Source organism: Zootoca vivipara, chromosome 5 (assembly GCF_963506605.1).
Source record: "Zootoca vivipara chromosome 5, rZooViv1.1, whole genome shotgun sequence".
Taxonomy (NCBI): Eukaryota; Metazoa; Chordata; class Lepidosauria; order Squamata; family Lacertidae; genus Zootoca; species Zootoca vivipara.
In genome coordinates this window covers 19,283,301-19,355,389 of record NC_083280.1, presented here as the reverse complement: position 1 = coordinate 19,355,389, position 72,089 = coordinate 19,283,301, and the positions used below count along the sequence as shown (strand labels likewise).

The window sequence follows — 72,089 nt, the reverse complement described above, 5'->3', positions numbered from 1 at the left end:
AAGGAACATGCTCCCAATGCGGTTGGAAAGGGCCCCATTCACCCCGTACGCAAAAGTACATCGTGCCACTTTGAACGGTTGTGGCTTTCCCACCAAAGAACATTGGGAAACGTTGGTTAAGTGTGCTGAGGAAGTTGGGTCATGCTCTGGGGAAAGGAAAGTTGTGTCAGACCTGAGTGTGGGGGAAGTTTTAGATAGTCATGTGCATTAGTTCAGCTGAGAAGTACACCATCCACGTTTTCTCGCCTTGCCTTGCCGTCTCACGCTTTGCAACTGCACGTACATTCCTGGTACGTTAGGACAGTGTTTCTCAACCTTTTTTGGGCCATGGCACACTTGTTCCGTCAAACAAATCACGCGGCACACCACCATTAAAAGACGGGGCAAATCCTGGGGGTTGGGAATGGGTGGGGGACTGAGGAATAGGGAGGATGAGGTTGGTGTACTTGCTGAGAGAGCCCTCGAGCACCGCCTCCGTCGTCCTGCCTGCCGCCAGCCCCCCGCTCCCTCCTGGGCTGGCCGCGGCTGAGCTGGGGCTGCTGCTGCTGCCGCCACCGCCGCCTCCCTCCGGCCTCCCCGCTGGTGCAGCCGCCGCCGCTGCTGCTCCTTGGCGGCCCGAGAGCCCTCCCCGGCTGGCGGAGGAGGACGGCGAGGAGCCCGCCGAGGTGGGGCGGCTGCTGCTGCGGCTGCTGCTGTTACTGCCGCCGCTGGACGGGGCTGCTGCTGCTCCAGAGTCCCCGCCGCCCTGCGCCGCTGCCTTCTCCATTGAGCGCGCGGGGAGAGCGCGAGGAGGCGGCCTCGGCCATGAAGCGCTGCCTCGCTCAGGGAGCGAGCGCGAGGAGATGACGGAGGAACACCCTTCGCGCCCTCGCGCCCTCCAGACTGACCCGGCCGGCTTCCTTTCCGGCGGGTCAGCGCTGCCTATTGGCGGCCGCAAATCGCCCTTCTCGTTGCCTCACGTTGCGGCACAGCAGCCACCGTCTCGCGGCACAGTAGTGTGCTGCGGAACAGTGGTTGAGAAACGCTGCGTTAGGACAATTAGATGCTAACCCTGATATTTCTTCCCCCCAAAAAAGAATATATGCTCTGAGCCCGTGCAATTTCTCTTTTGAAACTTACTCATCATTGCCCCATCTGGACTACAGGACTAAGCAAATGTGCTTGAGAAGAAGCCCAGTGCCGTTGTAGAAAAGGTAGGGTCATATATATATCTCAAGTACAAAAAAATAAATACAGTGAGCTGTAACCTGTAACCATGTAGATTCCTGGCTGCCGCCAACTATAAAAAGTTTGAAAAGGGAAGGAAGGGAGGGAGGATGCAGCCAGCATCTGCTCTGATGGCACCAGCATCCATATGTTAAGAAATGTACTAACATGGGCCTGCTTGTTACTCCAACATGTACTGCTCTCTAGGCACTCATTGGGAGGGGGGCTGGCTAGGTGCCCTGTTCCAGGGTCAAAGTCCTGTTGTTATTTCTGCAGCAGGATCCCTGCAAGGTTCCTAGCCAGTAGCATCCAGGGCACGGAGATGGTTGCCCTGGATGCAAAAATTTTAGGGGTGCAAAAATTCAAAGGAAAAATTAATAGCACTCCCTCCCCCTTGGTATGTTTCTCTCTCAAGAGGCAGGGAGTGCCTCAAATCCCACCTCCCCTCAAGTCTCTCGCTTGTGCTCCCGCACATTTTTTGATTCCTAGAGCTTTTGCTTATTCCATTAAGTGAAAGAAACATATTTTGTTGGGCTGTTCATATTATTATTATTTTATTATTTTTGGGCTGGCGGCTGTGACCTGCATTGAACTGAAGGTAGAAAGGGAGAAATGGGTGGCGGGGACTGATCAAGGAGGTGAGTGGACTGCCATTGCCACACCAGTGCTGTCACAGTTATGGGGCACAATACATGTCTTGCCTTGGGCACTGGCAACCTACGCTACGCCACTGTTCCAAGAGACATTGTCTTGGCATGAAAGGGGAGCTTCTTAGCAGCTGTATGCTCCAAAGTCAAGCATTTAAGTACACAGAGTGAGGACACCATGTGCTTCAATTTCATAAGAATGGTCTGCATGTTCTGTCATGAACAATGGAACTTCATAGAAAGCACAAGTCAAGAACATGCTGGCGTACTTGCAATAATTTGTCCACTCATGCACAGAGAAAATAGTAGATCTGGCAGAAAGGCAACCCATGGAGAATAGCAACAGTTGTTGCAATGCAATGCATCCGTAATTTTTATTGTATAATTGTATAAATATAAGATTATTGCATGATCTTAGAAGTGGCTCAGCTGTGAGCAGGCACGGCTGTGACTATCACGAAGAGACCCCACACTTCTGAATTTGCCACCATACCACTGTGTTTGACATAACTTGTGTAAGAGGGAACATGCAAATGTTTCTTCATAGGTTCAGGGGAGTCTTTAGCATATGCACCATTTTGAATGACAAGCACTGCCGCTGGCATGGCAGGTCTTTGGTAAATGAGCACACAAAGTTGATACATTTTGGTAATACCTAGGTATATATGTATTTCGTTTTTCTAGCTTGATCAAAATTATTTATTATTTCATAACAGGTAGATAGTTAAGAGCTTAGGCAGCTTCAGTGACAGGTGCCTGCCCCCCCCAGAATTCATCACCCGGGTGCCCCACACCCCTTGCACCCCTGGGTAAAGACGGCCCTGCATAGGTTACCTCAAAAGTGCACAGCTGGAGGCTGTTAGATGTCTCAGCAGTTACAGTTTCTGCTTTTTGCTCTCCAGTATACATAGTAAGCAACCCTCTTAGTGTCCTCAAAGTCAATCAGGTGTGTACTACCCCATTTGCACTTGCCGGCCTGTGGTGACAAACCTCCCATCCCTTTCTTTGTTAACTGAAGAACCAGAGGGCACCTATTTAAGGAACTTGGAGGTGAACCAGGGACACTCACCAGCGACTCCTCTTTATGTTAGATCACTGTGCTGCAAACTTGATAATGCTGGACATCTCTTTGAGGATTTAACTGAGGCTGCTTTTGCACTTTTAAACTTGTTTCATGGCGATCTTTTATGTTGCAGATGATGGGACAGCGCAGCAGGTTGATGTACTGTGGATCACAAAAGGTTAGAACTTGACAGTTGGAGGCTGTTAGATGTCTCAACAGTTACAGCTCCTGATTCTTGCTGTTAACTGTCCTTTCCTGTACAGTGGTGCCTCGCAAGACGAATTTAATTCGGTCCGCGAGTCAATTTGATTTGCGAAAAAATTGTCTTGCGAATCGCGGTTTCCCATAGGAATGCATTGAAATTTCTTTTTTTTTGCCAATAGGAACGCATTAATTAAATTTCAATGCGTTCCTATGGGAAACCGTGATTCACAAGACGAATTCGTCTTGCGAGTCACCATCAGATCGCAAGACGCATTCGTCTTGTGAAAAATTCGTCTTGCAGGGCATTCGTCTTGTGAGGTACCACTGTATACGTAAAAATCAACCCCCCTAGTGTCCTCAGAGCCAATCAGGTGTGTTATGTGAACAACCTCAGACTTTTAGGAAAGGTGGGATATAAGGCTGCAGTACTACATATGCTTACTTGGGAGCCAGTCCTACGGTGGAGCTTGCTTCTGAGTAGACATGTACTAATTCACACTGAAAGCTGGTTAAAAAACAATGCGGTCTAGGTCTGCCATCATCCCACACATTGATTTTGTTCACATGCAATGCTAAGATGAACCATAATAACCTAACAAGAGCTTGCTGGATCAGGCCAGTGTCCCATCTAGTCCAGCATTCTCTTCTTACTGTGGCCAACAAGATGCCTGTGGGAAGTCTGCCAGCCCGACCTGAGTCAAGAGCATTGTCCCCTCCTGTGGTTTTTAGTAACTGATATTCCAAAGCATACTGGGCTGCATCAATAGGAGTATAACATCTAGATCAAGGGACATAATAGTACCACTGTATTCTGCTCTGGTCAGACCTCACCTGGAGTTACTGTGTCCAGTTCTGGGCACCACAGTTCAAGAAGGATACTGACAAGCTGGAACGTGTCCAGAAGAGGGCAATGAAAATGGTCAAAGGCCTGGAAACGATGCCTTATGAGGAACGGCTTAGGGAGCTGGGTATGTTTAGCCTGGAGAAGAGAAGGTTAAGGGGTGATATGATAGCCATGTTCAAGTATATAAAAGGATGTCATATAGAGGAGGGAGAAAGGTTGTTTTCTGCTGCTCCAGAGAAGCGGACACGGAGCAATGGATTCAAACTACAAGAAAGAAGATTCCACCTAAACATTAGGAAGAACTTCCTGACAGTAAGAGCTGTTCGGCAGTGGAATTTGCTACCAAGGAGTGTGGTGGAGTCTCCTTCTTTGGAGGTCTTTAAGCAGAGGCTTTACAGGCATATGTCAAGAATGCTTTGATGGTGTTTCCTGCTTGGCAGGGGGTTGACGACTGGATGGCCCTTGTGGTCTCTTCCAACTCTACGATTCTATGATTCTACTGCCTCCGACCTTGGGGGCAGGCATAGCCATTGCAGGTAGCAGCCATTGGTAGCCTTATCTTCTCTGAATTTGCCTGGTTCTCCATTGAAGTTGGTGGCCATCACTGCCTTCTGTGGGGCCAAGTTCCATAGTTTAACTATGTGCTGTGTGAAGACCATGGCTTACTTAGTGTGAATGTGCTGGCTTACAGGGAGGAGATTGCAGCTGCTTTGCTCATTCCCAGTACTTTTAGCTCAGTGTGGCATGGAAGTTGGGGATGGCCCATCCTGGTTTGCCACCTGAGGCAAATTGTGAATGTACTGCTCCCTGTCCTCCCCCCCCAATGCCCCCGTCTTGCCAAACCGGGCCGGAGAAGATGAGCGGTGGGGTGCTGTTCCCAGGAACACCACCTCTCGCCAAACTCGGCAAGAGCTGTGGTGTTCCACAAGGTGTTGCTGCTTGTTGGAATGTCTCCCTTTTGCTGGTGAGACGGGCATTGCAGCAGTGGCGGGGAGTGCGGGGCACCACCTCTTATACTTCTGCTTCACCATGCCTCATCGGTGAGCCGGCTCTGATGGCAGTTAAACCAAGGTTTGGTTTAGCATGCCACTCAAACCTGGGGTGGTGGTTATGCACTGTTTCCCTTAACTGAACAAGGTTTGTTCTTGGTTACTAATAATGGCTAAGGAATAGGATTTAACCACGATCCTAGGTTCGGATGACACACTCAGGCCCACCTCAGCATTGCCCTGAACTCAAAGGACAGTGGCAGAGCAAAATAGGTGTGAGCTCCTCTCTGAGAATCTCTTTACACATTCCCTCTTTACACATTGAGTAACTCTCCTTTCCTCATTATGTGTAAAGCAGTTCCAAGTAGACTCTTGGAAGTCACAAATAAAAACACCTTGTCCTTTGCTAATCTTCAGTAGATTGAATCGTGCTTTAAAAGCAATTAAATGGGGAACGTGAGTGTCAGCACAATTCCTTAACAAATAAGATCAGGGGTTTTTTTTTGTCAGAAGACTGACAACCTGGAACTAGTTCAAATGAGTCAGAATTGTAACCCTTTGCTAGGGTTGTAAAAAGAAGAGTCATATTTGCAATAATGATACCTTCAAAGGACAAAGATTAATGGGTCTTATATAAAGCCTAGCGACTGCTGAATAAAAGTTGCTCTAATGCTATTAAATGGCAAAGGTCCCAATGATGCAGAGGGATGTAATTTTTCTACAACTCCATCACAAGGAAGTGTAATTAATAGATGCCATGTTCTGACATTAACTTAATCCTTAGTTTAGTGCTATGTGGGTGAGCCTCATATTGTTTTATTGTGTTACAAAAGCCAGGTATTATATTGTTTTGGCTTGCAAAGCTTACTACTTCTCTGACAATTTACAGAAGGAAATGGTGATATTAAACTCTTCTTGTATATTTAAATAAGTAAGGGTCCAATCCAAACCCTGTTTACACTGTATTGTATGTGTGTTTGAATTGAGCGCAGGTATTGGATGCTCAGATCCATCACTATTGCCCAGAATAAAGTATAGTCCCATCTTTAAACTGATTTATGCAATGTTAGCTGGGTTGACCTGCAGTTGAAGGAGATTGCCTGCTCGTTGTTCTAGGAGCTGATCAAGACACATCTTTTTTTGGTTTGAACAAGTAAAACATGTTTCCACATTAATCCAGAAATACAACTGTGACCTGGCCATCAGGAATTTGTATAATTTTGCCCTAGCTCTGTTATGTTTTCTGAATTCTGTTCTGTTCCATTTGAACTACTCTTAGAAAGGTTAGGTAGGGACATGTCAGGCACTGGGCAGAGGAGGAATGGTGGAGACCACCTCCCCAGCTTGACCCTTCCAGAGAAGAAAAAGACAGTTCAGAATTACAACAGGGGTTTGAGGGAGGTCACAGCTCAGAGGAAGATGAGGGAAAAAGTTGGGAAATAACGGGAGAGGAGGAGGCAGAGCCAGAGCAGCTAGCTGACATGTTATAACTAGAAAGCATTCCAGACCCACCATCTCCCAGAACCTGGCGAGCCTTAAAATTAGGAGATCAAAGGGTTCAGAAGCAAAGGACCCTCAGCACCACCCATAGAAGAGATGACGAATGAGGAAGTAGGAGAGAAGGCGAGGGTGATATTTATTTGGGACAACGCCATTATACCAAGAAGCTGCATTCCCAAGATTCTCTCCGTAAATATTGAATAAAAAGCAGATGTTAAGGACTTTTCCTTTTGTTATCCATTCACTGGCAACCTGCCGTGGGGGTTGGCTCATCTGCCACAACTGTTGAAACCTAAGATCAAAACCACTTCAAGAGAAAGATTAATACTTGTAGAGAGTCACTCGTGTTCCAACAAGCTAATCGATGAATGAACAGAGCCAATGGACCATGCCTGTGAAGCACATGAGCTAACAAAATACAGTGGTACCTCAACTTACGAAGACGATCCGTTCCGCGGCCGTCTTCATAAGTCGAGGTTTTCGGTTCTTGAAGCACCGCTACGCACTGCCCTGTGCAGGTGCAGAATGCGCGCACCGGGCATGCACGGCGAAAGGACTTTCGGGGGTTATCGACTTTGGAAGTCGAAACCTTCGGAAGTCAAAGCGTTCGGATGTCGAGGTATGACTGTACCAAATCCTACTGTGTAGAACCGGTGCAGTGAGAGAAAGGCTGAAAGACCTCGCCAGCTGGGAATTTAAACTCCCCTTGGGTACAGCGCCAAGGGCCACAATTAGTCAGTTGGTCCTGTGCCCGGGGGAAAGCCCACTAATTCCTGCCGCCATTGGCCCAATTATACAATGAAGGAAATCCCCTTTGTTGCAAAACAGAAAACTCTGAACAACCAAAAGCATCATGCAGCTAATAATGTACTCACAAAATGTTTATTACGTTATACTGTTTCACAATTTATAAGCAGAAGACATGTCATCACAAATAATAGGAGTCAAATAAATGTTTCATAAACAGAAATGTATTTTCAATCTAAGGGCGTGGTGATGGGCTCACCCTTAGCTCCCTCAGTGGCGAATATCTTTATGAGTTTTTTTGGAAAATCCCACATCTTGAACAATAATCTATAATCGGCATCTCTACTACTCTATTATAGGTACATTGACAATTTATTTTTTCTCTTTAGTAATGAATATGATTTTCTACAGTTCTCTACTTGAATTAATTCAATACACCCAACTCTATCTTTTTCAGGACATCACATTACCATTTCCTGTACATTTCTAGACATTGAGGTTGTAAAATCTTTCCGAAAACCCACTGATTGTAATTCTTTATTGCATTATTCCTCCTTCCATTCCAGGGAGCTTAAGGATAACTTACCATATGGCCAACTATTGAGAATTAAGAGGAATTCCTCATTACAGAATGTTTTTTTTTAAGTAGAGCTGATGCCCTGTCCAATTCTTTACTTTCCAGAGGATATCCTAACCAAGTGATTGATTTGGCAAAAAAAATATCCTTGGCTAAGGCTTGCTCATCACTCCCCCCCCCCAATGCCTCAAACATCATCTAATACACGGATCACGGGATCCTTAGAATTTACCACACATTCAGATAGGATCATTAGGATCATAAGAAAACACTGCCATATCTTGTGGAATGTCCAAGGCTGTTCTGATTTTCCACTTATTGGGCCTTAGAAAAACTCGGTCAATTAAAGACATATTGGTCCATTCTGACCTTACATTGACACGTTCTCCCACTAGTTCCAGTTGGGTCATCATAAATGGGGTAGATGTGCATCTTGTCCTTTTGTTTTACAGACAAAAGAGATCTATGATGCTCATTCTAACTTTAGATTTACCACCTGTCATTTCAGTATGTGTCAGACCAAAGATGGTAATAGGTATACCTAATAAGATGCCTGAGTGCTCACTGGAAGGACAGATCCTGAAGCTGAGGCTCCAATACTTGTATATAATGGATTTCATTTCATATTATTGCCAGCTGATGAAGAATTATCATTGAAACAGTTCATTATCCCGGAAGAATTGTTCTGTCTGCTGCTGTGCTCGGATTACATTATTGCTACATTCAGAGCACTTATCACCGCACATTTGCAAGATATGGAAAGATGTGCAATGCATGTGTTGCTTAAATATGACCTAGAAGTTTGTACCCACTACTTCCATAAAGCCTCACTTTCCTTCATTGGTTGGGAGAAACACTGAAAGTGAGGACAACCCCGGGATGGTGGACACAATTTCCCCCCTGAAAGTTTCTAGTCCTCTATGTTAATCTAGTGAGCCAATCAACACATAGTGCACATCATGCCCAAAACTGGCCAGCGCACCAATATTCATCGGATTGCAGTTGAGGTTTGATTTTGCTCAGTAGCAACTCAGTAGAATGGAGTATAAAACTTACACAGTAAAAAACCAAAAAAACCTGGTTGTATTTTTTTTACGTTTTTATGTTGCGAACTGCTTTGCCTATATTTGAGGCTTCCACCATGCTTCCGGCTGTAAAATTCACCAGTTGCTTGAGAGTTTGTTCTGTTTTTAAATTGGCCTGGGTTTGAACCTTTTAGTGCATAGTTTTGTTTTTCAGGAACTGTTCTCTTGGCTATAACCCGAAGCATTATCTCAGGGCCACCCACAGTTTGCTACTATCTATGTATGCTGAAGGTTTAACACAGATAAACGTAAGATAGCATATAGGTGTATATGTGTACCTGAGAAGAGACCACACCCTTTCCCAGACTGCAAACTGCACTTCCAGTACACCTGAGGGAGTAAATGCATCAGGCATACATTTACTACCATGGTAATGGATTCACAGGATTAGCAGATTGTCCTCTAGTAACATAAATGAGGAACAGAAGCACAAGAACTGTACCAGAATATTGTGTGTGTTTGTGTGTTGAAAGAGGAAAATAATATTTCCATAATCCCTGAGTATGTTAAAAATCAGGGCCGTCTTAAGCATATATGGCGCCCTGGCGCCGTGGTGCGAAGATCCCTCCAGCGCCCCCCCCGTTTCCCAGCACAGCTGTCTGGCAGGCGCCCTGCGGCACCCAGCCTTGCCGTAGGGCCGGCCCTGTTAAAAATCCCCCTTTCCTTCAAACTGCCAATCTTCTTCTTTTACTTGTAAACGAGAATCTTGCAGTTTTATTCAGAAACAGGCACTCCCACTTGCTGTCTTGGTCAGTGTGGCAGCAGTGGCCACACTGGGAAGGATTCTGCTCCAAGGTTATTTAGGCAGAACTGTTATTTACCCAAAGGTATGGAGTTCCTTTGTTACCTTAGAGGGGGGTGGGAAGGAAAAATACACATGCATGTCAGAAAAGTGAAAACCAGAAAGAAAGTATTTGGTCCAGAAAACACAGTAATAATGGCCATGAAAAACAACATTGGCTGGAGCGGAATATTCCTTTGGCCAGATGTGGCCGAGTTCTGTGTTTGTGGTTGCTGCTGCAGGCTGAATGCTAGAAATATATTTTCCTGTATCCACAAACCCCTTTAGTAGGCTGCATAGTAAAGCTAGTGCCAAAAGGCAGTGATTGCCCCTTGCAGCACGGACCAAGAATCTCTAGTTCTTCATTCCATCTTAGTGTATTCCCCTTGAATACACAAAGTACAGATGGAAGATGGAGAAATCCAATGGTAATTAACCCCATTACACTGACAGCTCAGCTGTTTCCTGGGGTGTGGCCACTGTTGCACGCTGACAGCTTCTAGGAGCCACAGTTGAGAGCTGAGTGCTTTTAAGCTGTCTGCCTTCTGTGCATTCGGCTTGTGCAATTTCAACCGGCTGGCCTTCAGCAGTTGAGATCACGCATGTGAAATGCACATAAGTTGCAAGTTAACTGCACAATGAAAAAGCCAAAGTCGAGCAAAATAAAATAAAATGTTTGTGTTGTGAGAGCAGTGTCCTCTCCCGTCTTAACCCCACCCCCTGGGAGATGGTGTGCCACTTCAATTCTTGCCTTCAGGGTTTCCTCAAGATGTTTACGTGCGAAAGTATTTGAAGCAAAACAAAAATCAGGGGAACAGCTGTAGCCAACAAACAAGAATGAGGAAAGGTGCCGAGAACGACAATCAACAAACAGTACAAGTTTTTCTTTCACCGGTGCCTGAGGGTATTGCCCACAGCACTAGGGAAGGCTCATATATTCCTTACAGCTGTGGGTCTATTCATCTGTAATGGCCAGGTCTGGCGATGTCCGTAGCACTGTTGGCTCCCTTCAACTTGCCTCAAGGACTGTTTCATCTCTCATTGGGGCCTTGGGTTTATTTACAGCTGCTTAACAGTTTTGGTCACCCTTCTCCACAACTGCTCATGGAGGCATACTTTGCACAATGCCTTGAGGCCCAAATTGACGTGATCTTTTTCACGTAGCTAGCCTTTATGTAGTTATCTTTAACAAATATTCTGCAACAGCCTTGGGATGGGCAATACTGAGATAGGCTTAGAGAAAAACTGGGCGTGTTTGTCCTTTGGCCCTGTTGTGGTATCAATCAGACTTGCTATTTACACTTCCCCATGTACAGGTCCATTACAGCAGGGGATGCAAACCTTTTTTTTAGGCTCGCGGGCACCTCTGGATTTGAGTGACTACTGTGGGTGCCACTGGCTTTGTTCACTTTTCTCCTGACTCCTCCAGATTAGCTGCCCAGAGCGAGAGACAGAAAGCAAACAAGTGCACACACACTTCACTTTCTCCTTGTCCCCGTTACCCATCACTTTCTTGTTCCTTAAATCACAGTCAGCCTCTGCTTACTGTATGATTGCAGTAGATCCAGGTTTAAGCACACTAACTAGAAGCCACTGTCACATCTGGTTTGGCCCTTCCTTATCCTGCCAGTAAATCTGCCTCCACCATCGGTTACTGCCACATTTTGTTGTTGTTGGTAACTTTGGATGGTCTGTTCTGTTTCAGGGGCATTATTTTACAAAGTGTTTTTAGTTTTTGTGGAAAATAATTTGCAGGCACGTGTTCAGCCCGTGTTGATCAGCCTTGCAATGTAATGGAGCAGGACAAAAGCAATGTACAAATCAGTGGAGCCTGTGGCTCACAAGACAAGCCGGTCTTTATAGTACCAGGCAGAATGGATTGCGTGGTATTAAAATAGATCCATATTATGCATACTGAATAAGCATGGCATAAAGGTAGTTGGCTTTGAAGTACTGTATTGCTGCCTTCTTCATGGAAAAATGCTTCTCATTGGGTAAGGTTGCCATCTGCTGGATGTATCTTGTTGGGTCGGATATCATCACAATATGCCTTCATTTAGCACATGCAGTGGTTTCCTAATAAAAAAAGCTCAACAACTTTCTGGGTGTCCTGGTTTTTACTTTTTGAAATATGGCAACCCTAGTAGAGACAAACAACTAAGATGATCTGTTTATTCAGCATTCATCCTGAGGATGGCGAAAGGCTGCTTTTATTCATATTTCGTTTGTTTGTTTGGCTCCATTTACTGCAGCACTTCTCATATAAACCTTCAATTGTTTTCAGTTGGCATCACTTTGCTATCTCTTCTCCTTCTAATCAGTTGGAGAACAGGGCTTTTCTTAAGGTCCTTCTGGTGCAATGCAAATCATAAAATATTTTCCAAATGCTTTGTAGGAAAATTCACAATACACAAACATATCATAAAAACCTTTGTGATCTTTGATGCAGTACTGAAGACTCTGAGCGGTGAAGTCCCAAGTGCAAATCTCACCTAGACCGTGAACCACTAAAAACAGATCCAAAACAGACCCCAAAGAGGCCAAACACTCGATTTCCTTAATAGTGCAAAAGGCCATTCTGAGGTCCCTTCCAGATGACCTGTTTTTATTTGGTTTTGGTGAGATTATATGATCTTGTGTCAAAGATGTTACTTCACACTCTCCATCGCATTTTCCTGTCATTTTCCTTTTTGCAAAAAAAGTGATTTTCAGGGGAAGTGGTTTTTGATGTCCAATAATATAAAAATCAACTGTAATTGTACACTTTGAATTTGCTGTTAGGAAAGTGAATCCCACTTGAAATCGTAACAGTCTGGGAGTGCCCTGAATGTATCTGAGTAAATAACAGCAAAAATGCTTTGCATGTCTACTCAGAAATAAGCCCTTTTTGAGAGATCAGTGGGATTTATTCCTTGGAAAGAGTGTTTAGGATTGCAGCCTAAAGAACAGATAATCTTTTAATCCAATTTCTATTACTTTGAGGGTTTTTTGTTTTTTTTTGGTGGGAGGTAATGATTCATGGCAACTTTCCAGTTTGTTCAGGGATATTCAAGGTAGAGGCTCAGAACGCCCAAGAGGAAATGAGCTTAATTTTCAGTCTGTAAAGTATAGTTTCTTCCATGTGATAATCACAGGGTCTGTTGTGGGAGTGCTGCATTTTTGGGCAAAGATTATTACTGTGATTTGCTTCTGCTCCAGGGAAGTAATGAATGCAGGAAGGGAGAAAACAATTTCACTCCAGTTTTCTGAAGACCTTTCTTGTCTGGATCCTCCCTGGTTGTTTATATCTAAGCTTTTCTATACATTCAGAAGAGCATGTATGGTTATAGAGGAGGAGTGGGTACATGCAGGTAAAGGTAAAAAGGTAAAGGACCCCTGGAAGGTTAAGTCCCGTCAAAGGCGACTATGGGGTTGTGGCGCTCATCTCGCTTCAGGCCGAGGGAGCCAGCGTTTGTCCCCAGACAGCTTTGCAGGTCATGTGGCCAGCATGACTAAACCGCTTCTGGTGCAATGGAACACGGTGACAGAAACCAGAGCTCACGGAAACACGATTTACCTTCCCACCGCAGCGGTACCTATTTATCTACTCACACTGGTGTGTTTTTGTACCAGGTTGGCAGGAGCTGGGACAGAGCAACAGGAGCTCACCCCATTGTGGGGATTCAAACTGCCAACCTTCTGATTGGCAAGTCTAAGAGGTTCAGTGGTTTAGACCACAGCGCCACCCGTGTACATGTACACCAGCTGTAAGGATAGGCAAACATGGTCAATTTTAGTTGGGGGTGGGGACATAGCTGTCAACTTTAGGATTGAAAAATAAGGGATCACTTGCCAAGTGCTGCCGGAAATTGCCTCTGCACAGAAGCGATTTCCGGTGCCGGCTCTGCCCATGTCCAGGGCACCAGAAATCACTTCTGCGCATGTCCAGACATGCATGTCCAGACATGCACAGAAGCGAATTCCGGTGCCAGGCTGCCTGTGTCCGCATGTCTGTTTAGGGAAGCTTTTAATGTTTGATGGATTTCTGTATTTTAATATTTTGTTAGAAGCCGCCCAGAGTGGCTGGGGGAACCCGGCCAGATGGGTAGGGTATAAATTATAAATTATAATTATATTATTATTATGTCTGGGCACCGGAAATAACTTCTGTGCATGTGCAGACATGCCCGTGTCCAGACATGCCCGTGTCCGCATGTCTGGGTACCGGAAATCACTTCTGCGCATGCCTGGACATGCATTTCCGGTGCCCACACATGGGCAGAGTGGCACCGAAAATCGGTTCTGCGCATGTCCGAGGCCATTCTCGACAGCACTCAGCAAGTGAGCGAGCAGCCAGCTGCTTAGCGAGGCGTTTACTGGGCGGTGGAGCCTCCCTGGCCGGCAGGGAGGGAGAGGAGCTGCTTCCTTTAAAATCCAGGAGATTTACAGGATATTTTATAATCCAGGCTGCCAGCGGGAAACGGATTGAAATAAGGGGGTTTCCTGCAAAAAACGGGAGGATTGACAGCTATGGGTGGGGATGGGGGCAGGCCCTGGCATTCACATGAGATATTTAGTGCAAGTGCCTGACTACTTTTGACATTTCATGCTTTCACTGAACTCGGCACCGAAATTGCAGTATACCTTGCACCAATACTCTGTGTTGTCTTTTAAAGGTCTCACATGAAAAATCGTAAGGCATGGGGAACTGGCGACATATAAATTAACTGCGGTGATATAGACAAACCTGCCAATTTCAGTTTCTCCTTTTCCCCATACCCTATATTTCGACATCATGTTTTTTTAAAAAAAAAGCCCCCGTGAAAATTCACCATGGCTTTAGTGCGATTTTCTCCACTTTGATGAGTGAGTGAATGAATGAATGAATAAATAAATGAGATAAGAAAATGTGAATCTGAAGAGATGCCTTTTCAAAAATGTGAAGCAAACAAGGGAATAAAAAGATGGTCTACTGTTGCTCTCTAGTGGACTAGAAGGTACCTGCAATGTGCTAAACCTGCAATCACAATAGAAGTTGCTGCTGGGAAAGATAAATAAGGAATTCATTCAATTGGATGTTGGCAGTTGTTCCTTTTTTTGTGGGTGCTGCCAGGTAATTCATAGTACTCCTTTTGCTTATCACTGCAATTATAGAAGTTTAGGACATACTGTTGTTGTCTCTGAATGATGTAAACATCAGGGGTCTTGTGGCAAATACTGAGGCCTCCCCTCTATACATTTGGGGAGAAACCCTGTTGTGTATGTGGGGAGAAGACTGAGACACACAATACAGGTCCCACATCATACCCATTCTGCATCTGTAAGAAATTGATCTTTTCATGTGTTGGCGTCTACACTGTGGAACTCCTTGCCGATTGATATCAGACAGGTGCCTTCGCTGAACTCCTTTTGGCACCTGCCAGAAATGTTTTTTGTTTAGACATGCTTACCCAGATATCTAGAATCCCGGTGTGTTTTTAGTTTAGTGCTGGTTTTAATTTTCTGAATGTTTTTTTTTTTTGCTAACATTTTTTATTGTTTATCATTATTTTGCACAACACCTTTGTTTGTTTATTTATTTATTTATTTTTACAATCAAGCAGTATATAAATTCTATGAAATAAATAAATAAGTAAATAATAAAACAAACTGGGGATCACTTGTTCTTCTCATAATTAGGCCATGATTTCTGGACTATATTTTCAACTTTTCCTTTTTTGCAATACTTTTGGCTGAAACCATTATCAACTAGTGTGCCCAGAAAAAAAATTAGCCAAGGGAACCTCTGATACAGAGTGCAACTGTAAGGGATGTGGAAAGGTTTATTATTATTATTATTGTGCTGTTTTTCTTCCAAAACCTGTCCACCCACCTGTCATTTGTCTCTGAATAGGAGCATTGAGGAGAAGTAGCAGCCTTGGTAGAGGCTTTGATAGCAAGGGGAATTTCAGCAATGAAATGGCATGGGACCAGAAAGGGTTAAAATCCCTCCTCCTCCTCCCCCACCATGCTAGGGCACTTCTTTGGATTGGGTCCCCTGTATCTGTTGTCCTCCTCTCCCCAAACAAAGGAATGCAACCAGTTCTAAGCACAGTTAATTAAAAATGATTCTTAATGTAACGCTTTAGTTTGGGCCTTTAATACATCTGGAAATGTTGTATCTAATCCTTAAAAAGTTAATTTCTTTCTAGAAAGAAATGAAAAAGAGGGCAGTTCTGCGGAAACAGTTGCTCCTTATTCCCCCTTAATGACAGGTATTGAGAAGCAATCACCGGTTTGGAAAACTAACCTATCCTTTCAGACAACAGAAGTCATTAAGAACAAGTTTTATTTATTAAAATACAACAAAACAGTGCATTTTGCGGGCTTTTCTAGGAAGCAATTATTTATACCCAAGAGTAGCTTAGCCCCTCCCTCCTGCATGCTTTTCTTTATTGTACAAAATACGTGGTCTATGTTTGAGGTTTTAGTATTTAAGTCAGCTCAGTTTGCCATTTCAGCATCTCGGATGCGGTGGGGAAAACATCTGAGTATCTGGAGACGCCTTCCAGGTAAACCATCCATCTTGAATTTACTACTTGTGCTTACTAACCATTCCCCCCCCCCCACAGGAATTCAGAATGATTTTGCTTCCATGTTGTACAATCAAACCGTTGGCGGGCTGTCAGATGGACTGGCATTTAAATGAAACGTCCATTGAGTTTAGCTAGTTCTTGTTTCCGACAGCGGAAGGCCAGATGCCTCTGTGAACATGGCTTCCTGGCCCAGATGTTGATGGACTACAACTCCCATCATCCTTGACCATTGGGCCCATGATTGTCAGGTAGGGCCTTTTTGGTGGCGTTTCCCAGTTTGTGGAAAGCCCTCCCTAGTGAGGTGCATCTGTCTCCCTCATTGTTGACTTTCAGGAGAAATGTAAAAAAAATTCCAGGTTACCCAGGCATTTGATGGCTGAAAAGCACTGTTCCTGGCAACCCTGAGATCACTGATTGAGAACATTATAAAGTTTTTCTTATGCTGGATCTACACACAGGAAACACCCCCCCCCACTATAAATAAGTTATAAATTGAATCATTATAACAAAAGAAGAAGAAAAAAACTCTGTGTAAAATGCATAGACAAAGTTTTGTGCTCTTAAGCGCCATCTAGTGTTGCCTATTTATAATGCAGTTACAGAGCTGTAACATTGCTAATGTAGTCTTTTAGAATGTTTTAGATTGTTTCTAGCATAAGAGCCAACTCCTAGTGGCCAAGGTCCCTTTGCCCCCCCAAAAAACATTAGAGCCCCCCCCCCCCGGGATAGGCATTGCCATTCAAATGGTGTGCATGTCCTGTATCACGTGATTGATTATGCCCCCCAATATTTTATTCAAGTTGGCACCCCTTGTTTCTAGACTGTTTTAAATTGCTTTAAATTGTTTTAGAGTGTTCTAAACTGTTTTAACAAAATAAAAAAAATCCTTCCAGTAGTACCTTAGAGACCAACTATGTTTGTCATTGGTATGAGCTTTCGTGTGCATGCACACTTCTTCAGATACCATGCACACGAAAGCTCATGCCAATGACAAACTTCGTTGGTCTCTAAGGCGCTACTGGAAGGAATTCTTTTTTAATTTTGTTTCGACTACGCCAGACCAACATGGCTACCTACCTGTAACTTAAACTGTTTTAGTTGCTGCTGTGTTGTTGTTTTGTTGCTGTTGTATTTTTAAATATTTTATCATTGCTGGGTCTCTCATGCTGGACTCCTTCTGGAAGGAGGGTGGGATATAAATAAAATGAATGAATGAATGAATGAAATAAGCAGCTTAGAAATTGGATTCTAGGGTCCCGCACACTTCCAGAAAAGGAACACAAAGAAGGAACTGGTCTGCTCAAGCCCCTAGCAATTTATAATAATTATCCTGGAAGAGGAAGGGTATTGGAGTGGTGTGGGAATTTGTGTGTGTTTAAAAATCCCCCCTTGCACTTTATATATGGAATGGCTCAGTATGTAAAAGTGTATGACCCCCCTGCCCCATAACTATAAAATGCTCAGATTTGGAGCACGGGTTGCGCTGTGGTCTAAACCACTGAGCCTGTTGGGCTGGCCGATCAGAAGGTCAGCGGTTCAAATCCCCGTGACGGGGTGAGCTCCCGTTGCTCGGTCCCAGCTCCTGCCAAGCTAGCAGTTCAAAAGCACGCCAAAAAGTGCAAGTGGATAAATAGCGGGAAGGTAAATGGCATTTCCGTGGGCTGCTCTGGTTTTGGTGTTTCATTGTGCCAGAAGCGGCTTAGTCGTGCTGGCCACATGACCCGGAAAAACTGTTGCGGACAAACGCCGGCTCCCCCGGGTTGTAAAGCGAGATGAGCGCCGCAACCCCAGAGTCGCCTGCTGTGGGGAGCACGCGATAAAGAACACAGCGGGAGACAGAATGTATATCCGGAAGGTCGCCCAGAATGAAAGCAGGCGCCCCCTTTTATTGTAAAGTTTCAGAACTGTCAATGATTAACTAGAGGTACATTCTTCATCCAATGACAACTGGTCAACTCCAAAAGAGGTGGTGTTCCTGGGTATGTCACATCCTGCCAACACCCTAAAACTCCACCATAGAGGAAGTGCCTGGTCCTCACATACTCCTCAGACCTCTCCCTGTCACATGCCTACTCCTTAAACATCCCCCTCCTCTCAATCTTGTGACTCTTGGTGTTTTTCCACCTTTCCATTGTTCTCCCTCTGACTTGGGCATGACCCCTCTGGTTCTGTCCTGCTTCCCTTGCTCAGACCTGTTTCTTCCAGATCTGACAACTCCCACTCAGCTACCCCTGGATCTGTCATGACCTCCTGCCCTGCTATGTCCCTTCAACCTCTTTCCATAAACCTGTACTTTTATATTAATGTATTGCATGGCCTGCCAGTGCAATACTATTAATTATGCTTTTGTGTGGTTTGCCAACACAATTCTAAAATCGTTCCTACAGTCTGCGACTGGACTTTACTGTCGGCGGTCCCTTTACCTTTTTTTATATATATATATAAAAAGCCCCTTTATATAGCACAGAAGGGGAATGCCTCAGTAAAGGAAGGCTGGGGGAAGAGTCCTTTATCCCTTCTAAGATGTCTCGGAGGGCTGTTCTGTATTTCTAGGACTGCTCAGCCAAAGTCCATCTTAAATTTGCTCAAGAGGGAGGCATAGAATTTCCCTCCTTCACAACCGCCCTGCGAGGCAGACTAGACTGAGAAGGGTGGCCCAGTGACCTTCCATGGCTGAGCAGGCGTTACCCTGGAACATAGAAAGGCGCCTTACACCAAGTCAGGCCATTGGTCCATCAAGTTCAGCACTGTCTGCTCTGACTGGCAGTCGCCCTCGATGGTTTGAGAGAGGAAACACCCTTATCCCTACATAGAGATGCAAGGGATTGAACTTGGGACCGTCCACATGCAAGGCAGATACTCTGGTCCTTCTTCCCCTGTTAGAACCATGAAATCTCTGGTCCAAGTTTGGCATCCTGAGCATCATGCTACCCTTGGTTCTTGATGGCTGTTAATATTTAACACAACATGAAACCTGGGAATTGGCATAATCAACACAATCCCGGCAAAACAACATTACTGCCCTCCTCCCAACTGTGGTTTATAATATTCATTTATTTTCATGTTCATTTCAGTGTTTATATTCTTTTTTTGCACCTTTTCAGACATGATTCCCGTACTCCTGATCCAAGCTCTGCTCTCCAGCGCCCTCTGGAGTCCCGCGAGGACAACAGCCATCGTCAGCTTTTCTCCCTACCCTCTCTTCACAATGGAGTCACTCAGCGGTGCCACTGAAACTGAAGACCCTAAACAAGCCTCCACTGTTCCCCCTGATCAGGACCCAGAGACCAATGTAATTGATCCGATCACAGATGGTGGGAGTCGAGCGAGTTCCCAGATCGCCGTGACATCTGCGGCAACCTCTTACTTTAATGGGGTGGGTGGAGCGGGAAGCAAGAAGAACCTTCTGGAACCAGGGGCCACCACCACCACCACCAGTGCCATTGGATCCAGACAACAGGTGGCACTGGAATTGTTCAGTGCTCCAAACACAGGGCATACCTCCCCGGCTATGGGTGTTTCCAGGGAGGAAAACCGTACTACCCATCTGGTTCCATTTTCTGCAACTAACAAAGGCCTTGCAATTGGCGACCGCTTAGATCCTGCCTTCTCAAATGCACCAAAGGGAAACAGCACCGATACTGAGCGACGCTGCTTCTGTAAAATTCCAGGAGCCGAAGGACAAAAGAGAGACCAAGGTGAAAAAGAGAATGCGGGTAATTGTATCGCTTAATGCCTCCAGGTTGCCAAAATCTTTTTCTTTCTTTCTTTCTTTCCTTTTTTTTAATAAAAAAAACTGAACGCCATTCATTTATTTTCTAATTAAAAACAACCGGATCAGTATCATACTGAAAATCCCCCCCAAATCCAAATGCTCTGTGCAATGAAGTAAAGAGATACTCGGCAGCGGGTAAATGGACAAATTGTGTCCCTCGCGGCTCGCAAACAAACTTGCCGGTGTGCAGAGCACCAAACGCCAGCAGAGCTGCCTGACCCACAACACCCCAAGTGCTCCTTCTCATAATCCGGTAGTATTTGGTAGCAGACCATCTGCAATTTTATAATAAGCCCCAAGACTCTGCTGAACCCATGATGCACCTGCAATGAAGCAGCGTGACTTGGGCAGATGCAACTACAGCGTGAGGTGACTGAGATAAATGAGTGGTTTTCAAATAGTGTTCTGGGAAATCCCAGGGCTCCTTGTAATCTTAGCAAGGCTTCCTCAATAGGGACCTCAGTAACAACTGCCAAGATCCTGTGCAAGAAAGCTTGCCCTCCACTACTGATGGTACTACAAAATGTTCAGCTGCAGCAGTTTGGGGCAGTGCTATTTTTTTCTAGACAAAGAGGTGCCGGAACTCACCATGAACACCTCCCTTGTTCGCTTAGAATGGCAATGGCGCCCACCCGAGAGGTGCCAGAACTGAGTTCCAGAGAGTTCCGGCTGCAAAAAAGCCCTGGGTATATGCAGAGCAATAATGACCAGGAGTGGCCGATGTTCTTCATGCACTTTGTATCTATGTTATGTGTAGCCTACAACATTTCCCAGACTCCTCTGCAACCCACAGGGTCTCCGCGGCAAACATGCAAGCGATTCTTGACTAATGTTGATGTGGGAAGAGTTCCTGGGAAGTAGAAAGTTGGAAAACTATTGGGATAAACAACAGACTAACAGACTAAAAATGACTGGTTCTGAAGACATCATGGCTTCTCATCAGAAAAGCATTCTGGATCTGCAGACGAAGGCCCCATTTGTGCTTTTCATTTAAAACAGTATCTTACCACTTTAAACAGTCATGACGTTTCCCCCCTCCCAAAGAATCCTGGGAGCTGTAGTTTATTAAGGGTGCTAAGAGTTGTTAAGAAGCCCCAATTCCCTTCACAGAGCTCCAATTCCCAGACGTCCCTGGGAAGGATCATTGCTTGTTATACCACTCTGAGAATCGGAGCTCTGTGAGTGGAAGAGAATAGGGGTCTCCCAAGAACTCTCAACATCCTTAACAAACTACACTCCCCAGGATTCAGGGAGTTCTTTAAAGGGACAGGATACTATTTTAAATGTATTGTGCAGATGGGACCTGAGTCAGACCATTGGTCTATCCAGCTCAGTAGGCTCTGCAGGGTTTTGAACCAAGAGTGTTTCCTAGCCCTACTTGGAGACGCTGGGGATTGAAACTGGGACCTTGTGCATGCAATGCCTGAGTTCTTCCACTGAGCTACAGCCCAGCTACCGTAGTAAAGCATGGTGGGGGTTTAAGCTTCCCACATGTAGCTTAAAGCAGCTCTTTGATCTACACTGGGCAGAATGTTCATGAGGCTTGCAAATGCTTTTTTTTTGCTTCTCCATGAATGCTATTAACTGTGGCTGTGGTGGTTAATTGATTAATCCACCAGACTAATTGCTTAAAAAACTCTTAATATATTATCAAACCAGTACACCTTTTTGGAAATGCTTATAAAACTGCAGACTGCAAGCTTCATTTAAGCAAATCCCCTTCCCTTACCCAGGAGAGATTGCATCTTTTAAGATGATACAAAATCAGAACTATTGGTTAGACCTATAGTGTAGGCAACTTAACCTAATGATTAATCAATTAAAATGTTCTTAATTGTATTGCATCCCTACCATTAACACAAGCAGCACAAGATATATTCAAAGATGGTTTCAGCCTCATGCAAAAATGTCAGGGGATTCATGTCCTGGCATTAACAATTGTGTTTCAGAAGTGTTGGTGGTGCTCAGTTCAGTGTGGAATATGAATGTGTTCGGCACCTCCTGTGCAGTAATTGAGAAAAGCACAATCCTTTCTAGAGGGGTGCATAATTCACCACACGGAGCTGTAATGGCTCATTTGAAGACACACCAGAGTATCATATAAATGAGTACATTTTAATGATTCTTTAAATATGATCTCAGGGACTCCTATGGTTACAGTCATTGACCCAAAGTATGATGATACAGTAGTTGCCATGATGCTCATACCATCTTTTCATGCATACATTTAACTGTAAAATTCGAAACTGTATCTTGGACCTTTTGGGTGTTAGATTTAAGCACCCATCACAAAGCAATATGTAAGGGTTACTCATAGGCTGGTGAAGGCAGAACACATTGGGCAGAAATTGTTCAGTTAAGGGCTGGATTATGACATTTTAGTTATATAGCAATGTAGCAGTACTATTTGTTGTTGCTTCTCCTCGAATAGTGCCAGTGTAATCAAAGAGCTTCACTTTGCTGCATTAGGCTGCAAGTGCAGGACCAACCCAACTGGGAAGTCTATAGTACAGTTAATAGATCTGTACAGTGGAACCTCAGTTTATGAACACCTCGGTTTATGAATTTTCGGTTTATGAACGCCGTGGACCCATCTGGAACGGATTAATTCACTTTCCATTACTTTTAATGGGAAAGTTCGCTTCAGTTTATGAACGCTTCAGTTTATGAACAGACTTCCGGAACCAATTACACCCATGTTTCAGTTTATGAACGCTTCAGTTTAAGTACTTCGCGGACCCGTCTGGAACGGATTAATCCACTTTCCATTACTTTCAATGGGAAAGTTCGCTTCAGTTTATGAACGGTTACTCCGCGGACCGTCTGGAATGGATTAATCCACTTTCCATTACTTTCAATGGGAAAGTTCGCTTCAGTTTATGAACGCTTCAGTTTATGAACAGACTTCCGGAACCAATTGTGTTCATAAACCGAGGTACCACTGTAGTCTGTTTCTTGCCCCCATGTAACACAGACAGTTGCCTTGCACCATGCAATACCATTTGTCCATCAAGTCCAGATCTGTCTACTCTGAAGTGGCAATAGCTTCACAGGTTCTGATGCAGTGACATTCCCCAGAATTTTTAAAGGAAGGATGCAAGGATTGAGTCTGAGACCTTCTGCATACAAAGCACTTCCACTTCCACTTCCACTTCCTCTATAGCTGCATGTTTTACAGAGGTGAAACTGGAACATGAATGAGGACCTGCAGTGATGCTAGTCAAGATTAGTTTGGTCCTGTGTGTGAAAGCATGTTACTGTTTATACTTGAGCTTAGTACAATTTTGCTGTATGTTTCGATTGGGAATTTTTCTCAGTTTATATGACAATGGATAAAGATCTGCTCCTGTTTCCTTCCAGATGTGCTGAGACTTGCCAGGAGAAGAGGAGAACTGCGGTCTTTGGTCGACGTCAGACAAGACAGAACAGCGGAAAGGGGGGATTCCAGATCCAGGGCCGCTGTAGGTAGACCAGTGTCCCCTCATCAGGCAGAACAATATGGTGGCTCTACAGATTTTTCTTTTCCAAGAGGTGACAAAGGCGAGGTTGGGAGCCCTGGCCCCATAGGAATTCCGGGGCCAAAGGGAGACACAGGGGAACATGGAGAACCAGGTCCAAAAGGGGACACTGGACAGAAAGGTGATCCTGGGGAGAAAGGAGAAAGAGGCATAGCAGGTGAGAAGGGGGAGACAGGACCAGGAGGGCCACCGGGAATTCAAGGCGCTCCTGGTTTAAAAGGAGATGCAGGGATGCAGGGAACAGTCGGTGCCCCTGGGAGAGAAGGGCTAACTGGACTTCCAGGCCGAAGAGGCGAAAAGGGCCAGAAGGGGGACTGCAGATCGGTTGAACCTGTAGCCTTTTCAGCTGGCCTTCAGAAGAGGAGAAGCTTCCCATTGCCAGGATCCCCAGTGAGATTTGAAAAGGTTTTCCTGAATGAAAATGAAGCATATCATGCGGAATCAGGCATATTTACTGCCAACACTGGAGGGGTCTATTCTTTCAGTTATCACCTGAGTGTTTCTGGCAAGGCGCTGAGGGCGGCGCTCTTCCACAACGGTGAACGAGTTATGCAGGTGTCGAGCGTAAGGCAGCCTCCGCAGAGCGTTTGCCAGGTCTCTGGATCGATGCTGGTTCAGCTCTCTGAAGATGATGAGATTTGGCTTCAGATTCTGATTGGCTCTCAAAACGGGCTGGTGGCTGATGAAACCACTGATTCTGTATTTTCAGGGTTTCTGTTATACCCTGACTGATGAAATTAAGCAGGATTACATATAGGGTTGGGAATAAGCACCCAACACCTGACAGCTTTGTGTCTTGGATCACACTCTAATTTATAGCATGCCTATTATTTTCACATTTTTCTCAATTTCACAGTTTCAGATTTATTGCTAGCGTACTAAGCTATAGAACAGCGGTGGCCAGTTCTTCCAGCTTTATCATTAGATTAGCACATGCAGAACTTTCTAGAGGCCTAAAACCAGAAGCTCTAATAGACTTGTGAGATTTTGCACTAGGTTTCTAGCTCTCATGCTATTTGATTAAACTGTTCCTAAAGGGTAATTTTAAGGTTAAACTTCTTCACTCTTGCTCTGACAGTGGCGTATTGTTAGTTCTAAAATTACTGTGTTTTAATTTTGTTATTTTTATTATTGTTCTGAAGCAGCATTTCATCAATGAGAGTCAGTGTGGTATCCTTGTTAATTGCTTGGATTAGAGCTGGGGACAGCCACTCTTAATTACTGGCTGAGACTAGCCTTCCTTCTGAGTGGCCTTGCTTCCTTGACCATTAAATTTCTAATTAGTGAAAATAGAAGATACTTGACTTCTATTTTCCAGGCCCTCCCTTCAGCAATTCAGGAAGGCCGTTATAGGAAGATACCTTATGAGGAGAGGAAATGCCCATGTGGCTCTGGGCAGCAGGAAACAATGGAGCATGCCCTTCTTCATTGCCAGTATCATGGGCGTACCCAGCGAGGGGCAGGGGGGGGCAGCTCAGCTGCCCCCCCCAGAAAAAATTACCATATTTTATGGACCATAACCTGCACTTTTTCCCTCCGAAAACTGAAAGGGGAAAGTCGCTGTGGGTTATGGAAATCGGGCTGTTTTCGCCCCCTTCCATCCTTCCTTCCCCCCTCTTTCTTTCTTCCTTTTCCTCTCTCTCTCTCTCTCTCCCTCCCTCCCTCCCTCCCTTCTCTCTCTTTCCCTCCCTCCCTTCTCTCTCTCTCTCTCTCTCTCTCTCTCATCCCTTCCTTCCTTCCTTCCTTCCTTCCTTCCTTCCTTCCTTCCTTCCTTCTCTCTCTTCCCTCCCTCCCTCCCTCCCTCCCTCCCTCCTTCCCTCTCACTTCCCCTCTCTTGCCCACCCCCCCCTAGTTTTGATCCTGGGTACGCCCCTGGCCAGTATTATATAGACATTTGGGTCAGGTTTATCCAGCCCATCCTATACAAATTCCCAGGGCATTCAGAACAACACAAAAACTCCCTATTACTACAGGATGGAAGCCCAGAAGTCACATATTCAGTCGCCAGATTCTGCGCTGCCATGATAAATACTCGTTGAAGGATGGTCTATGCTACAAATCTGTCCTAAAATGAAAGCCCATATTGTTAGATCTGTATCATTGAAGCCCCACCCCATATAGCTGTTTTAACTGGTCTTTTTCATTCTTCTTATAAGTTTTAATTCACCCATTATTTATGCTTAATCAAATATTCTATGTATATGTTTTAATCTACGGTTGGTTCTTGCTCCCATTTATTTAATAATTATTTGTTTAGATTCATGCTGTTATGCTGTTTATTTAGATGTTTTGCTTATGCTGGTCTGTGACCGAATAAAGTAAATTCATTTATAGAGCTGGGGAGACCCAGGTTCAAATCCTCACTCAAGGATGAAGTCCACTAGAAGATTTTAGATCTGTCACCATCTCAGAATTCACCAATGTGGTGCTCACGGGTGCCTCGGTGAGCAAGTGCTGTGGTCGCTGATGTAGTTGCCATTTTCCCTTTGATGGGTATGGCTGATGGGGGAGCATGCCTGCACTTTTTTGTGGCCCTGTCTCCTTTCCAGCTCTTTAATATTTGGCAGCCATTTTGTGTCATGCTGTGGCAGCCATTTTGTGACTGGTGCTCAGGGCACTTTCTCAAAATTCTAAATGTCCCCACTGGCCTCAAAACTGTTGCCACCCTGTCTTGCACACACTTGCCTGGGAGCAAACCACACTGAATGCAATGTGGCTTAAGTCTGAGTAGATATGCATAGGATTGCATTGCAATGTTGTGCACCCTGTCCTGAATTACTGAACATTCACCCCCTTCCACTTATATCTTCTTATGAAGCTGCCTTATAGAGAGCCAGATCATTGGTCCACATAGCTCAGGATTGTCCACAGTGACTTTCAAGTGGTTCTCAGAGGAGTTTTCCCCAGCCCTACCTGGAGGTATTTATCTGTCATCGATCATTTGTGATGGTCGTGGAGGGTGAAAAGTCTCAAGCATTAACTCTCCCTTTTTGGTAATTGATTCCTTTCTTTAGGAAATAAAATTTTAGTGAAGCGTCATGACTTTGCCCCTTTTTATCAGAACTGCGGTGTCTTTGTCGTACCTTTGTGCAAAATGATTTACTTATTTTGTGTTATGTGGATGGTTTGATCTATATAAGTTGATGGCTTAAAAATAATAAACTGGAATTCGGAGCATGAGCTGTTTCAGCCTTTGACTCCTGAGTTTACTTTGCTCGAGTCTAGACTCATTGAGTACGTGCTTCAGTTCTTTGTCATGCAGTGATATTCCCCAGAGCTGCCATCTTCTTCATGGACCCCACATTACACAGCTCCTCTAACTAGTCAAAAACGGCTGATCTTCTAACAGAGACACCTGGAACGATGACTCCAAAAGTTTCTGCTGGGATCCTTGTGTTTCTTGCACTGCTCCTACAGACCAATTAATTCCTTACCTGGCCTGGAAAGCATAACTTGACCTACTGAAAGATGACCATAGTTTGTGGCCGAGTGGGAGGGTGAGGCCATTCCTAGCTTGCCTTTCCTGTACTCAGCTGACTTTCCCGGAGCACTTTCTTGGGTCCCTGCTTTCTCAAGTCCCAACTCTCTTATCCCCATTTTCTTAGCCTGCTGTCCCTGTCTTCATTCCCTTGCTGACTCCACACTCTCTGCTCTCATCTCCAGCTTCAGGTAGCTAATGCGATGCCCTCCAGATCATAGCATCATAAAATCATAGAGTTGGAAGATACCCTGAGCATCATCTAGTCCAACCCCCTGCAATGCAGGAACATGGATCCCTTACGTGGATCACGCCTGCAACCTCGGCGTTATCTGCACCATGCTCTAACCAACTGAGCTATCCAGCTGTTTTGGACTACAGTTTCCATCATCTCTGACCACGGGCCATGTTGCCTGGGGCTGATGGTGACATGAATTCTACTCATATTGATCCAGAGCAGATTCCAATGTATAGTCAGCAGAGTAAAAAAATTAAACACATTCCAGGATTCCCCAAAAATAGACCAGAGGCAATTAATATTTCATCCAGCAGAGCTTTACTGCTACTGAAGGCAAATGAGCATAATGGTCACAAATCCAATACATTCAGGGTTGGCATTGTCCATAAGAAATCCAGCTGCAACAGACTTAATTTAAATTTACAATTACTTATAATAAGACTGCTTATTTTTTTTTTAAAAGCCAGATTCAGTGATTCCTTCAGCAGTCTTTTCAGGCAGCTTTCATTAAGATCAAGGGAGCAAAGCATTTTGACTATTGCAGGCAAAAGTTAGTCGTTTGAAAAAGGGGAGTTGAATGTGATACTGTCCTGAACTTTCTTACTTTAAATGAAAAAAAGGGTGGAGGAAAAAGAAGCATATCAGCAGCTTGATCTACTATTTAAAATAGATTGCACTTCATAGTTTTCCAGGGCTGGACATAATTATAGACATCCCCTTCTTTTAGATATTCACACCATAAAGTAATTCGGATAAACGATATTTTTTAGAAAAATGATGCCAGCCAAGGAATGGATGAGGAATGAAATCGAGATGTTGTTCTTCAAAGCAGTGGGTAACTTTGGTGATGCACAAGTAAAATTTAAACTTTTAGATTCAAAGTGTGTGCATCATAATTAAGATGCAATCGATTGAACCCAAGCAAGCAATTTCCTTCCAAATTGCAAGCGCAAATTGCCCTTTTGTAACAACATTGCAATTTTTGCATCTGCTATTATATTTCATTTTCTTTCCAATTTTTGGATGCAAAGCTATTAGCAAAAAAAGAAAAAAGAAAAAAGATTCACCCCTCTCGTAATGCAGTAGATTTATCACCCTGAACAATAAATGAAAGGCAATATGCACTTTATTGGTTTCATACTGTTTATTGCTACTTACAATAGAGTGTAATTAGAAACACTTTAAATTCTATAGACATTAAAGGGAGATTCTTGCCCATGCATCAACAGCAGTTCATTGTGGCAGGAGCTTAGACTTCGTCCTAAAAGCTGGTTGTTCAGGCTGTGCAAATATTACCCACCAGCTAGGTCCTTCTTTTTTCTGAATTCAGATTGAAGCTAGTTTGGGGGGAAATGAAACAAAAATGCAGTATTACACAAGAAGTGACAGGATAGATATGGATGCAGAGGAGATGGGCATACACTGCCTCATAATATTTAGCCATGCTTTGCTTCTGGAAGTCCTAAATGGGAAGTTTTAAAAACAAACAGACACATGATTTAACAGTTAACATATAGAACCCTGAACCGCTCAGGGCCACCTGCCTCTATATAGACCTATAAGATCACTTAATCACCTGGGGAAATTCCACTTGTGGTAGCTACAGAATATCACAAGGCAACAGCCCCCAAATGGGTATTTCCTGCTATTGACCCTGTACTAGGGAATGTTCTTCCCTCTCCTATGCATGAAGCAGCAGCAGCCACCAGTTGCTTCAGGTGTCTTGTAGACACCTTTTTTGCCTAGTCTTTCCTTGAGAGCCAGTGTGGTATTGTGGTTAGGGCATCAGTGGACTAGAACCTGGAAGATGGGGGTTCAAACCTCCCTTGGCCATGAAGGTCACTGGGTGATGTTGGGCCAGTCACTGCCTCTCAGCCTAACCTACCGTACCTCATAGGGTTGTTGTGGGCATTAAATGAGGAGGGGGGCAACTATATATGCCATATCGAGCTCCTTGGACAAAAAGGTGGCCCTGTGGTTAAACCACAGAGCCTAGGGCTTGCCGATCAGAAGGTCGGCGGTTCGAATCCCTGCGACGGGGTGAGCTCCCGTTGCTCACTCCCAGCTCCTGCCAACCTAGCAGTTCAAAAGCACGTCAAAGTGCAAGTAGATAAATAGGGACCGCTACAGCGGGAAGGTAAACAGCATTTCCGTGTGCTGCTCTCGTTCGCCAGAAGCGGCTTTGTCATGCTGGCCACATGACCTGGAAGCTGTATGCCGGCTCCCTCGAGATGAGCACGCAACCCCAGAGTTGGTCACGACTGGACCTAATGGTCAGGGGTCCCTTTACCTTTACCTTTACAAATACAATAAATAAATCCTGTGACCCATAATATTGAGCCCTGTTTTTTTAAAAAATAAAAAAAATCCATATTAATTCATTGAATCCTTGCTTTTATATTGCTGTTTTACTGATCTTATGTAATACGCCACTTGAAAAAAAAAGTGGTTTATAAATGTTTTAAATACGGTAAATACATTTATATTTTGGCTTGTGTGCTGCATCTTTCCCTTTCTCCGTTGAGCATGTCACTCTCATGATGCCCAGCGTTCTTGTGCACAGGTGAAGATTTGTTTAACCATCAGTTAAGCAGCCTAGCAGACACTCTCGCTGACAAAGACAAGACAGGAGTGAGGCATTTTGCTCTGAAGAGGCCTGGAATCTGATCGGCTTTCCACTTCCCCCCATAAATCTTGACCTCAGGAGCTCTGGGTCAGGAGTTTCTAAGTGGGTGCCAATGGAAGGCCACCAATCCCACATATTTCTGACAAGCCACGCAGGGTATGAGGCTATGATGATTAATAGCCTAGTCCTAAAACTTACTGCGCCAGCAAATGTGTGTTTAGCTCGGAGTGTAGCAACAATGATGTTATTGCATGTCTACACCCCCTGCAGACACTGGAGTTGACAACCTGTTTTGCTCCCAAATCAGCTGATGAGAGAAAATCGACAAGACTATATTTCTACCATTACCCTTATTTGGAAGCTGAAATGGAACAAAAGCAAATAGAATGCAAGTGCCTTAAGCAGGTTAATGCTATCAGTGAGGATGATAAACGTGGGCTGGTCTCAGACCCCTTAAGTGTCCCAATTTACCTGGGACATCACGGGTTGGCAGAAGCCGCCTGGGCTTCTGTTCCCCATCCCGAATCTCCTGATTTTGCTCCCATGCTGATTGCGCCAGAGTGAAGGCCCCAAAGACGGTGTCAGGGAGGGGGGGCGAGGAATGGGGGTCAGTGGGATGGTAGGGATTCCCCGAAATGCCCTCCCAAAATGTTGGGGGGGGTATGCAAGATGACTATAACGGAAGTGACTTTACAGCATTTTGCAGTGAAGGTGGACTCATTCCACAGCACAAAGGACTTGACAAGTTGCTGTCTTGGGTGCCTCAGCTGTCTATCTGTGAGAGGTTTATAACAGAGGCTACTTTTTAGCATTGTTATGAAGGTAGACACATCATATGCTGTAAATAACTTTATAAATTGACACACACACACACCATCTAGTTACTAGCAACTGCTTTCAAGGTAGCAATTAGAGGAAAACTCCATTGTCTCTAAAGGTAAGTAGCAAGTGCCCAAAGAACAAAGAACCAGCTGAAAAACTGACTCCTGACCTGCAGTTGGCATCGAATTTGCATTTACTCCAGTTTCAGTGTCATGCTGTTGACTTTCTAGAGAAGTCGCCAATCATCGTTCTTCCCTGTCTACCGCATCCTCTCATTGGCTATGATTAAAGCAATTAAAGAAATAAAATAGATCGCAACCTACCAGAGAATAAGATTGGCTCCTTCGATGGACTATGCAGGGTGAGAAGTCCCGATTAGAGGAATATTCATAAGGTAGGAGATAAATAACAAAATGTTTCATTCTTTCGAAGGAGGGCTTTTTACAACAAATGTTTTGGGCTTCAACTGTCGCTGTCAGTAGAGTTTGATTCATGAAACCAATTACGTATGAAACAAGGACGAATATTTTTTCCTGGAGCAAAGTTCAAGATGGAGGTTCTGAGAGCGAAGGAGAAAGAACTAGAGCAAGCAAACATTTTCTTAAGGTTTTGCTTTATTGGAGAGTAATCAGGTGGCGCTGTGGGTTAAACCCCTGAGCCTAGCCTAGGGCTTGCTGATCAGAAGGTTGGCTGTTCGAATCCCTGTGACGGGGTGAGCTCCCGTTGCTCGGTCCCAGCTCCTGCCAACCTAGCAGTTCGAAAGCACGTCAAAATGCAAGTAGATGAATAGGAACCGCTACAGCGGGAAGGTAAACGGCGTTTCCGTGTGCTGCTCTGGTTCGCCAGAAGTGGCTTTGTCATGCTGGCCACATGACCTGGAAGCTATACGCCGGCTCCTTCGGCCAATAATGCGAGATGAGCGTGCAACCCCAGAGTCGGTCACGACTGGACCTAATGGTCAGGGGTCCCTTTACCTTTACCTTTACTACTACTACTACTACTACTACTACTACTACATATTAAAGCTGAGTGGGGGAGGGGAAGAATAATACTGAACTTAAATTAAGTGTAACTAAATATATTTGGATATTTTGGCAAAAAGAAATGTTTATATGGAAGGACCTTCTATGAAATACAGGGTCTTCAAGGCAGCTGATTAGTTTCTTACATCAAATGGTACCCAGATAAATATACAATGAAAAAATAAGTAGAATAGATTCTACCCAGGTATCAATGGACTAGGAACATAGGAAGATGCTTAATGCCATGTCAGAGCATTGGTTCACCTAGGCCAGTGTTGTCTACACTGACTGGCAGCAGCTCTCCAGGGCCTGCTGAAGTATTGCTGTATGAAGAAAATATTACAAAGACACTGTAAGGAAACTGCCTTATATTGAGGCATTGACTGGCAGCAGCTCCGCAGGAATCTTCAAACAGGAATCTTCCCTGGTCCCACTTGGATATACCAAGGTGAAGGAAGCGAAGGGGAAAAAAGAAAAAAAAAAAGGGTTTTTTTTAGTAAGTCAGCCAGGGCAACTTTGCTCAGTAGGACTTCCAAGTAAGTCTTATGGTGCAATCCTAACCATAGCTACTCAGGATTTAATGGGTTTTACTCCTGCGTAAGTGGGGTTAGGATTGCAGTCTTAGTGTTAAAAATAAACTGCAAGTACCTTAAGCTACATTATTAAATTGGACTTACATGCGATGATGAAGTCTACAGTCCTGCCACACCTCCAATTTTTACATGCAGCTTTATTCGCATATACAGATGTTTTGTAAAAACTTGCATTCTGATATATTTTAGGTTAACTTCTTTTTTATGGTTGATCTTATTAGTATTCTTTTTTAATGAAAAAGTTTATATTCTAGGTAAACCTCAGAGGGTTTGGATGAGTGTGTGTGTGTGTGTGTGTGTGTAAATATAAAATTCCATAGGATATTTGACTATACACGGCTACTCCGGGTGGATGAATTAGTCAGCCCGATTTAATAAAGAACTGATTCACGTAAATTCCTTTTCTGGACTGGGAGATGTGGATGCAGACTGGATATGGATGAGCCCTACCAGATCAGATCAAACCCCCATATAATTCATCATTCTGTTCCCAGAATGTGGGTGTCCATGGGAAGTTGACGAGATGATTAGATGTGCCACTCATATTTATACAATGGGGCCTTGTTGATACCACAAGGACTAATGAATAATTGGGGGGGGGGTCAATGTCCTATTATAAGGGGAAGAAGACATTAGGTTTGATCTTGATTTTGTCATATTTAGTGACTAAATTCCCTCACCACCACCCCAGCCCTCCAGATGTTATTGAACTACAACTCCCATCCTACCCAACAACTGGACCCCCTGGCTAAGGATCATGGGAGTCGGAGTTCTGACTGGGGCTTCTAAGTGTGTTTGGCTGAGCACACTTAAAAATCTCTCCAGGATCAGAAACATTGGCAACACAGAGTTCCCAGTCATTGGGAGGCTTCAAAATATGTTCAGCAGAACACACTTAGAAGCCCCCAAGAGATGTTCCTGCACAATCAATGAAAGTAAGAGGTAGGTTAGGGATGGAGACTCTGGGAATAATTCAGATTTATCTATAAGGCAACCAAATACGGGTTGTAGCCAAACAGAAACATATGAACATAAATCGCACAACAGAACCATACATAAACATTTGACCTATACAAGAAAACATAGATAAAGACAGAATCTTAGATTAGAGACTGCTCATGCAACCCTGGGGCAGGGGTGGAGGATGGGGGGCCGTGGGGGCGGGCCACCCTGGGTGTCACGACTGAGGGGGGGACACAAAATGCCGGGCTCACTCACTGGGAGAGACGCAGGCTCCGCACTGCCCAAATGGTCCGCCCACCGCCTGCCTCCCAGCTATAGGGCAGCTTCCTCCACCGCTGCCCTGGGGCTCTGACACATGTTGGCATTTCCTGTCCAGACATAACACAGAACTTCTGTCATGAGGCAGCTATCTCCAGTGGCAAATTTTGGGAGATGTTTTAAAAGTGCACAACGCTCTTTAAAAAAGAACCCCCAAACAATGGCTGCCTTAATAAAAAGTCTGAAAATTTCGTCTTATGCTGTATTTGAAATACCCTTTGGTAGTGTGTGAGCAAGGGGGAGGGGGAGCAGAAGGTCCTAAAACATTTAGGTTAAAATGCCTAAAAGGGAAGGTTCTCCTTGGCACTTGGGTCAGGCCTGACTTTGCAGATATTCTATATGTTTCTCGGCTGCATTTCTGTGCCGTCTCCATGAAAGAAGCAGCTATTCAGGGGCTTCCAAGCTTCCTCTCTTTTCTTTGATAATCTCGGCATTGCCACTGTTACCACCCTTTTCTTCTGTTTGCGGGGTGTAGCATTTGATAGCCACGGGCCTTTCCAAACTTTCCTCCCTGAGCGTTTAAAGTGATGTTCTGCTTCAGCAAACCTCACAGGCCATTACCTTGCTAATTGTTCGAGTTACAGGGGTTCATACAATGGGGCGGATTGTCCTCAGCTGCTCAGAGCAGAACATACCAGGGCTTCTCCTGAAAAGGGAAGTGACCACATAACCTTCTTCCCTCAACCTGTTGCCAACATCGTGAAAAACAGCCTTTTTGTTGTTTGGCTCTTGGCTGACTCTGAAGCTGGGGCTTTGCAGATGTGTGCCTTATTATCAGCTTGTTGGCACAAAAGCCCTCTCGCCGCATTGGAGACAAAGGGCTCCATGAAGTAAGCAGGCCGGACTTCTGCTCGCACATGATGACAGCAAATCCCATTTGCTGTAAGGTCTGACAGAAACTTCAGGAGAAATAGTCTGGATAATCTTCTGATTTTGTTCTTTTAAACCCCCCTGAATTTGGTTACTTGTACCATTGAGTTAATAATAAAAAAGTACATTTCTACAGCTTCGTATTCACATACGGTCACATACACTGATTCTGGTAGGAAGGTCCACATGAGGCTAGGCTTGGGAGGAAGTACTCAACCTCAGGATAGTTTATAATCCCATTTTTCCAATTCTGAATACTACTACTACTACTTACATGGAGAGAGGGAGTTAACTTACATGACGGGCCATGTAAGGGTCAAGTTCACAGAAATTTAGTATGAACACCAGGAATTAAATGACCCATTTTTTTTGCTTCATAAGAAAAAAGGATGCTTATGATACAGGTGACCCAGGGGGTACCAGAAGGTGTAATGCGAGCAAAATAATTTATGCTACGATCAACAATTTAAAAACTAGTGTGGAGCTTCTTTCTCAAAAATTCAAATGAATTTTGTATCATGGCAACATCAATACAAAAAAAGTCCCCCTGTCACGTTTCTTGGGCTTGTGAGACCTTATCTACAGGTTCTAGAATCTCAATGACTTTCTTCGTGAACACGGAAGGAAAACAAAATTCAAGATTTTTCACAACAGCAAGTAGCCCTGAATTTTTCAGAGGATCCCATTATTAATTTTCTCCTGTCATTGTTTAAATAGTGGTTGTCATTTTCTGTTATGGCACAAAATTTCAACTCCCCCCCATCCTTGGGTGTGTGTGAATTACAGCTCGTGGGGGAGGGAATACACACAACACTGCACACATTCCCCCCCAATAGCTATTGGGGCTGCCTCCTCATAATGTTATATTTGAATGGACTTTATGAAACCACATATTGTGCATTGCATGTTTTTGAACTGAGGGGAACCGCACTCCCTGAAAAAAGTATATTTTTTTTATAGATAGGGAAACTGTGAAACAATGTGCTGGGTTCTTTTTTAGGCTTCTCAACACCCGTCCTGAACCAAAGATGTCCATAATAAGTAATTTATGTGAAATTTTTATGAAAATGGAGAATCCGATATGGTCCAAAGATGACTGCACCTTCCTAATGCACTGAGTAAAAAGTGCCTAATTTTGCTTCCATTTATTCCTTCCTATTAAAACCTTTCAACGTGTGTAATTATGCTTGACTTGATCATCATTATGGAATTATCTCTGATAGGGATTCATCTGTGCTGTCCTCTGAATGAGCTACTCTGAATGTTCTTCGGCTTCTTGCTCACTCAACCTTATGCACCAGATGTTTTTTTTCAAGTTTTATTAAAGTTGGTATTAGTAATGTCGCAGTGGAGAAAAGTTAATTGAGCTGGATACTTGGTCGTGTTCTTTCTGTCCTCTTCTAAAAAGTCTCCTGGAATTCTGAACTGACAGACTTCTAACAAAGGCGACTGTCTTCCTGAAATATTAAAAGAGCGTTGGAGTAGTCAATATCAAGGAAATAAACAACTACTGTATCTAACTTTTAGAAGACATCTGAAGGGAACCCTGTTTAGGGAAGCTTTTAATCTTTAAGAAATTAGTGTATTTTAATATTTCTGTTGGAAGCCGCCCAGAGTGGCTGGGTAAACCCAGCCAGATGGGCGGGGTATAAATAATAAATAAGTAAATAAATAAATAAATAAATAAATAAATAAATAAATAAATAATATTGTATCGGCGGGTGTGCTGCAAGGATGGGATCTCATGCTCGGTCTTCTTCATAAAATCCATGGGTTTCTTGATACATTTCCGATTTGAAATTTCCACAGCTGCAGACTGGATGTAAAACAGCACAACAAGGTGGTCTGTTGTTGCAAGAGATCCAGAGATCCAAGGAATTCTCAGGTGACAGATACTGGAGTTCCATGGAGAATGTTGCAGCCTGTGTGGAATGTGCGGACTGTGGTGGGATCACACCTCTAGGCTCCACCCACCCACCCAGTGGAGGCGGGTTCACTAGGGATACTGCGGCATAACACAAATTTATCTCTCACTTCCATGTTATTTGCCAACTCCAACCCTCCCCACCCCTGGAAATGAGTGCTAAACACGTTCTATATTTTGCTGTATTTCTGGAAGTGGCTTTTTGTCATGTGAAAGCGCAAACCTAATGCAGAAATTAAACAGTTAGGGAAATGTCAGGAAAATGCAGCCCAAGGCAATAATCTCCTCGCATAGTGAGTTTGTAGTCTCATGTTTTTAAGGGTTTCTCTGAAATTATACCCATTTCCTCACCGGAAAGATGAGTGCTTTTTCTCCAAACACAACTCCCCTCTCCTCCTCCATGTGATACTTCTCCCTCAGAATAATAATAATAATAATAATAATAATAATAATAATAATAATACCCCCCCCCCCCAATCTGGCTGGGTTTCCCCAGCCACTCTGGGCGGCTCCCAACAGAATATTAAGAACACGATAAAACATAAAACATTAAAAACTTCCCTAAACAGGGTTGCCTTCAGATGACTTCTAAAAGTTAGATACCATGGTTGTTTATTTCCTTGATGTCTGATGGGGCGGGTGCCACTACCGAGAAGGCCCTCTTCCTTAAACATATGAATGGAATTCTCTGGTTCTTGGTATAAATGAATCAGCCATACAATATGCAATAGATAGCAGGTATTAAAGGCTTTTTCACACAGTTTTTTTTAAAAAGGAGAATAGCTAAAAATGTAGCTATTTGTATAGGACAAAGAGGTACTTATACCAAACAAGTATAATCAGTGCTTTTTCTTTTTTCTAGAGAAAAAGGTGTCAGAACACAGCTTCCTCAGAAGACCCACCCCAAAGAGAGTCTGTGAGGCTTGTTGAGGCTGCTCTGCTGAGGCATGGAGAGAGGTTTCTGTGCCTCAGTTGAGCAGCTTAAGAAGTACCCCCGTCTCTCTAGCTCCTGTGAGCCGGAGCAGCAAGGGGAATTGATCAGCTGAGGCACGTTTTCCCCAGGGCCGGCCCTAAGGCAAGGCTGGGTGGCGCAATTTGCCAGGGCGCCGGGCTGCCAGGGGGGGCACCGGAGGGATCTTCGCGCCACGGCGCCAGGGCTCCATATATGCTTAAGACGGCCCTGGGTGTGTGGGTTTCCCCACACACCAGCTATAAGCTGGGAGGTTGACAAGCTTCCGCAAAGCCGAGCTGCACATCTAGCTTGTGAAGAGACCTTCTCTGGAGACTGTAGAGGATGTCCCCTTTGGGCTCTGGAGAGGGTTTCCTCATGAGCCAGAGGCGCAACAGGGCTTTGCTGAGGCTGTTCAAGTCTCTCCCCACGTGTCAAGTCTCTCCCCCCTTAGACTGACTCTGAAGAAAATTTCTAACTAAACACTAGAGATGGAAGGATCTGTCATTTTCAGTTCCCTCTATTTCTCATTTTCCCAATCTCAAATTAAGTTCACCACATTTCTGCATCAACTTTTGTAAACACTGGCTGGAGAACTGCATTGCATTTCAGTTCAGCTTGATCAAATTGTCTTTAACTGGGACCTGGATTTCTCCCCCTCCCTATGGAAGGCTTCCTGTGTAATTACAGTGGAACCTCAGTTTATGAACACCTCGGTTTACGAATTTTCGGTTTACGAACACCGCGGACCCATCTGGAACGGATCAATTCACTTTCCATTACTTTCAATGGGAAAGTTCGCTTCAGTTTATGAACGCTTCAGTTTATGAACAGACTTCCGGAACCAATTACACCCATGCTTCGGGTCAAGTACGCTTCAGGTTGAGTACTCCGCGGACCCGTTTGGAACGGATTAATCCACTTTCCATTACTTTCAATGGGAAAGTTCGCTTCAGTTTATGAACGCTTCAGTTTATGAACAGACTTCCAGAACCAATTGTGTTCATAAACCGAGGTACCACTGTATGAACTTCCTGTGACTTCTGAATATATGGGGAGCCTATGCGCCTACCAGTATATGCACACAAATCATCCTTTTCCGTGATCGGACCCAATGGTGCCTTGCAAGAGCAGTCAGACCAACTCAGGATCCAACAGATGCAAGCCTGGTTCAGTCCTTCCCCCTCTCTCCCTCAGTAATACATCATTTCAGGGCCCTCTGACTGTCACAAGTGGGGATCTCACCATGACACACCTACCTCTCCATCCACCCTTACATTTGGAGGGTGGAAGGGGAAGCTCCTCACAAGGAAAGTAATAATTGCTTCATTCCATTGGCCATGGCCAGGGGAAGGAGGACTCAGACAGAAGAGGTGGGCAGAGGGACACTTGTACGCAATCCAGTACCCTCCAGTCCAGCAGAAGCTGGAGTTTGGGATTGTTCTGGCCATCTTGTTTATAGGTCAAAGGAAAAAAATATATGGACAGCTGGCCAAGCCCTGACCTAAGAGATACAACTGATCACAGAGATCGGGCTGTTCTGATAAAAAGGACGTAGTTATTATGGAGAACATAATTGGGGCTCTGTAATGAAAATAATGCTGAAACAGGCCCGACTCCTGAAGCCAACAGTCCTGCGTATTTGATAGTTTGTACTCATGCGATTAATTAGTTATTGGAAGAGTTTTCTTATCTTGGGTAGGAAAGAGCAGAGCCTGGGTAACTGAGTGGAGTGTGCTTTGGTGTGGGCCAATGTTATTAGAGATAAAGAAAGGCTGTGCATAAGGAAGCATATAGGGTAAAGAAATGTTTAATTAGTTGAGATAGACCTACAGTGCTTTAAGAGTCAGGCCTTGCTATCTTTTGGTGCAAGGTGGCGAACCTGGAGGCAACGTTAACTGTGCACTAGCTTGCTATTTCAGCAATATACAAGGTAGAAGCCCTTGCTATTTCAGCAAAATACATTAGCGTTTGAAGATCTAAATGACTTAGTCCCCAAATATTTGACAGTCTGTCACCCAAATCCCTATGGACCCCCCTAGATGTTAAGATCAGCAGAACTTTCCTCTTCTTGGTGCTTCTATCTTCCTCAGAAATGGGGATGGCGGTGGCCAAGGAGAGGGCATTATCTGTGATAGCCCCTAAATTGTGGAATTGCCTTCTTGGAAAGATGGTTCTGGCTTCTTTGCTATGCAGCTTTCAGCAGATGCTGAAAACCCAAGCCTTTGGCACCTGAGACATGTCTTTCCAGGACTCATCCTACTCCTACTGCGACTGTAATGTGTTGTAACTGCATTTAATTCTGAATTGTTGTAACCCTCCCTGGGACCTGCTGGTGAAGGGTAGGTAATATATATATATTTACTAGTAGTGGTAGAAATAGTAGGAATACTCTGAAGGTGTGACTGTTGCATCAATCTTTTCCAGCAGCTGCAGGCATGTGGAACATGCACTGGTGGTGTGCTGTCTTGGCAGTGGTAACCACTGTTGCTAAACTGAGCACAGAGGGCAAAAGTACCCCATCGCCCAAGTTCACGAAGATAAAAGTGGCTGGCATGGAAGACGCTGACGGCCTTGGTGCTTCCGATGCTTCACCCACTGAAGACAACCATTTCACTGAACCAGCAGAGACAAGCGACTCCACCATGGAGCTGTCCACTCCAAACTACGCCTTCCGAACAGCCACCACTCTCTTCCCTTTTGAAAACTTCACCCTCGACTCATCCGACTTCTTCTTTAACTGCTGTGATTGCTGTGCTGCCACCCCAGGGGAGAAGGGCGAACCCGGAGAGCGAGGATTGCCAGGTATGGGAAGGCAAATGCATGACTGAGTGATTTACGATGGCCTTTTGCCATTCACATTTCCAGGCTGAAATAAGCAAGGTGTGTGTGTGTGTGTGTGTGTGTGTGTGTGAGAGAGAGAGAGAGAGAGAGAGAGAGAAATAGATGCAAACATTTTATTTAACCACAAGTCAAGCACTTGTGGAAAGAGAGATAATAATTAATAATAATAATAATAATAATAATAATAATAATAATAATAATAATAATAATTTATTATATATACCCCGCTCATCTGGCCGGGTTTCCCCAGCCACTCTGGGCGGCTTCCAACCGAATATTAAAACAGTACAGCATTAAACATTAAAAACTACCCTAAACAAGGCCGCCTTCAGTTGTCTTCTAAAGGTAAAATAGTTACTTATTGCCTTGACATCTGCTGGGAGGGCGTTCCACAGGATGGGTGCCACTACCGAGAAGGCCCTCTGTCTGGTTCCCTGTAACCTCACTTCTCGCAATGAGGGAACCGCCAGAAGGCCCTCGGTACTAGATCTCAGTGTCCGGGCTGAATGGTGGGGGTGGAGACGCTCCTCCAGGTATACAGGACCGAGGCCATTTAGGGCTTTAAAGGTCAGCACCAACACTTTGAATTGTGCTCGGAAACGTACTGGGAGCCAATGTAGATCTCTCAGGACCGGTGTTATGTGGTCCCGGCAGCCACTCCCAGTCACCAGTCTAGCTGCCGCATTCTGGATTGATTGCAGTTTCCGGGTCACCTTCAAAGGTAGCCCCACGTAGAGTGCATTGCAGTAGTCCAAGCGGGAGATAACCAGAGCATGCGGTGCCATGATCAAGGTAAAGCTAGAATATATGAAAATATAGATTTTAAAAAGGCAACACAGGATCTGTTTGTCTCACGCATCTGGTGGAAAAGTATACTGCTGCTGAAACAGTTCTTAAATTATTTGGGAGCTGGTGAGTAAAAAAAAAGAGCAGCTTGGTGAAATCCTTAAGCCCTGCTCTTCAATTTTAACCAAATCACCCCTGAAACTTTCTGGGAGAGCATTCGAAACTCGCTTTGGGGTGCCAGTGTCACTGGAGCAGTGTGTCAGCAGTAAATCACATGGAATAAGTGAAGTTAACTCTTTATTAGAAGAAGCAAGGTTCGCTCAGGAGTACCAGGTCTAATGGGCACAGCAACTCTTCTCGGTTGATCTTGCCCCTATGAGGCAGTTGTGGAGACTGAAAGTCCCCGCCTTCCCACAGCTGCCCAAGTCTCCTCCTTTCCCAGGTTTTCCCAAGCAATCTGAGGGGGGGGGGTGAGGGGAGGAGAGCTTGTCGCAGCAGGAGGAGGAGATACCATGGCTTCTTCACCAACCTGACACATCTTTGCCTCTTGGCCTCCTTCCTCTCCTGCTTCTGCTTCTGGACTTCTCTCTGCCAGAGGCTCTTCCTGCTCATTTTACCCTGTTAGCTCTGCAGCTTCCAACACCTCCTCCTCCTCCCAGTCCTCTCCCTTGTCTCCCTCTGAACACCACCATTCCCTGGGCTCCGAGCCTTTCCCCCCTTGGGGTTCCCTAGCTGGTGCCTTCCACCATTCCTCTGCATCTGGCCAGTCCATGACACAGAGCTACTCCTTTTGCCCACTGCATGTGGGCATTCTGGGGTATGGAGGTGGGTATTGAGCCAACTTGGAATCTATTGGATCCTGAACCAATCTGGCTGCCATCACATGATGGCAGGAGGCCTGATCACTGCACCAGCTCCATGCCAGTGCAGTGATCTGCTTGCCCACCCTTTCATCCTGGCTGCTGTGTGTGGCAGGGCTAAAGATGCAGCAGAGTTAAGTTGTCTCCCTAAAACAGTACCTAAGTAACTAAGGTGACTAGCACAAAACTCCCCTTCTTCAGGCCCCTCTGTAACCTTTGAGCATTCCAGCATTCCTGGAATACTGTGTCCAGTTCTGGGCACCACAGTTCAAGAAGGATACTGACAAGCTGGAACGTGTCCAGACGAGGGCAACCAAAATGGTCAAAGGCCTGGAAATGATGCCTTATGAGGAACGGCTTAGGGAGCTGGACATGTTTAGGTGAAGGGGTGATATGATAGCCATGTTCAAATATATAAAAGGATGTCATATAGAAGAGGGTGAAAGGTTGTTTTCTGCTGCTCCAGAGAAGCGGACACAGAGCAATGGATTCAAGCTACTGTACAAGAAAAAAGATTCCACCTAAACATTAGGAAGAACTTCCTGACAGTAAGAGCTGTTTGACAGTGGAATTTGCTGCCCAGGAGTGTGGTGGAGTCTTCTTCTTTGGAGGTCTTTAAGTGGAGGCTTGACAGCCATCTGTCAGGAATGCTTTGATGGTGTTTCCTGCTTGGCAGGGGGTTGGACTGGATGGCCCTTGTGGTCTCTTCCAACTCTATGATTCTATGATTTAGCTTCCATGGCTAATGACCTATGCATCTCTCTTAGGATTTCAAAAGTCTGCTAGTTTGATAACAACAACATCAATGAGTAATCTTCATTCTTATTTAGTGTCTGTGAAACTAGATGCAGTGTAAAGGAGACTATATCAATGCCTTGTTGGAAAACTTTTGTGGTCATGCAACTTGCTTCCAGGGCCTGTTGCTTTGTTACAGCAAAAGCAAAAGCAACACAACATCTTGTGGAACTTTCGAGACCAACAAACTGTGTCACGGCATAAGTCTCACGAGATATTGAAGTGGTTAGCCCTCAAGATGCTACAAGACTTTTTGTTTTGCCTGCAGCAGATTTTTCAAATGTCCTCTCTGTAAATAGGTCTGAAAGGAGAGGCGGGAGAAAAAGGACTTCAGGGTCTACCAGGAAGTCCTGGACTACAAGGTGCGAGAGGATTCAAAGGAGACAAAGGTATGGACACTGATGAAGTGAACTGTTTGAAAAATGAATGGGGATTACAGTAGTTTTGCACAGGAATGTCTTCGGAGCGCAAAATGAAGGAAACACAACATCTTTCACATTTTCAGGCTTGAACCTCTTTTTTCAGCTTCTGACCTCCAATAGGGTTAGCATCATCAGCATCATCTTGCCCTTCACCCTCAGGTTCCAGACTGGGCTACAACCCACAGTGTTAAAAAAAGGGTCTAAAACAACTTACAATCATAGACAGTGGCATAGCATGGGTCCCCCCCACCCCAAAGGGCTGGATGCTTTGGGTGCAAAACTATTAGGGGTGCAAAATTTCAAAAGAAGAAAAAATAGCACATCCTCCCCCTCAGCTTGCGCCTTTCTCAGGAGGCAGGGAATGCTCTTCGTTGCGCACTCTGAGGAGGAGGTGGCGGGTGTGATTGAGCGAGACGAGGCCAGCCAGTCAAGCAATTAACCAACCAACCAACCAACCAACCAAGGTTGGATGGCCAACTGTCAGGGATTAGAGTAGCTGCAATTCCTGCATTGCAGGGGGTTGGACCAGATGACCCTTGGATCAAACTCTACAATTCTATGATTCCAGCAGAATTTATTCTATTTGTTTGACCATCTTTGTATCAGGAAACCTTCTTTCACAGGTCATAATTACCCGACGAACAATTGAATTCATGGAATGCAACCTAAAATGTTTATTTGCACTTACTATGTTTATTTGGAACGAGACGTGCCCTCATTGTAAGTCAAAGGCAAGAGATGAAATGTGGTGTATATAAGTCATTTGACATGTAGGGGCATTGCAAAGAACACCAATAACAGAACATACTATTGTAAAAATGTCACAGGAGATAAAGGAGAACATGGAGCCCAAGGAGCAAATGGAATCCCGGGATTTCCAGGCAAGACAGGAGAACAAGGTATGCCACATTAAATTTGATGAGAGTTGGAGAGATAGAGCTGTTCATAAAGCATAAAACTTTTACACTCTCTTTGAACCCAGTCTCTTCCAATGGCCACAAGTTGTCACCATATGCCCAGCTGTCCCATGTTAATGCTCAGCACAGATTGTATACTGCTTATAGCGGATCAGTGCTGAGTACTGGGGTGGGAGGTGGATGAATGGGTGACTGACTGGGGCTGGGGCATGTCATGTGACACCACCACCCCATATATGTGTGTGTGTGTGTGTGGGGGGCAAGTCAGTGCCCCTGCTTCACATGTACAGTTCTACGCCTAATGGACCTTTGCAAAGAACAGTATCCTCTTTTGTGATAGGAGGGGCCAGGGAAACCAGGTAATCACACACCTGTGAAGCCCTGCATCATGTTCTGGGAGATGTGTGAGGTATTTGGAGGGGGTGCTGCGAGCCGACTTCTCCTTGGAACAGCTAAGAACTATAGTGGTCCTCAGCTGCTCCCAGTCCCAATCTCACCACGCGTTCCTCTCCCTCACCAACCTGCTGATAAATGTTGGATAGCTGCCATATACCGAGTCAGACGATTGGTCCATCTAGCTCACTATTGTCCACAGTGAGTGACAGTGGCTCTCCAGGGTGGTAGTAGATAGAGGACATTCCCAGGCCTACCTAGAGATGCCAGGGATTGAATCTGGAACCTCCTGCATGCAAATAAGATGCTCTGCCACTGAGCTATAGGCCCTTGCTATTCACAGAGCGTTCCCATTGGGATTGCTCCTCAGCATTTATTTAGGCCAACCAGCCATGCTGAGCAGGGAGGAGGCCTGCAGGAAATTAGCCTGTGGGTTAATTCATGAACTAGGCCACAATGTCTAATAATAATAATAATAATAATAATAATAATAATAATAATAATAATATTTTAATAATATTTTATTTATACCCCACCCTCTGCAGCCAAAATTGGGCTCAGGGCAGCTAACACTAGATATAAAACACTAGCTTAAGATGGAACTTACCCTGTTTCTCCAAAAATAAGACGTAGCCATAAAATAAGCCGTAGCAGGATTTTTAAGCATTCAAGGAATATAAGCCATACCCCGAAAATAAGACATAGTGATAGGTGCAGCAGCAATGCCGGCCACGGCAGGAGGAGGAGGAGGAGGGAAAAAATAAGACATCCCCTGAAAATAAGCCATAGTGGTTTTTTTTTGAGGAAAAATAAATATAAGACAGTGTCTTATTTTCAGAGAAACACGGTAAAAACAAGATTAAATGCAACATTTAAAATTAAAATTGAAATGCAAATTAAACCTTGTGGTTTACTTGACCCCGTGACCCTATATTTGTGTCTTTACTATTTCTAGGTGAAATGGGATTCAAAGGAGACAAAGGAAACTATGGCCTGCCCGGCGCCAAGGGGCAAAAGGGCAATAAGGGCGAACTGTGTGAGAACGGCACCAAAGGAGAGAAGGGAGATAAAGGGGAGCTGGGATTGCCAGGGATCGATGGGGAAAATGGGGAGAAGGGAGAAAAGGGGGAGCTTGGGGAAAAGGGCTACTGTGGAGATCCTGGAGATAAGGGCGATAGGGGAGAACGGGGGGAGATTGGGCCCAAAGGGGACAAAGGTGTCAAAGGAGACATGGGGGTCGAGGGTATCCATGGGATGGATGGGCAGAAGGGAGAAAAAGGCGACCAAGGTTTTAGGGGGGACAAAGGTGACCCAGGGCCAATTGGGATAATGGGACCCCCAGGGGTGAAAGGAGCGGCCGGCTTCAAAGGAATCAGGGGACCACCTGGGAAGAAAGGCGCCAAAGGTCCGAAGGGGTCAAAGGGCGAGGTCTCAAGCCCCCCCAGATCAGCTTTCAGTGTTGGCCTGTCCAAGCCTTTCCCACCTCCTAACACACCTATTAAGTTTGACAAGATTCTGTACAATGACCAGGAAGATTACAATCCCTCAACGGGGAAATTTAATTGCACCATCGCTGGGGCTTATATCTTCTCCTACCACATGACCATCCGAGGGCGGCCTGCCCGCATCAGCATTGTGTGCCAAAACAGGAAGATGGTCAGGTCTCGGGAGACCTTGTATGGGCAAGAGATAGACCAGGCTTCCTTCCTAACCATTCTGAAATTAAACATAGGGGATCAAGTTTGGCTTGAGGTCACGCGAGACTGGAACGGGGTTTATGTTAGTGCTGAAGATGACAGCATATTTTCTGGTTTCCTCTTATATCCTGATGAAATGCTTGACACCTTACTATAAGTATGGCATCTGGATTTGAATGCATCACCAAGAATCCCCCCTTTCTCTCTTGTTTATTTTAAAAAAGCATATTTTATAATCCATATCATAGTCCGCAATCCACATATTTATATTTCTTTTAAAAAGGCATGTTTATTAATTGTATTGCACTAAAGAACTTAGAATCTATTTCAGAGTAAAATTTTATTGTTGCATAATAAATTGTAATAAAAGTTTTATTTTTGGCAGTGGTCTGGTTCAGCTAGTTCCCCTGATGTTCTCCAGATGTTTTGGCCTGCGGTTCCCTTAATCCAGGCAAGTCCAAAGTCTGTTTTGGGGGGCCTAATCCGGCCTGCCGGTTAATTCAATCCGGCCCCCATGGCAGTATATGTCCTGGGGTAAAATCCTAAAAAAAGCTCAACAACTTCAATCCTAAAGAAAGGTCAACAACTTTGGTCGGCCCTCGCACATGTTCACTTGATCAAATCTGGCCCTCTTTGAAAAAAGTTTGGGCACAGCCAACAGTCAGGGACAACAGGAGTTGTGGTCCAACAACATCCAGAAAACACCAGGTTGTGGGAGGTTGTGCTGGAAAAAACCTCCAAAAGGAGTTCATGTTTTAATTTTTAGCTAATTTTTAGCTAATGACAACTAACTTTGTCATTGGTTTGAGCTTTTGTGTACATGCACACTTCTTCAGATACCAATGCACATGGAAGTTCATACCAATGACAAACTTATTTGGTCTCTAAGGTGCTCCTGGAAGGAATTTTTAAATTTTGTTTTGACTACGGCAGACCAACACGGCTACCTACCTGTAACTAAAATTATTCTGTGATCTCAACTTAGTTTTAGATTAAGGTCAAGCTCTGCATTCCTTCTGCAGTCGTGACCTTCCTTGGAGTGGGCATTGCTATTGTAGAATCTGAAAATGCTTGCAGGATGTTACCTAAAGGTATCCGCATCCAATAGCTAAAAATATATTGTGCTCATTTCTTCCAGTCACATTAATCGTTTTAAGAAAGTTTGTTGATCAATCCAATATCATCAAGTGCATTGAAATTTGATGTAGAAATTGTATCGTATAATCAATGTATTAAAATAAGTCTATTCGCTCATCAAATTGCTTTTGTACTTAAGTAAATTGCATTCCTTGGAGTGTTCTATAATAAAGTAATATGACTGTTTGATTGCAAGTGTTTCTTCTGCATAATATATAGATGTGAAACAAAATGGGACACAAATTGTGGTAATCAAGTGGTGAGGAAGCACATGAAGAATGCAAATGTGCGAACCAATTCTCCGTATGGTTTGGGAGGCATGAACAGTCATTTTCCTCACAGAAGATGCATTATGGCAACGTTTGGCAATGGCTAACCAGTGGCATTGGCCCTGTTTATATATAAGGCTAAGTGGTGGCTTGTCTAGCATAAGTGCCTCTTGCTTGAGTGTCCAAACTTGCAGGGCGATTTTAAGCCATGGTTTGTTGTTGGTCTATAAATCATGGCTTAACTGTGGTTTCTCATTACATCAGAACCCAGCTTCCTGGCTTAACTTTGGCTTGTTTTAGTGTGCCTCCGTAATTGCTTGCCAAGCTACAGAGGTGTGAGGCAAGAGCAGCTCTCCAGATGGTAGTCCTCTCTCTTCCTTCTGCCTGCCACCAGCCAACTCCCCCTGCATCAAATCCTCCACAATAAGCAAAGTATGAAAGCAATGCTTCTGCTGTTTTGCTAACATTTATGCAGCAATGCATGCTGAAAACAGAAGGTAAAGATTACCTCAAGTTGATCATCTGCTCAGTGTAAAACAAGCAGCTCTTGTTTTACACTGGGAACAAAAAGGTACTTTTTCCTGCCAAGCCTAGATCCTCTGCTATTGGACTACCAAACAACATTTCTTGAGCCCTTGTCTGAAAACCTCCTCCTGCCTCTCTTTAGCTTCATAACGTCTCCTTAACCCACACTTGTGTCTTTTACTCTGTTATTTACCCTCACCCTGGCACTGGGAAGCAGACTACTGTGCCTGCCTCACAAGGTCTTTCCAAACCGCCTCCCAAAATATATCAGATGGAGGCAGCGCTGTTCTTTCTGTTCACAGCGGGGGCTGCAATGACACAGAGGACTGAACGAAAAGGCTCCACCCGTGTTATTAGCCCTCTCTCCAGGAGCATCACGTTCAGGGGCTAATATAGTTTGTTTTCAGACAAGTGTTCCTGGTAGCTTGAAACTACGCTGGAAACATGGCGATTTACCCAGATGGAGATTGCAACTGCCACAGTCGCCTTAATAAGCTGCTTGATGTAATCATCTAACAGCAGTGTGCGCTCCTTGTAGGATGTGCCATTTGTCACTGTCATTAACCTGTGGGAAGCAGGGGGTGAAAGTGGTTGTACACTGATAGCAAAAGAAGGAAAGTTAATGATTTTGCCTAGCTGGGTTGCAGGAAAGATTTCTCTGTGTGAGATCTCTCTATCATATCTATCTATCTATCTATCTATCATCTATCTATCTATCTATCTATCTATCTATCTATCTATCTATCTATCTATCTATCTATCTACCTATCTACTGTATCTATCTACTGTATCTATCTATCTATCTATCTATCTATCTATCTATCTATCTATCTATCTATCTATCTATCTATCTATCTATCATCATCTATCTATCTATCTATCTATCTATCTATCATCTATCTATCTATTATCTATCTATCTATCTATCTATCTATCTATCTATCTATCTATCTACTATCATCTATATGATAGATATACAGGATGTGAAAATGCCGGGATGTGTGTGTGTGCATTTGTGTGTACAGCAGGTGTGGGAACATTTGCCCCCCCAGATACTGCTGAACTGCAACTCCCATCATCCCTGAACATTGGTCAGGCTTCCTAGGGCTGATGGGAGTTGTAGTTCAGCAACTTCTTGAAGGCCAAACGTCCCTCACCCTCACTGGTATGTTTGTGTGTTGCATGTATTTGCTCATGGGTGAGAAACTGTGGAGCGACAGTGTCCATTGACAGCTTTGGCCTGGCCCACATTTTGACCCTGCTCACCCCTCAAGAAGCTGGCAACAATGACCGTTCCCCACACAAAGGGGAGGCGCATTTTGCGCAGTCGCGCGCAGCCCCCTGGGATCCTTGAGGCAGCCCTGGAGGTTTGGAAGCCGGCACTGCCTACCTGGGGCTGGATATTGGTATTCTCCGCCCACGCAGTTAGCCATCCAATCCAGCTCAGGGAGGCGGGCCGGGGGGATTGGCCAGGTAGGAACAGGCAGCCTTACCTTGCACACAGTGAAGTGGAGCCATTCTTGGGAAGCAGCCGACGGATTCAGAGCTTTGCGGGGGTGGTATCGGCCACGTATCCAGATAGAGCCTGGCACCTCTATAATTACCTGCTTATTATTTTGAATGCGGAAGCCATGGCAGGCGAAAAGGTGGCGCTCGCCTACGATCACTCCTTCAGGGAACGTGCAGCCCAAGACCCCACGTTTAGATGGGATGTCCAGGATGGCAAAGCATGGTCTGAGCTCGTTGCACCATACTTTGAAAAACCATCTGATTACGTGAAACAGCAAAAACCGGCTGCCAAGACTCCGAGGAGGTCATGCTGGGAGTATAATAATGGGGAAAAGTGTTGTTTTGCACATGAGTGCGAGCGTGGCAGTGGTGCCCACCCCACCACCAAATGCTTTTGGGGAAGGAAGCCTTTTCGTGGCCCCCGTGGCACAGGTACAGGCGCGTCCTAGAATGGATACGGGGGCGGAGCATCCTCGGGTGCATCCAGCTCCCAGCCGGCAAAAGGCAACTCTCGGAAATAACCAACTTCTTTCCCTAGCCCCCTCACCTATCTCTCTTCCAGCCATGTTGCCGTTTCTACACGAATACCCCAACAGAGAGGCGGCAAAATACATCGAGGAGGGTTTTAGAGAGGGCTTTAGGATACCCGTGTTAGGCACATAGACGCACCCAACCAGAAGTCAGTACGCAAGATGCCACACATTGCGGAAAATAAAATCGCCAAGGAATGCCGACTTGGGCGCGTGGCGGGTCCTTTTGCAGAGCCTCCATTTCCTAACCTCGTGGTATTGCCTTTGGGCATCGTCCCTAAGAAGGAGCCAGGCGAGTTTCGAATGATACATAACCTGTCTTACCCAAAGGGAGGCTCGGTGAAGGATGCCATTCCACGCGAACAATGCTCAGTAAAATACACATCCCTTGACCAGGCAATCAAGCTGGTAAGAGAATGCGGCCCTGGTGCCCTCATGGCAAAATGCGACATAGAATCTGCCTTTCGCCTGCTTCCCGTGCACCCACAGGATTTCAGGTTACTAGGTTTCAAATTTCAGGACAATTGGTATTTTGACAAAGCCATGCCCATGGGCTGCTCCATAGTGTGTGCCGCTTTTGAGACTTTCAGCACAATCCCATCAAACGTGGTCTTGTGTCATTATTCTGCTCGGGGGCTGCCCAGGGTTTTGGGGGCCGCCGCCTGACTGCGCAATGGAATGTGGCCTATGGGCCCGAAAGGGTCTCTACCTCTGCAGCAGCTGAGTAAGGCTCCTTGGATCAGTGGATTTTTCTTTCATCTCCTCTCTCAGGAGCATCAAAGGGAACACTTGCAAGCGCCAAATGCAGAGTTAAGATGCCAGGGAAGCAGGTGTATTGTGCACCATAGAGCTGTTGGGGTGAAAAATGAAGGTGCTTCATTGTAAGCAGGGTGGCTTCATGAAGATGAATTCAAAATGTAGCAACCTTGAAACAAGGAGTTCCTCTGAAAGAGGCATCATATTATTTGTTCCAGAGAGAGAGTGCCACAAGGATTGTTCATACCAGGCCGAACCAGATTAATGTGGCTGTCAGTTTTATGCTCCAGAAGGGGTGCTTTGAAATGGAACTTCTCATCAAATATGCTGTCCCCCTTGGTGGAGAACTTTAAAAATTGAAACATACTTGTGGCCTTTTTATTGTCGCATTCCCTATAATTCACCAGGCTTTCTACCTGTTTCACCGATATTACATCTTCCCAGTATTACAAATCTTTTTTTAAAAAATCCTCCTCCCATTGATTTGTGGGTTCATTCCCATTAATGGAGCCATGTGGGTCTATGCAAGGCAATACATGACATTGGCTAAAACACCCAATAGCATTGTGTGTTGAAGCTGGTGTGCCGTTGCATCATTACCTTATTATCTGATGATCTGATGAATGTACAGGGACATATGACTGAACATTTCAAAATATTGCGGAATAAATGTTGCACAGGTGTTTGCGTGGGGAGAGTTTAAAGCCAACTCTTGTATGGGGAACTGTTTTGAGCCTGATGGATGCATTTGCTTTGGGGCGAGCGGCAAGGGAGGGCTCCATCTGGGCCGCTTTCCCTCCCCCTGCGGCACAGTGAGCCGGGGAGAAGGGAGATGCGGCCGCCCGCCCCTGCGAGAGGTGGTAACAGGATCAGCACCCCGAAAGCGCTCCTTTCAGGGCACTCATCGCGCCGCCGCCTCTCGCAAGAGCGGGCTTCCTTCTCCCCCCCGGCAGGCTGGCCAGCGCCCCCTCAATTTTGGCGCCCTAGGCAACTGCCTAGTTTGCCTAAATGGACGTGCCGGCCCTGGCTGTATCACACTGTTGACTCATATCAAGCCAGGTGTCACCCATCTTGTATTTGTGCCTTTCATTTTTTTTGCCCAAGTGTAGTACTTTACATTTCTCCCTGTTAAAATTCATCTTGTTTGCTTTGGCCCAGTTGTCTGTACAGTATATGCCACCATAAATGAGATTCAGGAAAAACTGCCAAAAGATGACTGTCACTTTCCCTGGGATGAAAGGAAAAGTCCTTGTGGATGGCTCAGTCCTCAGTGTGTCTTAGAATCCTTGTCCCCATGGATGGTTAAGGGCAGGAACAGTCTATGGGCTGTGTAATTTCAAAAGTACCCCGAAAACATCGCTGACAGAAATGTATTGCGTGCGTATTTGTGTGTTTAAATGCAAGCTGATGTCCGCATTGCATGCCAGATACCAAACTCTTTGTGAAATCTCCTGGGGCTGGAATCTCGGAAGATTAATGCTTCTGACTTCCTTGATATTTGAACTTATATAGTATCAGGACAAGGCGGGAGGATGGATAAATTAATTGCTCGCTAGCATTTTTATTATTCTGTACAAATGGGAGATGGTGCTTCGGAGGCAGAAACAACTACAGAATCCTTGCCTCCAGCAGTCACTTGTGGAGATAAGGCTGTCAAATGGAACAAGGAGAGCTATAAAATATAACCCTTAAGATTAAGATAATGCTTTTCGCGCTTTGATGGGTAACCCTCCTAATATATGGTGTCTGGTCAAGGTGCCTCAGGCTCCGAAGAATACACTCCAATTGCATTCATCTGAGCTTGTAAACTTTCATTTTTGTGTGGATTAGTTTCAGAATAAATTGTAGCAACATGCTTCCTGTTTGTTTAATTATTTAAAAACTTATTTGCATGTAGCAGCCGTGAATTCCTAGATGCAAGGAAAAATACCCTAAGATTTCTGTTCGTTTTAAAGGGGCCTCTTCTTATTCTCCTGTTAAGTGGAGTTAAAATAGTGACCCTCCTTGATTTATTATACTATTAAATAGGCAAAGCAGTGGAACGTTCCGACCCTACTGGGAAATCCCAGTTTGAGGGGCTATGCTTCAAATATCACATTAACGATGTGTTTTCTATTTCCCTCTCCTGTTTTTTTTTTTGAAAGGAGGCTTGTGGGGGATCAAGCTGATATTAGAACTTCAAATGGATAATTGTGTCTGAAGAACACAGAGAGCCAATTCTATTGAACAACCTGAGGGCGAAGAGAAGCAATATGTTACTGAGGAACAGGGGCTACCAAATCATGTAAAGGTTTCACGTAGCTCAGTTAGTAAAATTTCTGTAGTTGCAATGGGTTTGGGTGTATCAGTTTGCACTACTGCAGCTAAGAAAGGATCCAGAATGTATCCAGGATGCTTCCTGCCAGAGAAAATCCATTGTAATGTATATCCTTGAGGAAACCATGTGTAGACGTCATCTAGGTTATGCTTGCTTATCCTAATGGCTCCACAGATGTACAGTATTATAAAGAAGCTGTTGACTACCATTGCCATGTCATAGCAGCTTAATTCTGCAGCAAGCACCTGGCTGGAAGATGCCCTTCAACTGCCCTTGAAGACTACAGTCAAATATAACTAGCAAGCTTAGGGCTAGTTAATGCATGAAGGGGTTAAGACCACAGAGCTGTATTCCTAGACTCAGTTAGGTCACACACCCTCACCTCCAGTGAAGAAGGAAGGGAAGCTTCTTTCTTTATTCTCTTCTTCCAATAAAAGGAGGGAAGAGATAAAAGACAGTAGAGCTGAATTGTCACATCTCTATCCATCTGGGCTTGACTTTAAGCCAAGTCTCTCGTTAAGTCAGGGCTCAATTCAAAGTACTGGTTTCGACATATAAAATCTCACAGCTCAGGAACCATCTCTCCACATATGAACCTACTGACACCCTGAATCAAACATCTGACGCCATTCCTTGTGTGCCTTCACTCCAAGAGAGGTTGGCAACTTAAGTATATGTCTTTTCAGTGGTGGCCCCCTGACTGTGGGATGCCTGGTGCCTTCAAGACCAATGTTTAGGTGTTCCCGTTCACCCAAGCATTTGAGTCTTAATTGGGTCATAGAGTATGATCATAGTAACTGGTGTTCATATTGAGTAGGGTGGGGTAGGACACTTGTCCTTTCTATGTTATTGGAAGCGGATCACTTTTAGTTATTTCACTTTTATTTTCAATTTTATAATTGCAAGTTGCTTTGAGACTTTTGTAGTAAGCAGCAAATAAAAATATCAAAGCACCACGATTAATACTACTGTTACCAATACTATCCTTCTAGCTGTCCTCAAATCTCTGGAGAAGCTTTCAGAATCTGGTTGCTTCTGTGTGGTGAGCAAAACACATAGCTAGACCCTCAGCACCCATCAAAGAGCCAAAACACCCACACATGCCATCCTGTTTTTCTTTCTTTAAGAGTTTTGCTTCCTTCAGCTCCAACTTACAGCTCTCCACTGAGAAATCATTTCCTATTAAGTGAAATTTAAGTCTTGAATTTATGTCTACATTGTTAGCCTTAACGGCCCTCCATTCTGGCCTCCAGTTATTAGAACCACTACATAGGAAAATTGGATTTTGTTTCAATGAGGACAAACTAATAAACCAACCACTGGTTTTTATTTTAGTTGGGATGTGATTTAAGCAAGTAATACTCCATTTTATGGGACCCTTGGAGTACTAGGCTGACATTTCTAGAGGCCTACATAAACTTTCATGGTCCTATAACACTATATTAAGCTACAGGGTCTTCATAAATATGCAAAATAGCTTTAATAAGATCATCGGCCATGATTGTTCATCAATTTGGTATTGAAAGAGTACCAATTTAGTCAATAAAAATGTCTTGCCTATGGAGCTCGTGCGCTCGAAGTTTATTTTATTTCATCTAAACAAGTTAATAAAATGTTAGAATAACAGGGTCACACCACTTGTTTAAGTGACTTTGCTCATATGGGCATTCTGGGACTTCATCCTACTGGGTACATAGATATGTGCTATTGCTGAGCGATGGGCAACCAATTCATCAGCATGTTCACTCAGAACCAAGTCTCACCGAGTTCAACAGAACTTAATGCCTAGTAGGTGTGTTTAGGATTGCTGCTTTAGCTGGAGGGGAAGTGGTGGTTATAGAAAATTTACAAACTCAAATGTAATGATTATGACTGGAGAGAGCAATGGTTGGCACATAAAGTGCCTGTGTTTTATATTGTCAGGTTAAAAATTCATACCAGGAAATGAAGAATTGGGTTGGATCGTTATTATAAATAGAGCCATAGCAATTTTATACTCCATCACCGCCACATTAACTTGGAAATAAATGCCCAGGGTTTCCATGGGATATACCGCCAGGCATGTGTGCTTTTGTTGGGATTTAACCTTTCATATCCTGACAGCGGACCAATATAGTATCGTGCTGAGCAGCATGCAGTGGGTGTTTCCAGATCAAGATGAATGTGGTCCCATGAAGGAAGGTGAACTGGGCAAGAGAAGACAAAGAAAGTGATCTGGCTGGGGAGCAGACCTGTCAGGCTGGAAGGTCCTATCCCAGGCATCCCCAAACCTCGGCCCTCCAGATGTTTTGGTCTATAATTCCCATAATCCCTGACCACTGGTCCTGTTAGCTAGGGATCATGGGACTTGTAGGCCAAAACATCTGGAGGGCCGCAGTTTGGGGATGCCTGTCCTATCTGGATCTCTGATTATGAGTTCCTGCAGTTTATTTACAGGGCTATTGGGAGGATAACAGCCGGAGGGAGGGGACCCAAGGATGTCTGCTCTGAACTCCATGGAAGAAAGGTGAAGGTATGACAGGCAGCAACACTTTGGTATTGGGGGGGGGGGGCTTGAGCAAGACACCCTTAATGTGTCCTCTTTCTCCTCGAGTCTACCCTCCCTCATCACTGCTACCAGGACAGAACCAGTGAGCAAGTAGACAGGGACAGCTCCTCCTACACACCAGTGCTCTTGTTTGTTGCTGATCCCCACATTGAACAGAGGGAGAGGTGTAGGTTGCAACTGTGAGGAAGAAGAGCTGGTCCAGGGGGGTCTCTGGTCACAGTAGATGTCTCTGGGAAGCCCCCAAAAGGGCGTGAGTGCAATAGGGCTCTTCCTACTTGTCCCGAAGCCCCCCAAGATAAAATATGCATTCCCCATTGCCTTGATATGCAGCACCTGTCTTTCAAGGGAACCCTACTATCTATCTATCTATCTATCTATCTATCTATCTATCTATCTATCTGGCATTACAGTTTTGTGACTGGGTTCACTAAAGGTGCAGGCAGGTCAAGGAATCTGGCTATATATGTGTGTATGTTTCATCCATCGCCATAAGCTCTTAGGACCCTTCTGGTACCCAATTATCTGCTCAAAACACACACACACACACAAAACGGTTCTTGCAGACCAGCTGCCAGCCACTTAGTGACATGCAAGGCTGTCACCCACCTCTGTAAAAAAGTGTAACAAACAGAGTTGCCAGCTAACGCGTCCCAGCAATTCCCCCTGCTGTTCCGTAAAAAGTGGTGGGGTGCATTTATCAGTTCAAGTGGCATTGACCCTCTGGTTCTGTGGGTCCCTGGCCCTTCACATCAACAAGTTCTGCATTCTTCCATTAACATGTAAATGGGTGGAGGAAATGTCTGCAGGCTGGCGGCTTCTCACTTAATCCCCCACCCCCAAGGGCTTCCCCGGAACATTCATAGCTGTTGGAGACTGAGCTTCTCTTGGATGTTGGAAGAATTTACTCTGAACTCCAGTTTAATACACAACCTCTCAGTCCATATGAAAATAAAGATGGCCTCTCTTGGGCCACTGAATTTTATTAATTAATGGGAATCGGCGGGAAAATAATGAAGAAAAGGGGTGGAGGAGGGGATAAGACTAGTGGATTTGTTTTGTCTCATTTAACTTATTTCTGTGGTTTTCAAGTTTACTTTATATTCCATCTTTCTTCCAGTCAAGTTCTCCAGAGATTGCTGGACTACAACTCCCATCAGCCATGATCGCTGGTTATGCTGGCTGGGGCTGATGTGTGTTGGAATCTGAAAAAATGTGTGGAGGGACAAAGGTTGACATAGAATTCCCAGGTGGTTCTTCGTCCAGGCACTGATCAAACCTAGAACGTGCTTAATATTTGTACAGCTAAGCCACCAAATTCTACACAATCATGTCTAGTTTTTATTGTCTAATGCTCAGCATGTTGAAAAATGCAATGTTTACTGTCACTTAGAAGATAGCCTCTTTAAATTAAATTGTTCTGAATTGCTACCCCTGCCCACCCCATAGTCCCAGTTGCAGATAAAAAAAGTTAATGTTCATGTCATGAATGCTTTCGCTGAGATTCCTGCCTTTCAGGGGGTTGGACTAGATGACACTTGGGGTCCCTTCAAACTCTGCAATTTGTGCGGATGCACAAAATCCTCCAGTTTGTGCTGTGTTGGCCCAAATCCATTCTTTTTTTTTGGGGGGGGGAGATACACATAAATGGGAATGTTAAACTGCACACTAACATCTTGTAGAATAGTCTAGTTTTGCTGCTTTGCATTTCATTGTTCTTAGGTGACAGTAAACACATAGAAATCACCAGCAGAGGGCAATGTTGCTCTACATCAGACTAAAAGGCAATAAAATAAGATGAAAAATTGGACGCTTAGGCTTCTGAAATCAGTTGGGGGGGGGGAGGAGGAAAGGGGACTCCTAGCATCGAAATGTCCTTTGCCTTGACTTGGAGCTTAATATATCTAAAGCTCAGGGAAGAAATATGGTGCCATTGGAGACAATAAGGGGCTGGAGATCTCTGGAGCTATTTCTTACACATTCTTGGGTTACAAAAGTGCAGCGAGCATTTACAGCACCAGCCTCATTTTTGGAGGGTGCATGGGAGGCTGAATACAGGCCACCTGCTTTCCTCCCTTGACTGGTTGCAGGGCGGCAAAGGAAGCCTTGCTTCAGGTTCCTCATCTTTCTTAACAGGGGACCAGCACTGATAGTGCAATGCTGACTGCCGATTTGGTGCATCTGCATCTGTGCATGTTGCTGGGCTGCAGCATCTTTGAAATAAGCAGCTTATGCCCAGGAGAAAAGGTCAAAGCAAGCATTAACAGGGATGCCAAAGCAAGCAAGCAAGCAAGTGCTTTTAACCCCAAAGGCACTACCAGCACCCGGGAATCCTGAATTCTGCAATCTACACCAAGACTGAGGCCAGTGGTGGACCTTGAGACCTCAAAGCTGTGCCTTGTGCAAGGGCAAAGTTTGGTTATATACCTTCCGTTATATATCACAATTGCAGCACCCCCAAGGCTCCATGTCCAGTGCAACTAAATGGGCTGCATTCTCTCATGGATGTTTGCAAACTCCCCTAAAATACCCTGTCATGTTAAGCCATGTCCACCCAATGGCAGAGTTCTACCTCCACTGTCAGAGGCAGTGGGTATGTTTAGCCTGGAGAAGAGAAGGTTAAGGGGTGATATGATAACCATGTTCAAATATATAAAAGGATGTCATATAAAGGAGGGAGAAAGGTTGTTTTCTGCTGCTCCAGAGAAGCGGACACGGAGCAACGGATTCAAACTACAAGAAAGAAAATTCCACCTAAACATTAGGAAGAACTTCCTGACAGTAAGAGCTGTTCGGCAGTGGAATTTGCTGCCAAGGAGTGTGGTGGAGTCTCCTTCTTTGGAGGTCTTTAAGCAGAGGCTTGACAGCCATCTGTCAGGAATGCTTTGATGGTGTTTCCTGCTTGGCAGGGGGTTGGACTGGATGGCCCTTGTGGTCTCTTCCAACTCTATGATTCTATGAAATAGGCTTCTATTCTATAAGATGCCTCTGAATCACATTTTCTGCAATCAAGACCTGCTTGCTAGCTTTCCATAGGCATCTGATTGGGGGCCGTGAGAAAAGGATACTGGACGAGATGGGCCACAGGCCTCACCTAGCAGGGTCCTTCTTACATCCTTACGATGTGCATTCCATGCCAATCGTTCTTTATAAGATCTATCTTCCCCTCTAACGACAGCCTCAGAAGGATTGCACTTTCCTCCTCTCTTCAAAAACACAATGGGAAGACTCAGAAGAAGAGCTTCAAATTGCACACCATATCCCACTAAACTCCATTCCACCAAGACATTGAAACACCAACACAAGATTATTAATCACTTCCACAGTGCACTTCAGCGAATAAAATGCTTTGCAGTTCTTATCTCATTTCTCTTGATAACTCAGGCTCTCAGCAGGTGGTTATTGAACGCGTAGCTTATACAGTATGTGTTACCTAGGGATGGGAAAATCTGTCATCTCTGGTTTCTCTTAATTTCTAATTTCCCCAGTGTTAAGTTCTTTACATTTCTGCATCAGCTTGGTATTTTTCCCCCAATCCTCATGAAAATTTCCCAGCATTTCTCATAATACATACGCTTTGTCAAGCAATTGTCCTTAATATAATACACTTCTGAATGTGGACTCTCCCAAGGATCATTTAGTTCAACTCCTTGCTGTGCAGGAATCTCAACAAAAGCCATTCAATGACAGGTAGCCATCCAACCTCTGTTTAAAAACCTCCAAGGAAGGAGAGCCCACTATTTCCTGAGGGAGCCTGTTCCATTGTAGAACAGCTCTTACTGTCATAAAGTTCTTCCTGATGTTTAGTCGGAATCTCCTTCCTTGCAACTTGAATCCTTGGGTTCTAGTCCTACTCTCTGGATCAGGAGAAAACATGTATGCTCCATCTTCCGTGTGACTGTCCTTTAGATTTTTGAAGATGACTATCATATCCTCTCTTAGTCTCCTCTTTTCCAGGCTAAACATCCTCAACTCCCTCAACCATTCCTCATAAGACTTGGTTTCCAGACCCTTGATAATCTTGGGTCCCCTCCTTTGCACACGTTCCACCTTATCTATATCCTTCTTAAATTGTGGCACCCAGAACTGGACACAGTACTCCAGGTATGGTCTGACCAAGGCAGAATAGAGTGGGACTATTACTTCCCTTGCTTGGGACACTATACTTCTATTAATGCAGCCTAGAATAGCATTAGCTTTTTTTGCTGCTGCATCACACTGTTTACCCATGTTCAGCTTGTGGTCCACCAAAACCCCTAGATCCTTTTCAGATGTACTACTAGTACAGGTATACCCTGTCCTATTTGTGCATCTGACTTTTCCTGCCTAAGTGCAGAACCTTACATTGATCCCCTTTGGAATTCATTTTCTTAGTTTGAGCTCAGTTCTCCAAACTGCTACAGTCATATTGAATCCCGATTCCAACTTCTGCAACATTAGCTACCACTCGCAATTTGGCGACCTCTGCAAATTTGATGACTGCCACTGTTACAAACACAGGAATATTTATTATACCAGGTCAGGTATTTTTATACTTCTAGTCTAGTGTCGTGCACCTTGGCTGGCAGCAGCTCTTCATTATCTCATGTAGACGACTTTTAATTCACCTGCTGCATGACCCTTTTAGCTGAAGATGCCAGGAAGTTGCACTGGTACTCTTCCACAGACCTGGTAACTGTGTTCAAACACGGCAAGGTATTGAGTGCAGTAAGTAGGATTCTAGTACGAATCTTCAGGCTAAAAAAACAAAACAAAACCCACATAGAAGAAGTAAACCAAAACACACAAATTAAAAGTATACCCAAAGGTGAGTTGCAAATAATAGAATCTGGCTAAGTATTATAATTGCTTTGTTAATCAGGAATCCAAAAGCTGTAATCCACTGCTGTGATTGAATTGATTTTTTTTTTCTGGTATCAAATTGCTGGCACCTAATTAGGCGGTAGAAACAAAAATAGACAAAAATGTGTCTATTAGCATACAACCTATTTTAGGAACTATACTTCATTGGCAGAAGCAGAAAATGTGGTTTGCATTTTTATTGGTTTCAGGGGCAAAAAAAGAAAAAAGAAAAAGTTCCCAGGAGTTCGCCAACCTTTTGGGCCCCATGGGAACTTTTGCAAACTGGTGAAGCAGCTGTGAGCACCGTGCATGTGCTGCAACAATGCGCTGCAACCATGCACAGGTTTGCCTACTCGGCTTCTCCCTTCTCCACATATACTGAGGCTTGTTCCTCCATGCATCTGAATGTTGGAAAGGGGTGTGTGTTTTATTTTAAATAGAGCCTGTAAAACTTGCATGCATGGAGGCCCTATCTGCACATGGGATCTAGACTGTGTGGAGAGAGCCAGTGCTCACATAGGCTCCATGCATGTAGACCTCCATACAAAGAACCAGATGAAAAAGTGGGGACTGGGGCAAAATGTTGCTGTGCCAAGTTGTTCTGGCTTGGGATGCTAGCCAGCCGACAAGCCATGCCCGTTTCAAGGCTACTCCATTACACCTCCTCCAGTTTCCTCCCCTCAACCACAGTCTGTCAGCATTCCTCAGCCGGTATGCCTTCATTAGGGGTTTTCTTTTGGGGGAGGGAGGGAAGAGGATATCTCTATTTCAATCTTCTTTCCCTAAAGTTTTTTTGGGGACAGTCCCTCCCCATAGGAACTGACCTGGACGCTGCAATCATCATCTGAGGCCCTTCTTAATGTGCCAGCTCCACAAGAGGTCCAGAAGGTGGCAAATTTTATATCTATCTACCTCTGCAAACCTTTTGGCTGCCCTGAGCCTCTGATACCACCCTCTTGGTCACAAATGTTATCAATTTTTTTTAATATTAAAAAAAAGATTTTCAGGTTTATACATTTCACTAAATTTACAAACATTTTAACAATTCAAAACTTGACTTCCTTCCCCCTCTTTCTGTGGATCCTTAAATTTATTTTTAATATCTTCTGCATATCCAGATTAACTTAATTTGCTCGTTTATTCATCTACTTTAAATATATCCTCTTATGAAACTGCAGGTTATTACAATAATCCTGCCAATGTTCTTATCTGTTTACAATTCATCTGTAAATATTCAATAAACCACTTCCATTCTTCTATAAAAAGTTTGTTATCTTGATTACTTATTCTTCTGGTAAGTTTCGCCATATGGCTACATTATCAATTTAAAGGCAAACCTACCTAATTTGTGCTTTCCCGAAACAATCTGTGAGCTGACGCCCAGGCAACCTGAAAAAATTAACACTTCTCTGAATTTTGCAGTGCAGTTATGCAGCCAAGTATTGTAGAGAAAAATGCATATACTGGGGTGAAGTGTGCAGAAAAACACATATATCGGAGAAAAATAGCATTAAAATTGCATTATATTGGGGAAAACTGCTTGCAGAATGTATAGCTCAAGCAAGATTGCATAGAAAAACATATCTGTTAGATTAAATTTGCATTAAAGTCCTGATGGATTTTCATGGGGGCTTTTTAAACTGATGTGGCAATGTGGAGAACCGAACCTGAAAAGATGAGAAACAGAGAGAAACCAAAACTGACAAATTTGCAGATCTGTAATAAGCAACTGCACTCACTCCAGAACATCAGAAAGAGAGGGAATGATGTACAGAGGTTGGGAGTGTGGACAACAGTCATAATCCCCTCTTCCACTCCAATTTCATACATTTTCTGAATGTCTGAGAAGGGCTGCAGTGAAATCTGATCACAGGGTCACTTTCAATCAGCAACCTTTTAAAATATCTGCGGATGTGCTTAGCTTGACCTTTAGCAGAAGACCACTTCTTCGGGCGGAAGATTCTCTTCATCCCTTGGGTTGTGGTTTAACTGTACTTAAATCACTGGTTTTGAAATGTCAACCGAGTTAAATGGGGAGAATTACTGAGATGAGCCACGTAGGAAACTTAAACAGTTGAGAACGGAAACTTTGTTCGTGTTTCAAAGGACGTTAGCAATTCAGCCCAGGCAACTTTCTTAAATACCTTAAGGTTCCTTTATGGGGAGGGGGCAATTTTGAAAGATGGGGAAGGGAAAACATGCAAGGAAATGAAATAAAAAAATTCCTTCAGTAGCACCTTAAAGACCAACTAAGTTTTTATTTTGGTATGAGCTTTCGTGTGCATGCACACTTCTTCAGATGTATCTTCAGGTGTATCTGACGAAGTGTGCATGCACATGAAAGCTCATACCAAAATAAAAACTTAGTTGGTCTTTAAGGTGCTACTGAAGGATTTTTTTTTATTTTGCTTCGACTCAGACCAGCACGGCTACCTACCTGTATGCAAGGAAATGGTTATTCATTGGAAGCAAGAAAGGGACCTGTGATCAGAGGTAGCAACACTTCTTAATATCAGCTGCTGGAAACCACAGGAGGGGAGAGTTCTTTTGCCCTCAGGTCCTTTTTTTCTCAGGGAAATCTGATTGGCCACTGTGAGAGGAGGGTACTGGACTAGATTGGCTGTTGGCCTGATCCAGTAGGCTCTTCTTGTGTCCTTATCAACTAAAAACCATGGTTAAACACACACACACACACACAACCCAACCAGACCATGGAAGTAGCTCTGTTATGGTCTATTTTCATAGAAGGGGGGGGGATTAGAAATATCAGTGTGACTAAACTAGCTCCCCCCTGTTCCTCATCTTTGTCTGCTACCCACAGACATAGGGAAATGCCAGACGGTTGGGATGCAGTCTTGGTTTTGGCCTGGTCAAGAGCAAGCAAGCAAGATAGGGTGTGGGAATGCATGTAGCAATGCTCCAATGCGCTTTCTTTTAATATAAAGCCCCTTTGTGAGCGTGTCATTTTGAGGGAAGGAACTGCAGCAGGAGAGCTGGGTGCTGCTTAAACCCCTTCCCCAACAGCTGCTCTTTTTTTTTTAATGGGGTCCCATGGCACAAAGGCAGCGCTTTCTTGGCAGATTAGTCAATGTGGAAAAGTTTCCTTCAAGGCACGGCAACCACAAATGGAAATGTCAGCAATGCTTCTCACCTGGCCTGGCAGCTAAAAATACCGGGGTAATAAATCCACCAGGTAGATGCCATCACCCACCCACCTTTCTCTATAATGAGATTTATTCATGTGCTTTTATTTTTGTTTTTGTATTGTATAAGAAAATGAAACCTGTTATATGTTCTGATGCTGGTTGCTGGGGGAAAAAACCCTGCCTCACAGCAACAGACCTTATTTGAGAAACAACAGAGCTCACTTTCAAAGCAATGTGTAAGGCAAAAGGTTAAGGACCCCTGGATGGTTAAGTCCAGTCAAAGGTGACTATGGGGTTGCGGCGCTCATCTCGCTTTCAGGCTGAGGGAGCCGGTATTTGTCCACAGACAGCTTTCTGGGTCATGTGGCCAGCATGGCTAAACTGCTTCTGGTGCAATGGGACACCATGATGGAAAGCAGAGTGCACAGAAACACCATTTACCTTCCCGCCGCCACAGTACCTATTTATCTACTCATGCTGGTATGCTTTCGAACTGCTAGGTTGGCAGGAGCTGGAACAGAGCAACGGGAGCTCACTCCGTTGTGGGGATTCGAACTGCCAACCTTCCGATTGGCAAGCCCATGAGGCACAGTGGATGGCTCCTCCAGACTGAGCCCTCATTTCATAGACTTAGCATGAAAGCAGCAGCATCTTATTATTGGGAGCAGCTCTGTGCTATTGGCCCTGTCCCTAAATGTACTCATCATCATCAGGATTTCTTACCTGCCCTTCACCACAAGGTCCCAGGGAAGGTCACGACAGTATTAAAAACACAGTATTAAAACCAGTTTAAAATTTAACTAATTAATTAACTTTATATTGCACCCTTCCTCCCCAAGCATGCCCAGGGCGGTTCACATATAAAATCAAATCAAGTAATATCTACTATACAATAATTTCATTAAAATTGCAGTCATAAAACCCCAGTGCTTAACAATACCTACCAGCTTCCAAAGTCCTGGGCGAATAAAGATGTCTTCAAATCCTTCCTGATCATGGCTAGGGAAGGGAACATTTATGATCTTCCCTAGGAAAGACTTCCAGAAGGTAGGGAGCACAGCCTCTTGTGTTTTTCCAACCTCCTTCCACCGGTAGCTGTGAGAAGGACTTCTTCCCCTCATCATGAACTTTGGGTTGGGACATATGGAGAACGGTGCTTCTTCAAGAACTTGGGCTCCAAGTAATTTAGGACACATTGCTCTCCAGCCATCCTCATGACACTTTATGTGTGAGAAGCTCCTGGGAGGAGGAGGAGATGCCATCCATTGGTGTGACCCACCTAATGCCAAGTTATAACTTGTTTGCAGATCCTGACCCTCTAGTTGAAGACCAACATGTCAGGATAGGAACCTTTGAAGGCAAGCATTGCAAAGATCTGAGTAGCTACACCAAGAAGCTCGTATTTGTTCAGGTCCATTTATCATTACAAAGTATTGTTCTTAAAGTCTGGAAGAAAATTCCTGCAGCCTAAACTTTTCCCCTGATGAAAGGTGTCCTTGAAAAACACAAATTTCTTCTCTCGTTAGGATGGGGGTCTTCGTTGACTTGAACTAAGTGGCGTAAACCTAGACATATTTGCTAATGAGATGCAATACCTGGTACAAAAGCAGGAAGGGAAAAGTCATGTGGGGAGGAGGGAAGAGAATAAATCCTTGACAGAGAGCGAAAGAGAAAAGAAAGTTAGCACAATTATGGGGTAGGAAAACGAGCCCAGCTAAGTCTGCTTCAGAAGAGTTTGAAAGGGTCAGAATAAATTAGCATGTGTATTCTTCTTCAAAAGCGACTTGTGTGAAATCAGACAAACCTATTAAGTATGATTTCCATAGTCGCGTATACTATTTTTTTTAAACCGGCTGAGCAGTGGGAATAACAAGCTTAGCTCTTTGGTGTTAAGATGCAGAGTGATGCCCAACAGTCAACATATCTCTTTCCTCTATGGGCGCAGCTAAAATAATTTTAAGCACCTCTCCAAAGCTCACGGCTACTCTCGGCATTCAGAAACGGAGTGTACCACTTACGGGAATAGCAAGATTGATAGTTTTCAGCCAACCCCCCCCCCCCCGCACATGTGGAAAGCAAGCATGTTGGGAATAAATGTTATCTTTCTAGATGCAGGGAATTTGTATGGAAGCGGTGGAACATACAGTCTTTCCTTTCTATCCTGCAGTGAGGCAGACAAGGAGGAGTCGGCAACGTTCTCTTTCTGCAAGTGTGAATGGACGTTCTTCCATTGGCAAAGTTTCAACAAGGACTATAGAATATTCTGGTAGATTTCCGGAAATGACTTTTATGTCATGGGGAAATGGAATAAACAATGTAAATGCAGCCTTACATAATATGAGAACTACAATAGAAGAGGCTCCATTCTTGTAGGTTCCAAGCTATTTAGTGCTTTCTAGAGGTTAAAGCCAGCTGAAAATCCCAGATCCAAGACTCTCAATTCTGTTGAATTTGTGATGAGAACAAGGTCACCAACCTTAAATTCAAGTTTTGAGAGGAAAGCTACAGGGTATTTTGGGGGTGGGGCAAGGTATTTGTTTGGGGAGAAATGTGGTTAAGTCTGATTCAATAGTTTGCAATGTACAGGCTCCCGCTAAATCCTGCAGGTTGATGGAATAAATTCACAGTTCATTTAATTTCAGGTGATGTGCTGGTAACCATTTCTTTAAAAGAAATGTTTCAAAAAAGAGGAGAGTGCTGAAATGAAAACTTGTCTTTAATCTGCTTTGAAGGCTTATATTATCCTGCGGGTGATGATCAACCCTCTGCCATTATTTCTTTATTACATTCCAAATGTACGGCTCTCCTGTGGCTATAAACTTATGAGGAAGGTGGGGGTGTGATAGCAAATCTGGATTAATATTAAAACATTTTCAATCAGAGCTTTTTTTTTCCAAGGCAGATGAAAACTTGAGAAAGCATCAAAAGACCCATCTAAATATGAAAAAAAACCCACATATTAATGTCATCTTTGTGTGAACAAAATGTCTGTGTAACGCAGAACAATATCCTGGAAAACAATGGGCAAACTCCTTGCTTCTGCAAAAAAAAAAAAAATGCAAATATGGGGATGTTTCTATCAGAGTTTCTTGCACTCCATAGGCTGTGACAGGTTCTGATGTCCTGGGGAGGGGGAGGAGTGGAGTGCAAGGAGTTTTGATTTTTGTAAAAAATTAAATAAAAATGCTTTGTGCACCTGCGTCTTGCCCCTTTCTAAAAATTATTTATTGGTGTGTGTTTTTCTTTTTGTAAATCTACCATAAGATAAGATAAGATAAGATAAAATAAAGATTAACAGGTTTTCTCAGAACAGTGGAGAGCATGTGTGCTGAGTCCGGTTGGCATAGTGGTAGTAGCACATGCCCTTCTTCTGATAGGAAATGCTCTGCATGGGGACAGGGGACGGGACAAAAACAGGGGTCAAGGAAGGTCAGTTGCGTGCCAAGGCACCAGAGCCACAAAGTTCCCAGTAAAACAGTAAACACATGGACACAAAGTATTGGTTATCTCCCACTTGGACTACTGCAACACGCTCTACGTGGGGCTACCTTTGAAGGTGACGCGGAAACTGCAATTAATCCAGAATGCGGCAGCTAGACTAGTGACTGGGAGCAGCCGCCGGGACCACATAACACCGGTCCTGAGAGATCTACACTGGCTCCCAGTACGTTTCCGAGCACAATTCAAAGTGTTGGTACTGACCTTTAAAGCCCTAAACGGCCTCGGTCCTGTATACCTGAAGGAGCGTCTCCACCCCCACCATTCAGCCCGGACACTGAGATCCAGCACCGAGGGCCTTCTGCCTGGTTCCCTCATTGCGAGAAGTGAGGTTACAGGGAAGCAGACAGAGGGCCTTCTCGGTAGTGGCACCCGCCCTGTGGAACACCCTCCCAGCAGATGTCAAGGCAGTAAGTAATTATTTTACTTTTAGAAGACAACTGAAGGCAGCCCTGTTTAGGGAAGTTTTTAATGTTTGATGCTGTACTGTTTTTAATATTTGGTTGGAAGCCGCCCAGAGTGGCTGGGGAAACCCAGCCAGATGGGCGGGGAATAAATAATAAATTATTATTATTATTATTATTATTATTATTATTATTATTATTATTATTATTATGGTTTCTGGGTTCAAATAGGCCACAACTTTATTGGTTACAAATGTGAGGGGTTTGGCTTAGGCACTGGAGTGAAGCCAGGTGTGACAAATTGAAGCACTTTTAAAATGTTTATTTCTGCCCGGCTGGCAAAGAGTTAACCCACCTCCAGCCTGACTGGCATAGAACTCTGATGGGGGCGGGACTGTGCCCGGTTTGAAAGGAGGGAGTGTCGGTTTGGTCAGTTAGGAGGGAGAGGGAGGAAGGTGTGGTGTGGTGTTATGAGGTGGCTTGTTTGAAGACAGTGAAGAGGCTAGGAAAACTTAAAGTTAAATGTTTGACTGAGTTTATTTTGTACAACTGGAACAAAGCTAATTAATAAATGACACGTTAAAGAAACACTTATGTTTTTAACACAATAAAACTTCATCTCTGTTTTGCCAAAAAGGTCCGTCTTTATTTTTCCAGCGAGGTACCAGGACTCACAGCCGTGGTGACTCAAGAGAGGGCAAAACTCACCTCAGGCAGGGAGGTGGCAGTTTGTGTCCTGGAGTTACACGGAGGAGGCTTAGAAGGGTAACCTGAGGTGCCAAGAAGTTGCAAGAGTGCATAGGGCAAACTTCTACAGTGGGGAATCCAACTGAGGGAGACCCTTTACTGGAGGCAAGAGGTTATTCCGTGGGACAGCCTAGAGTTTCTTAAGGTACCAGGTCACGCAAGCTGGAAGGCTCTCCTTACTAAGAAACCCATCAGTAAAAGGGGTTGATTTTTTTTGAGGCGGCAGGAGCAGAGGGTGGGTGTTTTTCCCCTTTGGATTCCTGTGTCGCAGTGATAGTAAGGTAGAGTGGGACACGGGTCGTCACACCAGGGTAGATCTTGACTCCTGCCCATCTGCAGGGAGTCCTAATCTACTGATAGGGGTGGGTGCCCTATGACTTACATCAAAGAGAGGGTGCTGGCCAGCCATGGCATGGTTAAATCGCCTGCAGCTACATCCACACTGAGAGCTGATTGGCTGAGGCTGTCCCACGAGGACAGAACCCCAGCAACAACAACGCAGCCGGCATGATGCACTGTTGCAGGGAGGAGGCAGCAACCCTCTGCCCCCTAAACTGGCATATTGTTGTGACCCGGCTGCCCTGCCACAACACCGCCCAACGGGAAAAGGTGAGTGGACTTGGGGGGGGGAATGAGAAATGTCCCTATTTTCATCTGAGGAATGTTGGAGGGTAACGAGGGTTATCCAATCTACACCAGCTGATCTTAAGCATTTGCATCGTTCCTCCATTATGCCTCAAAACAGCTGCAGCCGAGAGCCCCTGCCACATACCTACGAAACTAAATTATTCTGCTATGTATGTGAAATGAATTCCATTTTTAAGCTTCCTTGGGAGGGCTTGCTCTGAAAGGTGCTCCACAAGTACTTAGAATGAATGAATGGATGGATGAATAAGTCTATTGTGAGATAGGCTGTGCACCCCATTGGCAGCTGCACAATTCGCTGTCCTTTAAAAACCTGAAAAAAGGAATTGTACAAATGTAAAAACAGAACAAAACAAAACTTTATTCACCCACTCTTGCCCAGCAGAATTAGGGATGCTTCAGTTCTCTGCAGACACACATTTCCAGTGAGGCAGACTCAGGGTCCCCAGGGAGTTATTACTTCGCATTACACAGAAAATCTCTGAACCTCTTCATCATAATGGAAAAATCTTTCACAATGGATAGTTTGTGACTTTATGAGGGAAGAAGCTTGGTGTGCTATCTATCTCCCAAAGCAATCCCAATAAATTAACCCTACTGAAAACATTTAAAAGTTTGGCAGGGCAGGATGGAAACTAGATCTCCAGAAAATTATGAACCCCCCCCCACCCTTTTGCTTTCGTAATGCTTCAAGAACACTTAGTGCCAGCTCTCAAGTCCAGCTCCTTCTCATAAGCCTACAGCAGATGTGAACCAAATCAGAAACAAAATGGTAAAGATTTTTTATTTAAATCAAACTGCTTGCTGGGTGCACAGAATTTATGGTTGTTCACATTTTTCAGAGTTTTAGAAGTGACAAAGTTGAAAACAAAATCTTCTCCAGATTTAGGAGACTTTAAAAAGGAAAAGCTTCATGGATTCCGTGTTAGAGATTTCAAATCTGGAAACGTCCAAAAGGATCATTATTCAAGCAAGCCTTGATTAAGACTGAAAAAGGTGTTTTACTTCCTAGTTGTGAATTCCAGAACAAGGATTTGGCAGAAAAATCCAAACTTGTGTCCTGAAGAAATCTATTCAGGCTTATGGAGTAACACAGATAATGCCCCTGAGCCTTTGCAGAGTGTTTTTGCTTTGCCACCACTGCAAGTAGCTTCTGAGATGCTGATGATGCAGATGGAACAGGAAGTTTAAGAGTCACATGATCACTGTAAGTTCCTGTGGAAAAAGAGCCCTTGTGTTTAGCTCAAAGGGTCCTCTGACTCATTATGCTTGATTGATCTTTGTGTGTCATTAGATACTGTGTTCCTAAAAATAATAGAGATTATTCAGATTATTTGAATTGCCAGTTCATTACCCAGAGGAAAATAAAACAAAATGAAACACAAAACAAAACAAAACAAAACAATCAGGAATGTATTGACCCTGTGCTCTTCCTTACAGCATGTCCAGATTTTTCTCCAATGTCAAGCAGATGAGGCAGTATCAAAATAATGTAATGGCAGAGGAGGAATGGTCCCCAGCCTGACCCTTCCAGAGAAGAAGAAGACAGTTCAGAATTACAAAAGGGGTTTGAGGGAGGTCATAGATCAGAGGCAGATGAGGGGGAAAACTGGGAAAAAATGGGAGAGGAGGAGGAGGAAGAAGAAGAGGAAGCACCAGAAGGGCAACAGCTGATGGACACAGTGCATTTAGAAAGCATTCCAGAGAACCCGGCTAGCCTTGAAAGTAGCAGAAGAAATGGCTCAGAAGCAAAGGGCCCTCAGCACCACCCACAGGGGAAGAAGGTGACGAATGAAGAAGTGGGAGTAAAGGGGGTGGAGAGTCACTTGGGGCAACGCCATTATTCCAAGAGGCTGCATTCCCAAGCCTCTCTCTGTAAATATTGAATATAAAGCAAATGGTAAGCAGGGCCGTCTTACCCATAGGTGCTAGGGGTACAGGGCACCCGGGTGCTGGGCTCTCAGGGGCATCAGGCTGAAAGTCCGGGGCCCGGGAGTTGAGTCCGGGGAAAAACCTGCCCATTGGTTAGAACGCTGCGGTGAGCTCTTCTGCTGCTAGCGGCTCTGCGCCGTGAGTTCTGTGCCCTCCTACGTGCCTTGGAACTGGGCAATCTGGGGTGTGTGTGTGTGTCGGGCGGATCTTTGCACCCCGGTGCCGCATATGCTTAAGACAGCCCTGATGGTAAGAACTTTTCCTTGTCTTATCCATTCCTGGCAACCTGCTGTGGGGGTTGGTTCCTCTGCCACCTGACAATGAGCTCCCACGCTGTTGCTCCACAAGAGAAGGCAGATATCCACATACGGTAGAAAATATTCCACAGTGGTAGCTAACTAGGTCCATATCGCACGTGATAAGGTAGTGCTGCTGAACACAGTGCAGTTAATTTATTAAGTTCACTATTGCAAGATGTAGTGATGGCCCCCAACTCAGATAGCTTGGGAAGGGGCTTAGACAAATTAATGGAAGAGAAGGCGATCAATTGCTGCTAGCCATGATGCTCTGTGTGTCCCCGTCAATGCCAACCCCTGTCACTTGGCCTAACCAAACCCATCCTTTTTAAAATGGTTTATAATAAACAGTGGTTATTTATAGTTGTCTGCTTACAAATTAAGGACCTCACTTTCAGTTCTAACTGCTCCTGAGGAACAGTCATGTGCAGCCTGGATGTCTGAAACAGCCCTGCCAGAAGGCAAGTTTTTAACTGTTTTTTATTTGCAAAGATGCAAATTCCCAAGCTGATCTGCACACACAAGTCACTCTCAAGCTTGACAGCCATGCAGCTCTTTCCCTGCTATCTTTCGTTTGTTGCATGTGAAATGTTTTGGCTCAGGCTGTAGTCTCTGGATAGGTATGATAACCACAATTCTGGGCATTTCTTTCAAAGGAATGATTGATATTTGCCTCGGAGTGTCTGCGACTCTGTTATCAGTGGCTTTATTTATTCAGGAACTCAGCTCCAATCACTTCATTTTGAATGAGCTGCTGACAATACGGAAAGAAAGACAGCATCTCCCAACGGAAAAAGAAAGGAAAGTTATATGCAGAAATTATCTCTTCTTACGACTTCATCTTTAAGACAGATCCAAAGTCTTCAATATTTTGGCGGACCTCATATATCTAGATTATTGGTGTGCCACCTTCCAGGATCACATATTTTAAGCAAGGAATTGGGGACAGCTGAAAAATCTCAGCTTTCATTTTCCACGCCCAAA

General features: G+C 44.4%; 1 protein-coding gene across 1 annotated transcript; it reads left to right on the top strand.

The window, feature by feature from the left end:
• The first annotated feature begins 19,303 nt into the window (after positions 1-19,303).
• OTOL1 (otolin 1) lies at positions 19,304-46,164 on the top strand. Its single transcript, XM_060274218.1, has 6 exons — positions 19,304-19,913; positions 23,333-23,647; positions 39,721-40,098; positions 42,878-42,967; positions 43,828-43,899; positions 45,266-46,164. Exons 1-6 carry the CDS (start codon positions 19,304-19,306, stop codon positions 46,162-46,164), a joined length of 2,364 nt encoding a protein of 787 aa, XP_060130201.1.
• Positions 46,165-72,089: the final 25,925 nt, after the last annotated feature.

What these genes read in the sequence shown, in the direction of transcription:
- OTOL1 (XM_060274218.1), top strand. Translation starts at nt 19,304, where the DNA reads ATGATTCCCGTACTCCTGATCCAAGCTCTGCTCTCCAGCGCCCTCTGG. An exon ending in AGGTGAAAAAGAGAATGCGG is followed by an intron (nt 19,914 to 23,332) that starts GTAATTGTATCG and finishes GTTTCCTTCCAG; the next exon opens with ATGTGCTGAGACTTGCCAGG. An exon ending in AGGATTCAAAGGAGACAAAG is followed by an intron (nt 42,968 to 43,827) that starts GTATGGACACTG and finishes AAAATGTCACAG; the next exon opens with GAGATAAAGGAGAACATGGA.